Raw genomic sequence first — 72,089 nt, forward strand, 5'->3', positions numbered from 1 at the left:
TGGCGGATGCATTAAGTCGGAAGTCGTTATATGCGGCTTGGATGATGCTTTAAGAGGAGAAGTTGCTCAAGGGATTCGAGAGTCTAAAAATTGGTGCTCGAGAAGTATCTGGAACCTTATGTTTGAGCCGATTAGAAATCTCGAGTGATTTTAAGTCCGAGCTCCTAAAGGCTCATGAAAATGATGAAGCGTTATGGAAGGTGTTACCGGCTATCGAGCAAGGAAAATAGTGGAGAATTTCGGAAGAAAAAGATGGGTTATGGAGATTCAAGGGTAGGATCATTGTGCCGGATGTTGGCACTTTGAGGCAAGATATCTTAAAGGAGGCACACAAAAGCAGATTCTCCATTCACCCGGGAAGTACTAAGATGTACCATGATTTAAAGGCGATGTTTTGGTGACCAGGTATGAAGAATGATGTGGCGGAATATGTTTCAAAGTGCTTAACTTGCCAAAAGGTAAAGATTGAACATCAAATACCTTCTGGGATGTTGCAACCTTTAGAGGTTCCGCAATGGAAGTGGGAAAGTATTGCAATGGACTTTGTGTCGGGATTACCAAGGACTAGGACTGGTTTTGATGCTATCTGGGTGATTGTGGACCGACTGACGAAGTCAGCTCACTTTTTGCCCATTCGGATGACTTACACCCTTGAGGAGCTAGCTCGGTTATACATAAAGGAGATTGTGAGACTCCATGGTGTACCTGCTACTATAATCTCTAATAGAGATCCTCGTTTCACTTCGAGGTTCTGGGGTGCATTTCAGAAAGCTTTTGGAACCCGATTAAGCTTGAGTACAGCGTACCATCCTCAAACAGATGGTCAATCCGAGAGGACGATCGAAACACTAAAGGATATGTTGAGAGCTTGTGTTTTGGATCAACCGGCGAGTTGGGATCGGTATATGCCGTTAGTGGAGTTTGCATACAATAATAGTTACCATGCGATCATCGGAATGGCTCCGTATGAGGCATTGTATGGGAGGAAATGTCAATCTCCACTATGTTGGTATGAAGCTGGAGAGAAAGGCTTGTTGGGACCAGAGATGATAGCTGAGACCACTGAACAAGTCAAGAAAATCCGAGATAAGATGCTTACGGCGTAGAGTCGCCAGAAGAGTTACGCCGATCAGAGGCGGAAGCCCTTGGAATTTGAAAAATGAGATCATGTTTTCCTGAAGGTTACTCCAACCACAGGAGTAGGTAGGGCGATTAAAACGAAGAAGTTGAATCCTCGATACATTGGTCCATTTCAGATCCTGGAGAGGATTGGACCGGTAGCGTATCGGATGGCTCTACCACCTCATCTTTCGAACCTGCACGATGTGTTTCACATGTCACAGCTTCGGAAGTACACTCCTGATGCTAGCCATGTATTAGAACCTGAGTCGGTTCACTTAAAAGAATATTTGACGCTTCCAATGGCTCCAGTTAGAATTGACGATACTAGTATCAAATGATTCCGTGGAAAAGAGGTTTCATTAGTCAAAGTCGCTTGGAGTCGAGGCGGTGTTGAGGAACACACTTGGGAACTTGAGTCGGAGATGCGAACGGATTATCCGGACTTATTCTCAGGTAATTGAATTCGAATTTTGTGGGCAAAATTCCCAATTAGGTGGGTAGGATGTAAGACCCGGTTAATTAACGGCTAATTAACCCATAAATGAGAGTTTATTCTAAAAATCCAAAAATATTATTTTTATGGCTAAATGTGATAGAGGAGAGTGAGACGAGAATTTCGGTACCAATTTTATAGAAATCGAACTAAGATTGGACCGAACGGACCAAACCGGGCCAACCGGACCCAAAGTGGGCCCTTGGCCCAACTAAACTAAACCAAAACCCTAGTTTTCAGCACTCTCTCTCCTCACAACACACAAACACACGCTGAAATTGATTTGGAGGGGGGAAGAACACTCTCCCAAGTTCTCTCCCTTGGTTGATCTTCAAACCACCATAACTTTTGATCTAGAGCTCCGATCGCCGCACCGTTTGTGGCCACGCATTCACCGCAGAGAGTTTAACAAAACCCATACAATCAATCTTAAGGTAAGCTACGTTTTTCTCTTCGAAATTCCAGCCCTTGTTTTCGAGTTTCATGGATGAAATGTTGAGATTTTGGGCTCTTTGATGTTATAGGACCCAACTCTCTTGAAAGAGAAGGTTAATCTTGTCTCCTTTGACCTTGGGTGTGGTAAGATTCTCAACACTAGTGTAATTTGTTGTTCTATGATGTTGGGTATTGAGATGTTGTGTATGGGTATGATGATTGTGGCTTAGGTTGTGTATATGTGAAAGTTGGAGCTTGATTGGTGATTTTGGAAAGCTTGGGAGAGGGTTTTGTGTGATAAAATCTGTTCTTGGAGGTGTTGAGACCTTGAGAGCTTGTGGACAAGTGGTTTGGAAGTGCTCCGGTTGAGCTTGGGAAATCGGCTAAGGTATGGTCTCGGTTTCTCGTATCTAATATGTAATGTGGTAGGAAATACTTAGGCTAGAGGTCCTAAGATAGGCATTGAATGGTTGATGTTGTTAAATGGTTGAGATATATGATGTGATCATATATGTGATTATGAATATTGATGCCTTGATTTTGTGATATATGAGAAAATGCATGTTGTGATATATGCTTGATGAATGATTAAGGTTGATTTGGGGGGTGGTACCATGTTGATGGTGAGTGTGATGTTGATTATGTATAATTATGGTTGATTGGAAATGGTATTATTGGAAATTGGGATGAGGGAGGATGTATGACATGATATTATGTTTGTCCTTTAGCCATTTGATTGAGAAGTGTTAAATGGGTTGGATGGTGATTTTGGAAAATTTGGTAAAATGTCAATGTGTAAGTTGAGGATGGCTTGATGTTGATTTTGGTACATTTTGATTGATTTCAAAGAAAATGGATGAAATTGGCATGTTTTGATTGATTTTGAAAAGAGTTGAAAGTGGCTTGTTTTGAAAATGGCACTTTGTGGTTTTGAATGAAAACATGGTTTTTGGGCATACTTTGACGGGACATAACTTGGACTACGGATCTCTGATTTGTGCCAAATCTGTTTAGAAATGAAATTGGGACCCGGGATGTCCATGCCGTTCGAATAACGGGTGAAAAACGATTTAAAATGAGAAAGTTATGTCCGCCGGAAGATTGGGGGTTGAATCTGTAAATTCTGCAGCTTTTAACTTAGAAAATTTTTTTAGCAGAATCACCCTCCGCGCGTAGGCGCACTTGGCGCGTACGCGTTGTTCTTCGAGAAAGCACCATCCACGCGTGCGCGTGGTGTGCGCGGGCGCGTAGATGCGCTGCACCAAATGCCCAGCTATTTTCTCGAGAGTTGTGCCAGAGTTGTGCCAGTTTTGTGCCTGGGGCGCAAGAGCACCCATGCGTACGCGTGGTTGACGCTCGCACGTCGTTTGGCTATTTTTCAACCCATGCGTCCGCGTGTATGACGCTTGCGTGTCGATGAGATTTTGTGGCCATCCACGCGTGCGCGTGGAGTGCGCATACGCGTGGCCCTGTTTTCATCCCAAAGTTGATTTTTGAGTTTTAAAAGCCAAACTTCATACTTCTAAGCCTCCGATCTCACCACTTATGTCTTAAATCATTATAATATGCCTAGCAATGAGGCAAGGGGCTAGTAAATGTGGTAACTTGTGAGTGAAGCAAGGGAAAAATGAATGATCAAAGAGGATCAAAGATGATTATGTGAGATGCGGAGGATAGCGGTGGAAGTGCTTGTTGTGCCATGGGCCGAAGGGCCGTAATTGTTAATGAATTGGCTGGTTATGGATTTAACCGTGAGCCGGATGGCTAGATTATTACCGTGTTACGGTGGAGCCATGATTATGGCTAAGTATAAATACATATATGCTGTTGAATGAATTGTGAATCTTTGCACTTCCACCATCGGAGATGAGGGTTTCCCTGGGAGGAAGCAGTGGCTAGCCACCACGTGCTCCAGGTTGAGACTCGAAGCTCTTTTGACCCTATGTCGTAAGTGTGGTCGGACACTGTGAAAGGACCGGATGAGCTCGCCCCCGTAAATATTCACCAGTGAGGGTGATGGATATGGATCATGATTATGATCAAGATTATGATGAGTATAACTCGAGTTGGGGATACGCGACAGAGGGACAGTCCAATGGTTAGCTACCAGGACTTGTCTGGTTGGCTCTATAACCGACAGATGATGTCATCAGCCACTAGAGACAGGCATTCATCATATGCATACTATATGAATTGTTTGAGATTGCCTATTTGACTGCATATTACTTGCTAATTGTCTAAATGCCTTATCTGTTCCTATTTGTAAATCTCTTGTCTGATATAACTGTGTTTGCTATATTATACTCCTGGTGGTGGTTGGGAGGTCTGAAGGAATTGGAAAGGGAAGTATTAGTTAGACTGAAGGATCTTTAGTCAGTTGCCACTTACGGTTTAGTTTGTTTATAAGCTTTGATATTATCTGGAGGAAGTTCTAGGATTGCCTTTGGCTTTCCTCTATTATTATGTATTATATATGTGGAAGTTGTTACCATGCTGGGGACCTCTGGTTCTCACCCATGCGGATTTTGTGGTTTTCAGATGCAGGACGTGAAGTTTCTCGCTGAGGCATGCTGGAGACTTCTGGATTAGCGAAGATCCTTTGTTCTCGGGACTCCGTCTCGGTTTATATATCTTGTTTAGATACTTTTATCTCCACTAAATAATACAAACTGTGATGACTCCTCTTATAGGAGATTTTTGGAGAATAGGGTTCTGTATTGTGTCCCTTTGGGTTTCCTTTGGGGTTTCCTTATTTTATTATATATATATATATATATTGCTATGCTCGGACCGGTTATCTTCGCATCCGGATTTGAGTTTTGATATTCCCGTTTTTGACACTCTTTTGTATATATATAATCTCGGGTTAACTTATCCTTTGCTCGTTGCGTTATCGATCGGAGTGTTGCGCTTTCGAGTTGCGATTTTTGTTTACCCCTTTTTCTACAAAGGCTCCTAGTTATAATCCTTATTCACACTACTATACGTACTAGATTTTTGTTTTAGAGGTCGTAATACCTTGCCATCTCTGGATTATGACTTAAGCATAAGACTCTGTATGGTAGGGTGTTACAGTTATCAAGCCAACCCGACGTGTCTGGTAGCTAACCCGAACACCGTCTCTCTATTGCGTGTTAATACCGTTAGAGGGAGTACATGCCCTATCACCGTTAGAGGGTATTTGTGCCCTATCACCAATTTACTATTAGAGGGTATCTGCGCCCTGTCGCCATTAGAGGGTATCTGCGCCCTGTCGCCAATTTACCATTAGAGGGTATCCGTGTCCTGTCGCCCTCACAACCAGAGAGAAAGCATTACAAACATACTCACACCCAACCTTTCGTTATTCATTTACCGTATTCAATCATGAATTACATATACATTTATCCTCAGCCAAACATCAACATTCATCTCAGCCATCCGGCTTAAATTCATAATTCATTAACAGCCATAAACTATCATCACACACAGTCATTTGGCTCATATCATTCTCAGCCAGTCGGCTCATACCATACACAGTACTCTACCATCCTCCTCCACAACTCATATCATCATTTTTCATCATAACTCATCATAACATCCCCTTTCTTCATCCATAAGCTACCCTTTTCCCTTGCTTACTCTCATTCACTAGGCATTTTACGTCAATTTAAGACTTAGGAGATGAAATTGGGATTTTATAAGTGTCAAACAACACCTCAGAAGGTTACAAGCTTGTTGTGAATGTGAAAGACTTGAAAACAAAAGCTTTAGAAAAGGACTGGGTCGCGTGCATACGCACATGGGTGTGCGTGCGCACGCCCAGAAGCGTTTTTAAAAGTGTGTGTACACACAGGAAGCAAAGTCTCCAGGATTGAGTGCGCGCACAAGGTGTGCTAGAGCCACCAACAGCATGCCATTCCCAACGTGTGCGTGCGTACAGTGTTGTGCGTACGCACAGCTCGCAATCCTTCGTTGGCTGTGTGCGCACAGGGCATGCTGGCACTCCCATCAGCAGCCCTGTCCCGCGTGTGCGTACGCACAAGGCTGTGCGTGCATGCGCACAGGTTCAAAATTTTGTGGGGTGTGCGTGCGCACACAAACCAGAAATCACAAATTCTGCAGAATCTGCAGAATTCAGATTTTTGGCCCAGACTTCCAATGATCATATCTCCTTCCACAAAATTCAGATTTCAACCAAATTTAAACCATTTTAAAGCTTATGAAATCATCTTTCAATTGATATAAAGATCATCAAATTCTGAAAACAATAGCTCAAGATATGATCCGTTGAAGTTTATCAAAATTCTATTTTTACCAAAACTCATAAACTCCCAAATTTCAAAACATATACTTCCAATTCCATTCAAAATCAATCAAAAACTCAGTCATCCAACATCAAACACTTCTATCTACTCATTCAAATACCAACCCACCAAATTGTCCTTCATTTAACCAAATCTCAATTCAACAAATCCCTCATCATAATCAACATTTCATACTTCAATTTCCAATCAACATTCAAATTCACCAACTACCATATATTCTCACATATCAATTTTTACATTCCCACCATGCTCATCAACAAGAGCGTCCACATAATCATCAATTAAACACATTAATGCACATCACATACAACATTACATGCTTGCCAACCATTATCATCATAATTCATATATCCAATCTAAATCCAAATCACCCCACAATTACATCAACATTTCATAATCCACCAAATAGATACATAACCACACAACATATATCATTCATCAACCACATCAATAGCTCCAAAAATCTTATTCTAGGGCCACTAGCCTACGTTTTCACAACCACATTATATTTTAGATACAGGAAACCGAAACCATATCTTGGCTTATTCCCGTTCCACCCGGAATACTCTCAAATTCAACTTCCAAGGTTTCCAAAATCCACCAACAGATTTCCAAGCTTGGGGCTCCAGACCAAAGCTTTCCAAAATCACCAATCAAGCTCTAAAACACACATATATAATGCCTTAGCCACAATATCATATCAAGACACAATAACTCAATACCCAATACCTCAAATTTAATACTTTCACTAGGTTTGAGATCTCTTACCTTATCCAAGGATCAAGGAAGCAAGAACAAGCCTTCCCTTCAAGCTAATTAGATCCTATAACACAAAGGAGCTCAAAATCTCAATATTTTTGTCCATGAAACTCAAAAATAATGGCTGGAATTCGAAGAATAAAACATAGCTTACCTCAAGATTTCTTATATGGGTTTTGTAGAGCTCGACGCTGCGGTCACGTGGCCACAAACGGTGCGTCAATCGGAGCTCCAGATCAAAAGATATGATCAAAGAAAAGTGGAGATGAATAGGAGCAAGGGTTTTATGTTTCTCCCGCTTTCCCTTTCTTTGTGTTCTGCGTGTTTGTTGTGTTTGGGAGGGAAGAGAGAGCCGAGTTCTCTCATTAAATAAGGCTTGGCTGGGCCCTTGGGCCTAACTTGGGTCCGGTTGGCCCGGTTTGGCCCGTCCAGCCAAAATCTTGGGCCAATTTCTTAAAAATTGGTGTCGAAATTCTCGTTTTAAATTTCTCTATCACATTAAACCATAAAAACCTCATTTCTCACTCTCTAGAATATATTTTAATTTTTCAGTTAATTAGCCATTAATTAACCGGGTTTTACACTTCTTTGGTTCACTTTCAGTCTTCAGAGAAGAGAGGAGAGAATATGGGTTTACCGTTTATGCTTACGGGGAGGATTACTTGAAAGGCGAGAAATGGCGACGACAGAGGACGCGATACCGGCGAACACAGAGAAGGTGAGCTCGGCGATGCGCGACGCGATGGGGCTGCGGTGGTCAAACCCGTGGCTGTGGTGGCGGCGGGATGCAGTGGCGTACTTCTTGGTGGCTTCTATGGTTCTCAGAGAAGATAAGAGAGATGAGTTTAGGAAGATGGGTTACGGGGATTGATTTAGGGAATTAGGGTTCAGTAACTTCAGTTTCGCTTTTGCCGTTTTTCCCTCTTTTTTTTAAAAAAATAGCACAAAACGGCGCCGTTTGGGGGGTTTATTGTCGAACCAAAAACCCGGACGGTTCTGTTGGTTCACCGATTAACCGCCAGTTCGACCAGTTTTCTGACCAATTTTTTTCCAGGCAGCTTATAGGCTTATCCGGATCGGTTAGATGACCAGTTTTCGGTTAATCCAATTGAACCGGCCGATCCAGTTTGATTTTTAGAACTTTGTTTAATACACCATTGTAACATATATTATATCTCATTTTTCACCTTACTATAATAAAAAAATTATGAAATATCATTGTACATAGATCAATTAAATCTTATTTGTCAATGTTCAACTGGCGCATTGGATCTGGAAAGTTTTCGTAATCAAAGAGCTCCGGTTCAAATCAATAAGATGTACCAAAATTAAATCTCATTTATTTTCACCTGAGTTCACCATAATATTTAAGAACATAGCATAAAATTCTAAAAGCTTTGGTGAAGCTTGCAAGGAAAAATAATCTTCTGCAGTATCATCACCAACAAGGCAGAAGTTTGTTTTCATTATTGCCACCATGAAATCCCGAAATCGGTTATAATTAAAAACATATAACAGGAATAAAAATAAAAATAATCTAATCATTTGGTACTTTATTGACTTGATATGATGATCGATTTAAAAATCATTAAGGTTGAAGGTTGTATATGTAGGTAGGTCAATGAATGAGGATAGAAAGAAAAAAAATGATAGAAAATGAAAGTGCTATATGAAAATGAAAGAATCAAATAATACGGAACAAATATCTGACATGGTGATCAATATTTTTTCACATAAACCCTTGTTGATCCCCCTGAAACAATTTATATTTATATATGTATTTCGTATCAAACATATTGTGTTTTCATCTAAAACAATTGTGTAGAGATGCATGAATGTATATTGATGGTAAGATTTAAATATTAATGCATTCACATATTAAATTAATTAATAAAATTAGATGCTTATGATATTATATATATTCTCATAATTATTGAGAAGATTACTAATTTAGAAGCGCAATAAATATTTGACCATAAATATTGAGTTTATTTTACATATTATCAATAAAATAGAATATTATTTGAGAAACAATAAAAAATTAGTTTAAACGGTTCAAAATTATCTTATTTAATATTTTATTAATTATTACTGGAATACTTATATAATTTTAGATATAATAAATATGTAATTAGAGAATTATTTTTATAAAAGTATGAAGGTTATGTTATATAAAATAATTATAACAGGACATGTCTCTGTGACATAATAAACTACTAATCTGTCTGTTAAGTATCAACTTGGATTGATAAATTTTTTTAGGGATCTTATTGTCTTTTAGGATAATTATTAATGATTAGTTAAGATTTTTTTTTATTCTTTTATTTTTCATATACATTGATTAAATTTATTGTGTAAGAATTAAAAAATATTACTAATTTTTTATTTTTATTTTTACTTATAAAAATTCAATAGAGGATATTTCATTTTAATTTTTTCACTCTTACTTAAAAAAAATTGTTAAAATATTATATTATTAGGATTATGTTAAATCTTAGATGTATTTAATTTAAATTGAACATCATAAATTATTGCACAATAGATATTCACTCTTCTCTCCGCCTCCGCATCTTTCCCCTAACTCTTCTCTCCGCAGCACCGTGCCCCTCCCCCTCCAACCCTGATTGCTGCACCTTTCCATGCAACATCTCGTCCTGTGACGCGCACACCTTCCCCTACAATTCTTCGTTCCGTGACATGCGCCTCCCCTGCAATTCCTCGTGCCGTGATGCCTCTGATAACCACGATTAGATGACCAATCATATATGACATTGATTAGAATTGTGTTGTGACATGCGCCTCCCCCTGCAATTTCTCGTGCCGTGATGTCTCTCCCTATAACTTGTCGTCTCGCATATTATTATTATTATGTATATTTTTATTCAATTTTTATAATTAAAAATTTTTAAAATTATTAATATTTTTCAATTATTACATAATAAATTTAGCTATTGTATATGGAAAAAATAACAAAAAAAAATCTTAAATGCCCCTGATAATTATCCAAAATATAATAAGGCTCTTAATAAAAAAAATCTATCAATCTAAGCTAGCAATTAACAGACAGATTAGTAAATCATGGTACCTACTTAAGTTATCCACTCTTATCTACATTAGTTACATCCATGTCAAATCCTCATTCTTCAACAATCCTGTTCATATATTTGACATCTCATAAAATTTTCACTCTCAACCTAACACCAACTTGCACCGACCTCTATCAACACACAATTTACAATATATGCACATTATAACACAATACATCATCATCAAAACTAGAACTTGCTTATGTATCCCATAATCTCATAACCATTCAATCATAAATATACTCATCATATTTTATACACAGTCTCAATAGCACCCAACTAATTATAGACACAAACAATTCCATTCATCATAACTAAAATTGAATGCCAATCAATATCAAATCCAATCAAATTCAAGTCTAAGTACTATAGGTTGAGAAGTTGGCATATGCACATGCAAGTCGAAACTAACTCCACTGCTACTCATCATCAACACGCAAACATCATTCCCAAATCACATCCTAATTATCCAAAACATGTAACATCAATTTTCTAGTAATTAATCATCCTCCAATTCCTACACAATTATTCAGTTTCACAAACTCTCATTCCAATTCAATTCCCAACTATACCAATGCCATTTAGAAGTCTCCTTTACTCTCAATAAATCTAAGCCATCAATCGATAGTTCATTTGAAAATTATGTTTAACGTAATTCAGTCTTACGTTACAAACGAATACCACACGCCATTATTATGTCAAGCAGTTAAATTTTAATTATATTTATCAATTTCACAATTACCTCATTCTCGTTGAGATTGGCCATCTCCTTAATTTTTCTGTATGGACAATCTCGGGAGATATGCCCTGGTCTCCCACAACGATAGCACAATTCTAACTCGGTTCGACATCACTGGTTAGGATGGTATCTCCCGCATCTTTGGCACCGCAAATCATCCGAGGTAGCCTTCGCCTGCTTTCCTTTACTATTTTTCGAGCGATTGTCATTTCTTCGGTAGTTGTTCCAACCTTGGGAAGGCTAAGCTAGACACCCACTCCTTTTGAAGTCTAAGCCTCTCGACATAAAACTCTTGTCTTGATCCTTTCCATGGGACTCTCGGCGGTCACTCCTTTCTATATCAATTTTTCTGCAGTACTCTTCTACCACTCGACTCTTATTGACTAACTCCGCAAAACTCTTAACCTCAAGAGGCGCCATAGCTCACATGATATCGTTCCTCAATCCATCTTGGTACTTCATACACTTCTACCCCTCATATCTTTCAGGAGCACCTTGATAAACCCTTGAGAAACGACACAACTCTTCGAATTTGCTTGTACAAACAGCCACCGAATTGATCCTTGCTTTAATTGTAGTAGCTCTAATTCCTTAGCATGTCTTGCAAAGTCAGGAAGTACTTCTTGTAAAACTCCCATCTGAACATCTCCCAGGTAATCACCTCATCTCCATTCTCTTGCTGTTGTAGACGCTGGGCTCCTTTCTACCAGTGTTGTGCTTTTTCACTCAACTGATATGCAGCAAATTCCACCAACTAACTCTCAAGTACATGTTGCACTTGTATTGCCCTTGCGATTTCCTAGAACCAATATGGGCTTCTGTCAGATTAGTTGAACCCTTGAACATTAGGGGATTAATCTTCAAAAAGGTTGCCAAAAAATCATCTGACCTCCATCAGCTGAGTTTCCTCCAAGTTTGTTACTGTTCCCGTTCATCCTTTCCATAGCTTGGTTCGTAGCTGCAATATTTGCGTGCATAGCGTTCACAAGAGTAGTCATTGCAGCCAAGAGCATGGCTTGGTTATCCCTTGGTGTGCATTCCTCATTTTCTCTTCGTATTCGAGTTCAATTACGTCCATGAGTTGTCATTTGGGTCCTGTCCACACCAAACAATCGATATCAAGGTGATCAATCTCAATATCTCAATTTAAGTGCTTCGAATTTCCAAAAATATACTCATGAAATTCATGATAAACATATCAATTAGATACCCTAAATAGTACAGACATAGACTCAGAATATGCATTGAAGCATAAGCAGTCCATCCCTCAGGCTCACGATGATGAACTGCTCTGATACCATAATGTAACACCCTAATATTCATATCCTTATACTCGAGTCATAAGTCAATAATAATAAGGTGGTACGACTCTCAAGGCAGATTATAATACATACATATATAAAATTGAAGGGAGTTATCAAATAAGAAGTCTGAAAAAGAATAAAATAAAATCGCAAATCGGGAACACTCACGTATCAATGAAAACGGAAGGTAAAGATAAAATCGTAAAGAAGAATAAGGTAAAGACATGGTATAAATATATAACATAAGTAATAACCACTAGTCACGACTTGCGAAGTTTAGGCCGGCTAGGGTACAGAATAAAGTTAGTTTGACAACAGTATTTTTCTATTTCTCCCAAATTAACATCACGGCCTTTATAGGCAAGTTTTTTAAAAAATAACAAAAACATAATATAAATTTTCAAAATAAGTGTGGAGAGATTATAAACAAAAGTAAAGCAGAAATTCAAAGATCTTCTATAACACCCTAACTATCAAAATGTCATGCTTCCAGCTGTGCCACTCTAATAGCTCGAGTATTACAATGACTCTTAAAATATTTAATTTTAAAATATGAGCATGTTTAAAACGTAAACCGGATTTTTCAAAAACATTTACATAATCAAAATCCTATCCCTCTTATAACAACTTGTAAAGATAAAGGCAAGGGAAAAGTAACTAATACAACACAGCACACCATTTAAATAGAAACGAAAATAACTAAGCTCTTCCGAACTTCGTCGTCTATAACCTGAAAAGAAAAGACCTGTAGGGGAATAAGAACATCATCCTCAAAAGAGTTCTCAGTAGAGGGTTTAAGAATTACTATAATAGGATACGTGAAAATAAAACTCTTTTAAAGCATAGTGATTAATAACCGTCTTATGCATCCTTTTAAAACCCAAAGATTTAATATAAAAAATCCGAAATTATTTCTAAAAGAGAAAACTGTTAATTCCTCAAAAATTCAAAAGCCTTTCAAAAGGTTTTTACTAAACAGCATGAATGACCAACCTGTTCCAAGCATAGGTTCATTAAGTCTATGCTGAACCAGTTCAGTTTTTCATACTTTTCTAAACCAAAACACAACCAAATATGGCCTCCGGCCCATCTCATAACCAATCACGACCCTAGGCCAAAACAATTCAATTCACAACCAATCCATCACAATCCACCCAATTTTCAATCACGAACACAAGTAAGGTTCAAGCACAATCAAGCAGGTACTTCAAGTAGAGAAATTAGCAATTAAACATAATTAATTACATAGGCAAACCAAGTACAATATGCACACCCAAACAATATCACATAGATGCATATGATGAATGCCTGTCCTAGTGGCTGATGAGGCTCATCTGGCGGTTATCAAGCCAACCCGACAAGTTCGAAACCCTTGGACTGTCCCTCGTCGCGCATCCCCATGAGTCTATGTGTAACTTTTTTCTTATTTCATTCATAACTCATACATTCATATATAACTTTACTCAATGGGGGTTTCCCATTTCCGGGAATTTATACATTTTCGGTCACCCTTGCGACGTAGGGTCAACAGAGTATCGAGTCTCAACCTGGAACATGTGGTGGCAAGCCACGGTTCTGTACCCAGGAAAACTCGTAACTCAGATAACATTAAATTCATAAGCCACATATTCATTCATAATCATTCATTCATCATCATTTCCGCACTTCATTCACAATACAAACCAAGTCAAGTCATCACCCATGCCATATTTCACCTTTTTCCTCAAAACCAATTCTCTTTCAAAACTTAGCCACCTTATGTGACATTACCCAAAACTTCCAAAAGACTTTTAAAAATATCATATCAAAAAGGAATTTTCGTTGAAAAGACTTGATCCTTCACTTTTAAATCATTCGTTTGACTATTTCAAATCAGAGTTATTAATTAACAACCTTGGCAAAGACTTAAGACTCTAGGAAAAATAACCTGCCTCATTCCTTCAATTCTTTATAAATTCTCGGAATCATAGTTACTTAAATTGAAATCAATTAAAACAATGATTAAAAATCAACACCAAGGCATGTAAGGCAAAAATTTCGAACCACTTTCAAAACCAAAGTTTTTACAGAATCAGCCTTTCCTCTTTCGCGCATCTCTTCCTCGCGACAGCACAGCTGGCGGCGGCAAGGACGAACTGCAGCGATGGGTTGACGGCGGCGCAAGCTTCTCCCTCCCCGGCACTCTCTTCCTCTCTCTCGGATCCTCCTCCTTCCTCCCCTTTCCTTCTTTCTTTCCTTTTCTTCTTTCCTTTCTTTCTTCTATTCTTCCTGAACCGTGTGTGTGTGTGGGGGGGGGGCGAGGGATAATGGCGGCTGGTTTAGGGAAGTTAGGGTTGTGTTTTGGAAATTTAGGGTTTCGATTTGGGAATTAGGGTTTAGGTAGAGTATTAATCTAAAATCAATTTAATCCAATATAATTAAATTTAAGAATACTATTTAGTTTACAAAATTATATTTAATTAAGTATTCTAATTTAAAATTAGAGATAAATAAATAAATTTTTTTTAGTTCATAAAATTAATCAAAACCTTCAATTATTCAATTTTAAGTTGTATAAAACTCTCATTATTTTTAATTATTAAAATCTTAAATTTCTAATATGAAAATATTAAATTATTTAAAAAAATTTATAAATCATAATAGATCTTAAACTTAAAGTATCATAAAATATAATTTAATTATTTTCAGGACAATAATTTTCTTTAAATAAAATTATCGACGAATATAATAAATTATAAATAACTTACTATATAATTTTCAAAAATCTGGAGTCTTACATCTTCGCTATTCTTCAGATGAATCATAGCTCATTACTGAGCACCTGGACCTGCATCTGACAAACAAGAGATATATACTGAATGAAAACCTCTGAGCCATGAATTTTCAGTACGGTAAAAATGCCAAATAAATACATTGCATTATAATAAGAACTCACTAAGCATCCTAAACTCCATACCCCATCATATCCATCCTAAATTCTTACTAATCCATATTCAGGCAACTACCTTAAGGGATTCTAATCTAAGCCTTTCAATATCAATATCCTTCTCTCCACATATTTGTTCTCATTTCGATACCCAATACGAGAGAGGGAATCCTCAACCTTGACTTGTCTAGTCATCTCGGGATATAGCGCCCATCACACTTCACCATTATCAACTTGTCCAAAACTTCACTCATTTATATAGCATATAACTCGGAGGGAATCCTCAACCTCCCCAATCTGCCATTATTCACCAATTATCAATATCTTATATTCATCGCTCATTTTGCTCATTATCATCATCATTCTCATCATACTCAATCCTTACTCCTCATCACATTCATCCTCATCACGCATCACCTTACATCTTATTCATTTTTCTTAATTTCACTAACTTAATTCTTTAGATTTGGTCTCTAACTCTTCCATTCTTAATTACACTAGCTCTATAATCTTATCAGAATTTATAAAGGTTTAAAAGGCTAAAAGAATGGTTAAACAACTTAAAAATATACTTTTGCAAAATTTGAAGATTGTGCGTATGCATGGACTGGCGCGTACGCATGGTTGAAATCTTGGGTGTCGCATACGCGAGTCCTTGTTCGCGTACGCGAGGGTTGAAGACAGGAGCTTTCCCTCGCGTCGCGTACTACGTCTGCATACGCGAGTGGGCAATTTTGACACTGCCGCGTACGCATGCCTTCTTCTGCGTACATGGGATCACTAGACAGTACTCAATATCCGCGGAGATGCCATTGCAGAATCGCCAAAAAGATGTTAAGTGTAAAAATCAGTTTTTGAACCCAATTTTTAAACCTTCATATATTTTGGTACAAAATTCATTTTTCAACCATTCTTGAACCGTTGAAAAGATCGATAAATGAATTTTCCCAAAAATTCAATTTTAAAAGTTTTCCAACCCCGAAGATCGAGTTACGATCCGCAGAAGTTGGCCAAAAATCTATTTTAACCAAAAACACACATTTACCAATTTTTCCAATTGTTCACAAGTCAAAATTATTTCCATTCAACAATTTTACCGGAAACCAACCCATTTCACATTCTTACACTCAACCAATTTCAAACCTACTTCATTTACTTATTTCAACTCAAATTTCATCCATTTCACATCTCAAACCTCAATTCACTAATATCCTATCATTCATTCCAACTTTTCACACAATCATTATTAAACTTTATTCAATTTCAAATATCATTCATACAATACACCCATCAACTTACCATTCTTCCCTTTTTTTTGGCCTTCGGCCGAAATTCACCAATTCAATACATAATCCACAAACATATAATCATTATCAAAATTATCAAATTCTTTAACACACCAAATATGCAAAATCACACAAATCTAATCCAAATCATTAATTACCACAACATATCAACTATGCATATTAATATCAACCAATTACACAATCCAAACTTAATCCTAGGATATCTAGCCTAACAATTCTCATTACACCACACAGTACTTAAATGAAATTTAAACCGTACCTTTAATGATGGCGGTTCACACCCAACACTTAAATTCTCTACTTTAAAGCTCACCCAAAGGCTCCACAAGCTAATACCAAGTTCCAAATGTGTACTCAAAAGTACCCAATACTCTAATATACATAACCTCATAATTAATTTTCTCAGTTGTAGTACCAGACAGATCTCAACTAGTACTGTCAGTCAAATTTTCATTGCACATTTTTATGCAAAAAATTATGTTTTTCGATTCAAAAAAATCCACTAAGTTCAAATATCATATGCAAATTATTAAATTTTAACTGCTAAATTTTCGAACTATTTTTATTCATATTTAATTATTTACGGTTTGACCGAATTTTACATATGATATATTATTGCACAATAAATCCGTACTGTACATTTTTAACAAATAATGAAACAATTATACATTTTAACCAATCACAGCTAAAATTTAGATAAAAATAAACTTTTACAACACACATTAAATATATTCTAAAATCACATAGGTGTTTCTGAAATTTTATACTTTCGTGAAAATAAAAATTATTATATGATAAATTAATTATTTAGAGTTTAATTTAAACATAATACTCTACATCCAAATAAAATATGTTAAGATATTTATATCACATGTTAAATATGCATATAATTAAGCTTTTATACGATAATATAAAAAAATAATTTATCCTTTAATTTCAAAAAGGCACCGGAGTAATTGCCATATTAATATACTCTATCTTAATTATAAAATTATTTATTTTAAAAACTTAAATGTATTTCTCTTTTAGACTTAAAGAGTACTTGTGCAGCATAAACTTTTTCTTTTCTTTTGTTTTCGCCATACTTAAATTCTTTAATTATTTTTTTTAGAAGAATGGGAGCAACAAATATCAAACTATAAATCTTTTAATCATAAAAATTCTTATATATCACATCATAAAATTAATTATCTAAACAATTTAAGTTATTAGATAAAGACAAATAAGTGGTTATGCATCTAAAACTCTATACTAAAAATAAAAGGAAAAGCGAACAAACAAAATTAAATCACCAAAGAAAATATAGACAAAATGCTATATAGTCTGTGCAATTGAAACAAAAATGAAATTAACATAGTATTAAACAAGGAAAAAATATGAAAAAATGCATCCAAGATTTGTAAGAAATTTCAATTTTGCTCTCAAACTTTATACCGTTTTACTTTTGTCTTCAACATTCTATTGATTGTGGGCGTTCGTAGTGAGTAGTGAGTAGTGACTGAGGGTTTTAAAACCTTTTAATTAAAACCTTGAATCTTTTTAACAATCACATTAATTGAAACTTCTACCAAATCTTAACGTTTCTATTATCTATATATTTCTACTTTTATTATATATAATGGAGATTGAAAGAGGTTTGCTGCTGATTGATTATTTGTATCAACATTTTAAATCTATCTTTCGAAAACTACTCTTTGTTGTTTTCATCTTTTATAATTATTTTTATTCGATTATATTATGTGTACACTAAAATCAGTTATCAATATAAAATATATATTAAAATATAAATACACATTAAAAATATATTGAACCATATATATTTATACATAAATATATTAGTGATTGATTTTAATAATTAATTATAGTGTACGAATAGCATTTTTTATTTTTATCGACTCCCTTTGGAATTTGGATAGTTCCTGTAAACTTTTTTTTTTGGGTGGTTTACTCTTTTAAGAATATAATGATGTGTTTCCAAGTCAAGTTGAGCCAAGTCCCAAAATGGCATTGAACCAAAATATAAACAAGATTTGTTCTAAAATGAAACTTTAAACCCTATGAGTTTTTGGGTCTAGTCAAGTCATAAACACAATAGCTTTCTAACTATACTCTTGTATGAAATTGATTTCTTAAAAAAAATTGAGAAAATTCTATTCTCTTTTTTTGACAAATATTAAAATAATATGCTTTTATCTTTTTTATCTGTAAAATGTATATTTTTTTATAATTTTTAAAAAAAATTATTTAATCTATTTAAAATTATTTGTATTAACTAACATTAATTTTATCTATTTTTTTAAAAAATAAATTATTTTTGACAAAAATATTCTTTAACAAAAAATTTTTGTGATTAAATTTTGTTTACTAAAATACTCTTTAACAATTTATTTTTCTCCTGATTATTTTTTCAAAATATTTTTTTTAAAAATTTTAATGATTAAATTATTTTTTCCTAAAATATCTTTTAATTATTTTTTAATTATTAAAGAACTTGCTTTGTAAATATGTGAAGGAATGAGATGTTAATTTTTAAAATTTGGGATTTATCCATGTCGGTTTATTTTTAAATTTTGATAAAGTTGTTAATAATTTTTAATAGTTCTATGAAATAAATTATTTATTAATATTAATTATTATACATATTAATAGTGGTAAGATTATTTTAACTTATTGTTAAAATAATATACATCGATATCGAAAACTTAATAGTAAAGTATAAAAGTAATTGTTCATGAAAATTTTGGTAAAATCACAATTTAATAATTAAAAATTTTATTGAAAGGTATCTTATGAAAAAATAATTAATTATTAAAAAAATTTTTAAAAAATATTTTGATAAAAATATAATTTAATCAGTAAAAAAATAATTTGTTAAAGGATATTTTGATAAACAAAATTTATTTAAAAAAATAAAATTTTTGTTAAAGGGTATTTTTGTAAAAAATAATTTATTTTTCTTAAAAAATAGATAAAGTTAATGTTAGTTAACACAAAAAATTTTAAATGGATTAAAGATGAGGTTTTTTAAAAATTAGAAAGGAAGGGAATATATATTTTACAAATAGAAAAGAGAAAAATATCATTCTAACATTTCTCAAAAGAGGAGAATAAAATTTTCTCAAAATTAATGTAGCTCGATGCTTCTTAGCTTGCTAACAAATGTCTTGAAATACTAATTAAGAATACCATTTTTTTAAAATACAAAGTAAGATTAATTTTCAAAAATTTTATGCTTCATTGAAAAATCAAAAGTTTTCCCTAATACTTTCTTCATCAATGTTTTTAGAATACTCTTTAGCAAAATTCTTCGCAAAAATGGCACTCATTCACTCAACAATATAAACGTGTTATGAATTGTTGGGTCTAGTCAAGTCATGAATAAAAAGTACTAGAGACTAGTGAGTAAAAGAGCAAAATTTAAAAAAGAGAGAAAAAGAGAAAGATAATAGTTAGAATATTGAGAATAAGATTTACAAGATTTCTCTTATAACTATTTATAAACATAGAATAAAAAATTTTAGAGTGTGTTACTAATTCTGTTGAGTCAACAAAGACTAACAGCAATACTAATTATCTAATAGTTGTGCATAACTAACTTTTTTCTTTTTCATTCTCTCTATCATTCCTTTTCAAATTCAAGTGTGCTGAATCTTTAAGATTTTTTACCTTAAGTTTGTTCCTTAAACCAAGAAATGTAGATGAAAGTAATGCTTTGGTAAATGTATCAGCAATTTAAACTGAGATGGACACATGACTAACTCGAATCACTTTTTGCATTACATAATCTCTCACAAAATATAAATCAATCTCAAAGTGCTTAGAATTTGAGTGTGGAATTGAATTAGCAGCCAATGCAAGAGAAGAATGACATTGTGATTGGATTAGCCGTCAAGAGAACGACACTCTAATTATCAGAGTAAGCAGTTAGAGCTTCTATCACACTCCACTTTAATTCACCCATCAATCTTTTGATCGAGATTAGTTTAACATCTAAACTGCTAGGGCCCTGTGTGAGCTCTGCTTTTGTGCTCGACCTTGTCACTGCGTCTTGTTTTCTTGACTGCCATAAGATCAAATTCTTCCCTAAGTATACACAGAAACTACCAATCGATTTTCTATCATTCGGATCTCCTCTTCAATGAGAGTCACAATAAGCTGAGAATGACATAGATTCATCTTTACTGAGCTTGATGAGACCATAAGTTACAGTGCCACTTACATACCTTATTAGGATCTTCTTTATTATTAGAGATATAATCATTAATGTTACTTTCTTCTATTAGCTTAAACTTTTGGGATGAGTAATTTCATAACACAATATCAAAGTTTTATATCTGAAAGATCTAGAGTTTGATTCTTGGTAAATCCAAAAAAAAAAATAGCATAAGACAAATAAAGAATAGAAGAAGATCTATGTAAAAAATCAAATAAATTTAAAAGAGGCTTTTATTTAAAAGAAAGTATTAGAGATATAATCATTAATATTACATTCTCCTATAGCTTAATATTTCTTGCTAACAACAAATGTCTTAAAATACTAATTAAGAATACCATTTTTTAAAAAATACAAAGTAAAAGTTAATGTTCAAAAATTTTATTCTTCTAGTTTATTAAAAAAGCAAAAGTTTTCTCTTATACTTTCTTATCTTAGAACACTCTTTAGTAAAATTCTTTCTTAAAATTATGCTATTGTTGTTGTTTAAAATTGTTAAAAAAATTAATGAAATGCTTGTAATGAGGATAAAATTACAAAAGATCACAATACTTAGTTTAACATAATAACTAACTTGATTATTATAATCTTTTATGCTTTTATCCTCATTAGCTTCATTACATTTAAATGTTTTTTATATAAGAGTCGTTCTTACTTTTTTTTTTTTATATAATATTTCTCAATCCAGCAAATTAAAAACTAATATGTTGCGAATTAAAACTTCATTTAACTACTCTTTAATATAATATATTTTTCGCTTCTTTTGTAGGTGGGTCAATAATTGAGCTCCCATGCAAACAGAACGAGCAATCATCATGGTTTGTATGGTGCTTTTTAAAATTAATTGATAAAAAAAAAAACAGGAATACCGAATTAATCATCATGGTTTGTATGGTGCTACAATTATACCTAATTAAACTAAAACCAATTTTTTTTTTTTTTTAAAAGTTCCTTACACACAATTTCTAGCCATTCATGATGATAAAGGTAGTGTCATCACTGAAAAAAATTAAAAAAAAAAACTCAAAAGAGAAAATCCGAATTATGCATGGCATGGGAGAAAGAAAATGAGATTCGTTGGAAACTACTTAGGAGCCAAACGAGGCAGCATCTATTTGGGATTCTTATCCTATCATCAACTTAGAACTTGGGTGGCTATCTAATTAGCTACAATCATTATAACACCCACTTAAATTGTTTGACAAAAATGGCATCACACGTATCCATATCACAAAATCAAACAAATTTTAGAAAAGAAAAAAAAGATAGAAAAGAACCCTGTGAGAATAAGCTTCATGCACATAGAAAATATATATATATGGCAGCATCAAAAGTGTGCTTGAAATTTGCATGGTGGGACCAATTATTAAAATGGCATTGGAAATTATTATAAGATCGAAAGCTGCTGATAATTGATAATTGGTATAGAACATAACCCTTATCTATATTGAAAGTATGAGAAAGAAAGAAAATATTACTTTAATATCAAGATGAGTAGTTTCTAATGGCCGTAAATTTTAACTTGCGTGAACGTCGTTAAAATACTTCAAACTACTATTTAAAATCCTAATATAATATTATTTCCATGCACAATCTCTTTGTATATATCAAGTGAACAATTTCCATTTGGACGATAAATTTGAGGAAAGATCATAAAATTATAGTTAATGCCAACAACCAGCTAATATAAATTTTTAATGTGTAAATTTTATATTTTTAGATGTATTAGTTTTTTTTTGTTAATGGTTTATTATTGACTATTTTTGTTGGCTAATTACGTCATTGATATCTTTCTCTGGTAATTATCCTAAAAAGATCCATTTTAGTCACAAGTAATAAATTAGAGAGTAAAATGACAAATAATTTTTTAAAATTTATATTTTAAATAAATTAATTTTTTTTAAATATCAATAAAATTTTTTAAGATAGTAGTTATGGACATAATATTTTTAAATTAGTCTCCAATAATCAGAGTAAGACATCTTAATCTAAATGTAATTTGTCTATATTTATTATCATATAGAGGAATTTATTGTTAATTTTTTTTTCACGAACTAATATATTTCAAGTATAAATTTTTAAGGATTTATTTGTCATTTTATTACTCTAAATTAGAATAATATTATATTTATTAAATGTATAATTGTTGTATATACAATATATTATAAAGTAATTTTTTTTCGATAATACTAGGGAGACAAAAAAATAGCTAGAACTTGTCTTATTTAGTATTTATTAATCATTTTAACAATCAATAAATACTAAATAAGGTAAGTTATAGATGTTTTGGCTAATTATTTTTTGTTATCAAATATTTCTCTTTTTTCTCTATATTGATTAGTTTAATTAATATGGTAATGCTAGGGAGACAAAAAAAACAGTCAGAACTTGTCTTATTTAGTATTCATTAATTGTCGTAACAATTAATGAATGTTAAATAAAGTTAAGGCTGTTTTTGACTAATTTTCTTTAGTTACCAAATATTTTTTTAGTTCAATAATACTATTTTTACATAAAAAATCAATTATAAAATTAATTATTATATATTTGTGTAATATCCTCATTACCAGAATGTCACGCTTCCGGCTGTGCCACTCTGATAGAATGAAATATTACGACTACTTTATATACTAAATATTAAAATAAGAGCCTGTGACTCGTCACTGTATCGCTGATTTCTTTGAAAACAGGAAATAAATACTTTATAGAAAAGAAAATACAAGCAGGCATATATTCATATACAAGACTTCTTATATAATATCTTATAATATAATATACATATAAAACATACAACTCCTATCCCTCTTAAAAACTTGTAATAACAAAGATGAGGGAAGAAAATAATCTAATTAATACAACAACATATAAACCAATCGCAGTATAACTCTTCATAATGCTTCATCCGGTTCCTGAAAAATTTAAAGCTGTAGGGGAGTGAGAACTTAACCACACAGTCTCACCACGGAGTTTCAAAGTTGTCATAAGAAGATATTTAATAAGAAAACTGTTTTCAAGCTCAGTGATTATCATTGCCTTATGAATCTTTTAAAAACCAATAGGTAATCGTTCAAAACCTTTCCAAAGAAACAATGTTTAATCTTTTAGAAATCCGAAACTTTTCCTTTCTTATAAGAAAAACCCAATCAGAAACCAACCACGCAATTAAACAACACAATCATTAATTCAGCACCAAAGTTCATTCTCAAATGTAGCACGCCAGGACAAACACAGGCAAGACAAACAAGGAAACCACAGGTTTAGGTAGTAGTTACAACAAATAGTTGAAGTAGCAGTTAAAAACAGTTTAGCAATTAGGCAAACCAAAACAAGTTCAAACCCAAGCAAAGCATACAAATGCATATGATGCATGCCTGTCCTATGGCTGATGAGGCTCATCTATCGGTTATTCAGCCAACCCGATAAGTCTGAAAATACTTAGACTGTCCCCCGACGTGCATCCCCAATAGTCTATGCATAGCTTTTTCTCAAATAATCAATATTGTTCAATGGGAGTTACATTCCCGGGAATTTATATAGTACCCGGTCACACTTACGTCGTAGGGTCAACAGAGTATCGAGTTTTCAACCTGGTACACGTGGTGGCAAGCCATGGTATTTTATCCAGAGAATCTCATATCTCAGATAATTCAAATTCATAAGCCATATGAGTAATTCAAAGTTCATATCTCAACATTCTCAATCGATATCTCAACATTCTCAACATCATAATCATTCATCAATCCAAATCTCATTTCCAAATTCATTCAAAAACCTTATTTTAAAGAAAATCCTCGTCATCCTTCTTTCCATTCCGTCCATTAACAATCCCAATTCAAAACATAATTCTTTCTGTGATAAATAAATCAATCTTAAAACATATAATGTTTAAAAACAAATCTTTTTAATTAATTACTTCAAATAAAACTTCCAATTTTATAAAACTTCGGCAGCATCTCCTCTAAAACTCAGACACTGCCACCCTTTTTGGGTCTCATCCAAACATTTCTCAAACCTTTTCTCAACCATTTCTAAATCTCAAACATTTTCCAGAGTTGAACCAGTTCCAATATCAAATTAATTTCAAATCAAACCAATTCCAACCAAATCAATCAGCTCAAATATTAAATTCTTTATAAAATCATACCAACTCAAAATCAAACCGTTCCCAAAATTAATTTATTTTTATATCTCAAATTATTTTCAAAATCGGTTCATTTATATTACCAAATAAATTCCAAAACCAAGAAAATCCACCTTTCATAATAATCAAGTAAATAACATTTCAAACCGATTTTTATCAATAACCATACACCACTCACGCAATCAAGCACCCAATAATCTAGTCCAACAAATCATCACATCCACAAGACAAATATAATCACAGAAGTATATCTTTTTGCATCAATATCTATTTATCACAACTCTGTAATGTAAAAGATTTTAAGAAAAACCCTACCTCGATGTTGCAATTGCATAATTTCTAACACAACAGCCCGACTTAGCCTAAACTCACAATAGCAGTGGCGATTCCAACACAACCGAGATGATGGCAGCATCATCAACTCCGATTACTCTCGCAGCAACATCGAACTTGATGGAATCAAATGCAAAAATAACTCTGAAAATTCAAGGCAACACCGAAACTAAAATAGAATTAAAATCATAACAAACAAATAAATGAGACCAAGGCAGTTCAGAGTATAAAAGTGAAACAGAGTTAGGAGAAAGGCTAGACCTAGAGTAGTGACACTGAACTTGAATTGGGGCAAGTCAACAGCAACGATTCTTAAAGAGCGTTAACCATCACAGCCCAGAGCTTCAGCGACTTAATCCTAAAACATCAACGCCTTAAAGTTCTCAATCAACGAATAGCAGGACAGTAGCAGTGTTAAACAGAAACATAGGTTTTCCTTATTCAGAATAGAAAAAGACTAAAACAAAATGGAGGCAGAGTAAGGATTGAAGAGTTACATATTCAGAAATAGCAGAATTGGATTGAAACTGAAAAAGGGCAGTGCTGATTCGAAGACAAGAACAGAGGAGGCTGTGGTGGATCCTTCTAGTGGCAGCTTGGACGGCGGCAGAGAAACTCGTGGTGACCGTATAACCAACAGACACAGGCTTGGAAGGCGGTTTCTGGCGCCAGCAATGGCGGCGAGGAGCTCCGACAACGCAGCTGCTGCGTGGGCAGAACGACGGCAAGCCCAGCAACGCGGCGGCGACGGCAGCTCCGCGACAATTTCCCTTGCGCGCGACCTCTGTTCGCGACTCCAACAGCGGCGGATCTGAAGATGATAACACGCGGTGGTTGCAGCAGTGTTCAAGCTTCAGCGACGGCGTGGATGGATTCCTCGACGGCCATGGTTTCCCCTCCGCGAAACTGACAGTGTGAACGGCGGTGACACATGGCACAATGGCGACGCAAGACAGAGCAGAGCGCGGTGGCGCAGTTGGACGAGTTCGGCGATGACGCGGCTTAACGGCGGGGTTTCCCTCCAAGGTTCGGCAAGGACGCGACGGGGCGGCGACGCCCAGCAGTGCCGGCGCGTCTCCTTCCCGTCTTCTCTTCTTCCCTGTCGCAGCCCTCTCTCTCCCTCCTTTATCCCTTCTGTTCCTTCGTTCCCCCTCTCTTTACTTTCCTTTCCTTCTTTCTTTAGTTTTTGCCAAAGCTAATAAGTGTTGGTGCTGTTAGGAGGGAATGGCGGTGGGAAAAAAAGGTGAGCGATGGTGAGGCGGTGAAAATTAGGGTTTGTGGGATTTAATTTAGGAATTAAGATTTAATTTGGGACAAAAATAAAATTAGAAATTTTGGGTAAATTGAAATTTAATAAATTTTAATAAAATTAGAGTATATTGTATAAAATTCTTATTATTTTACATTTGCTAAACTTTATAATTTAAATATAGAAAATAATTTGATAATTATAAAATTAGATAAAATCTTAAATTACTTTAAACTCAATTAATCAAAATTTACTTTAATTTATCTTTAATAAAATAATTTTTGAAGTTAAGATACTTAATAAATAAATAAATCAAAATTAATTCTTAATAAAAATTTTTTATAATTTCTGGATCTTACAATTTGAATATAAATATTTTATTATTTAATTTATTTTTAATTTATATTTTATATTTTATACAAATGATTGTTTAGTAAATAATTTTTTTTACATGTAGTATAGTTGAAATTAATTTATCATCACAAAATAATCTTTCCTGTTAAGTGATTGTCAAATAATATAAAATCAAAATTTTACGCTGCATAAAAAAAATGATAAAATCTGTCATTAAGTGATTAAACTCCCAACAATTTCAAGTATATATCTTGGTATTTGACCAATTCATGACGTTGAAAGTGAAAATAGGTTAAAAGATAGATGGAGTTTATTTACAATCTATTTAAAGCAATCAAACAAAAAATTTAGTTAATATGTATCTTAAGATACATGATAAATTTATTATTAGGAAAAAGTTTTAAATATTTTTATTTAATAAAAACAAAATAAATATATTAAAAATTTAAATTTTTTGTATTTTAATAAAAACTTTTCACTAATAACAATTTTATTATGTGTCTTTAATACATATGTTAGTCAAATCCAAAAAAAAAAAAAATGAAGTAGGCGAGTAGCTGATTACCTGTTAAGCATTCTTGCATGGATGACCACGGTTACCGGCGGCAGTTCAAAAATCTAGGGCGCCCACCACCACACATAGCCGCCAAGTTAGTAAAAAACCACAATTGTGATTTCGTAGGGTTTCGTGGGATCCACTCACCATAAAATAACAGTTTGATTGTTCTTTTGTTTATCATTATTTTATCAACTTTTAATTAATTTTTTATATTTTTAATTAAATTTTTATATTATTTTTAATTTTATAATTAAATTTTTTTATGTCAAAAAAATAAATAAAATAAAATATATTTTTTAAATATATAATCAAATATCTAATTAAATTTTTAATAGTAGATATTTTTAATTTTATAAAAAAATATTTCATTTGCTCTATATTTTTTTATACTGATAAAAATTTAACTAAAACTAATATAAAAATTTAATTAATATATATATATTTAATTATAAGAATAATTAAATTTAAAATAATTATACCAACATTCAATCACGTGCAACTACCCTCACGAATTCACGCGCCATTATCCGCGTGTAGGAAATGTTTTACGAGGCAGAACTATTATAAATACCGTATACTAATACTATACGTTACCGTATACGGGTATTACTATACAGTACTTTTACGCCCACTTGTTAAAGAAAAAAAGAAAAAAGAAAAAAGAAAAGGTGAAAACGATAGAACTATGATTCTGGCACCGCCCATATGGCCCACCTAACGTGGCACATCTCAAATTTCCATTTCTTGCACACTGCTGCACAGTTTTTAAGACTAGGATCCAATTTACTCATAATAATTTTGCTGTACTTTTTTTTTTGGGAGGGTAATGGAATAAAAATTAGTGGTCAATAATTAGCATCAAGTTTAGGTGATATTTGCATGGTTAGGAAGTTCGAGATTATATAACAAGGTAACAAGGAAAATAGTATATGCCCCACAATGAATGGGCATATTAATCCATACAAATTCCCTTATACAAGAGACAAATAATGCATAAATAAACAATAATGTTTTTTGGTTCAACTTGAGCTAACATTACTCATCATATATATATGAAACATTTTGTTTGTTATTTTAGTACGGGTGGACATTATTATATATTATGTAAGCTTTATTTCAATAATAAAACATTATTTATAAATATAAATATTTAATCTAGGTAAATGAGAGTTATGCAATTTATTCCTAGAATTAGTACATTCTTCGTCTCTTCCTAATTTAAAATCAAGTTTACTATGCATGTTGTGAATTTGTAAATTTGTGTAGCATTCATCACTTGAAAATTCAAAAAGTTAGTTATTCAAACAATAATATTTCACAGTTCAGTTTAATATATATTTTAAAAATAAAAAATATTATAAAATACTAAAATTAATTATTAAATGAGTCATTATATATTATATATTAATTAATTTATTTTTAATATATATTTTATATTTTAAAATATATTTTATATAAATAACTGATTTAATAACTAATTTTTTATTACACATAGCATGTTTGTACTGAAATAATATACTCTTATAAAAGTATAAAACTGAATGTCGTTTTTTTCATGACAAATTACATGCATGCATGGTCCTTAAATATGCAACAAGCAGCATTTATTAGATCTTGTCAATGCTGACTGTAAAGTTGAAAAATTAAAGGGTGTATGGTGCAGGCCTGTAATGTATGTCCTAAGATTTGTCAACAAATTAGTGTAATATATGCAGTGGTTAAGATGTCAACATTACATTCTAACATCAATATGCAACCATTATTGTAGTATTATTCTCTTTGTTTAACTTTTTCAATTTTAATTAACAGTTTAGCCGGCTTCAATGAAAATATTAAGGGAAAAGGGGACAATTTGAAAATATATATGTCTAGTCCAAAAACTTTTATGATTATATATAGTTATCGTGATATTATTTTTTAAAAGTTTAAGTTTGATAAAAAATTATAAATAGTTATTGTTATAAAATTATTTATTTCAAAGTTTAAATTGATAGAAAAAAATATAAATAATTATATTTTTAATATTTTTTGTCAAATAAAAATTTCTTTTGGATTAGCTTGAATTTTTGTATATTATAAGTTTTTTTTTTGTTTTATTTGTCTTAAACTACTTTTTCGCTTTTGGAGCTTACGAAAAATCAAACTTTAAACGTTTTGGACATTCAATTCTAATACTATGTTATGAAACTATTTAATCAAAAGCTTAACTTGATATAGAGAGGTAATATGAATTATTATTACTCTAACAATTATATCTATAATACGGAGAAAGTTTAGGGACCAGCAATTTTTGTGTTTTGTGGACAGCACTTAACCATCAAAAGGAAAGTGAGTGATTTTCTATCATTAGATGTAATCTCATACCATTAAAAGCACTATTGACGGCCAAATGATGGTTACAAAACACAAAAATTGCTGTCCCCTAGCACTCCTCCTATAATACGTCCTTTGTATAAGAGCCATTTTATAGTGTCATAAAACCACTCATTCCAAAAGTTTAAGCTGATAGTAAAAAGTAAAGCCTCTCTTGTTTGTTTGATTTTTGTATAAGCTTTTTTTTCTCTTTTTATTTGCCTTATGCTATTTTCTTATTTTTTGGAGTTCACCAAGAATCGAACTCTTAACTTTTCGAACATAGAACTCTAATAAAACTTTTGGAATGAGTGATTTTATAACATAGTATCAGAGCTTTATGTTCGAAAGGTCAAGAATTCGATCCTTTCAAAAAATAAAAAAAAATAGCAAATCAAACAAACCCAAAAGAGAGGCTCTTGTTTAAGGGAGAATGTTAGAGATATAACTATTAATATTACCTTCTTCTATCAGCTTAAACTTTTGGGATGAGTGGTTTCATAACATTTAGTTTGCATGAAATTTTTATATAGACTTTCTATTTTTTTTTTTTTGAATTCAATAAAAATCAACTCTAGATCTTTCTCATAAAAACATTCATACTATGTTATAATAGTATTTCTACTAAAAGACTTAAATAAATAAAAAAATATATATCAATAACTATATCTATAATACAAAAACTGTCTTCGTAATTACAAAGTTATTACATGGCAACAGATACTGCTTCTTAATATGTTGAATATTTGAATATACATAATCGTAATTTACATGTTTTATTGTTGGCCTATGAACATTATTTGCACCAAATTAAAAAATAAAAAATAAGAATATGTATGCATGCATGTCCATTATAAATAAATGAATAGTACAAAATTTTTACTGACTTTTTGATTTCCGCTACTGACTTCTGTCCAAATATCTAGAACTGCCTTTGTTAGGTTTGAATATCGTCAGAATTTGAATATGCATGCATGATATAAATAACTTATTTAGAATTAATTAAAATTATACACAAATCCTAGTAATATATTAGGTGGTTATTATTGGTTTAGGGTCTAGAGAAGTTTTCCTTAAATAATTAGTATTAAAGAATTCAGGAAAAAAAAAAAAACCATATTCTTAAGTGGTAAGTGGTTTTTATAAATAATTAGTTTATGAACTTGTAAATTCTTTACATTGAATATATTAATATAAGTAACCTTAAAATTTTATAAGAAAGTTGCTACTTTAACCCACAAAATTCACTGTAGCTATATTCAGTTATATAAATTCAGGTAAAATTATATTAACGTAAGATGCCTTTTCGGAAAGGGAAAGTATGAGGAACCAATGGAATATTTATATAATGTATACAATGGAAGTTTAGAGAGTATTAGAGATATAATCATTAGTGTTACATTTTCCCATCAGTTGAAACTTTTAGGATGAGTGGTATCATGCATGGTATTAGATCGCTAGATTCAAAAGGTCAAGAGTTCGAACATTCTCCCTAGCGGGATCCGAAAAGGGAAAAATAACAGTTCATTATTGAATCACATTTTCATCATGATTCTGATCTAAATTTAGGAACTATATGCATGAAACTGCTTTGAGAAAGCAACTTATCGATAGAAGAAGCTAAGTGAGGGGCCTAGTTTGTTATTCTTTCTTCTTCTTCTTTTTTTTTTATTTTTTTTTATTTTAACTACGGGATGGAGTACTAGACATCATCATCTTTAAGAAGATATTATTATATATTATATATTCTAAACGACAATATTGATATATATTGTGAAATCCAATGAATAATTGAATATGCTAAGAATATTTTTTACACCCTTCAATGATATGATTGTAGTTTAATTTTTGTGTGAATTGCATTTTGAATAATCTATATTATTTTAAAATTCAATAGAATAAATATTAGATTTTATTTGAGTCAATGTAACAAAAATTTTAACGTGATAAACTTGGATAGCCCAAGTATAATTTATCCAAAAATATATATCTTGTAAAGAGATAATAACATATCGAAAATATTTGAAAGATAATAAAAAATCATATCAAAATAGTTTAAAATTATCTCATTTTGTATTATTTAATAATTATTGAAATAATTGTATAATATTATTAAATATAATAGATATATAATTATAATTAAATTTTACATGTATAAAATTATATATATATATTAACAATCTCTGTAAAATAGCGAATACCAAGAAATGCAAATGAAAAAATTATTACACTAATGTTGATTTCACTTATTTTCAAAGTTGAATCAATTTCAAAATACTTAACTCATATTTTTAAGTATATATTAACTATATTGCAATTAGATTATTATACTTATGGCCTCATATTAATTTTTATTATTATCTAAAATACCTTACTTCTAAATCACTCCTAACCGGCCATCTCTACTCAACTAATATTCAATTTATTTTATTAGTAGCTGAATAAGTTAGGTACAATATATAGCTAATTAATTAAGTTTTGCCTTATATTTTATTAGATCGTTTACAACAATTCGAACCAAAAAAAAAAAAAAATTGGAGAGATGACAAAGAAAATTGGAGAGATAACAAAGCAACTCTTAAAGATAATTAGTCATTTTTTTCAGCATTGTCATCAAGGACAACTAAAAACTCATGAGAGCCATTGTCAAGAACGAAGACAATAAATTAATCAAGAAAACAACATATGATCCAATAAAATAATTGATCTTAAATTTTTTTATATATAGGTGAGAAAAATTAAAATCCATATGTATTTTAATAATAAAGTGATTCTTTTTATTGTACACTAATGATAATATATGTTATATTTTCTGCTAATCGCATGATGCATTAAAAAAAGATGATCAAAAGAAAAATAGTGTAACAGATTTAAGATGCAATATAGTAAATAAATTATATCATTAAGCATAGAACTGCTGATATTCAAATTACACGAGTATGTTTTCGATTCAAGTAACACTCATAAATTTATTCTTATATATAAAAGAAAATAATATATGTTGTTGTCTTCAATTAGATATATATTTATGTCTATAAGCTAAGATTTTGAGATAATAAATATGAATAGCATATTTTTATTCATAATTTTGCACCATATAATCAAATATTTATGTAAAACTTTGTCTTAAAATTAAATTTGATAAAATAAAAATACTTAAAAATACAAAAAAACTAAATACTACACATCATAAAAAAAAAATCTCTTTAAGTGCTCCAACAGTCCAACGTACAATTTTTTTTCCTTTTTGATGTGCGTGCCAACGTACGGTACCACTGCTAATTTTTATGGAGTGAATAATTAAATTAATCTTGATAAAGTATTTTTAAAATTTGTTATTGAAATTTTTTTAATTAAATTAGTCTATTGAAAATTAAAAATTAATTATGTTTATTTTTTTGTTATTGTATTAATAATTTTAGTTAACTATTGATATTGTAAAACGTTAATTGACAACACAGATAAAAATTGATATGTATAGTTAGATATTAATCAAATTAAATATGTTTATAAAAATCTATTAATTTAGTCTTAAATTCTATCTCAATATGACTAAGCTAATAGATTTTTATAAACATATTTAATCAACATTTAATTGAATATATTAAATGTCATGTATCTTATCAGTTAACATTTTATATTATCAATCGTTGATGAAAACTGTTAATGAAATAACTAAAAAATAAATATATGGTTAATTTATAATTTTTATAAAACTAACTTAATTGATAAAATCTTTTAAAGATAAATATAAAAAATGTTTAATCTTTCAAAAATTAAGACTATTAACCCAATTTATATATGATTGAAGAGGTAATAAAAAGTGCAATAAAAAAAACCTCCAAATTAATTAAGAATAGGATTAGTATAAAATAGATTTTTAACATGCAATTTGATTTTTGTCTATTTTTACGAAAAATAATATAATTTAAAAAAAATATATAATCAATGCTATTATTATTTTAATATAATATAATTTTTTTTAATTCATTAAATATAATCAATGCTATTATTATTTATAATTTGAGAAGATTTTAACCTCTACAAAATTTCATACAGTAAAAAAGATTAATTACCATTACTATTATTATTTTTTTATTTTTATTATTATAATTTTTTTTTTATTATTTCTATTGTGTACTAATATATTTTATTATCATTATTATCTTGTTTACCACAGCTAACACCATTAATATTGCCATTTTCTTCTTATATCTCTCGTCTAACACTTTTTTTATCTCTTAAAAAAAAAATTTGTATTGTATTTATTTTTCTTCTTAGGACATATTATTTCTGACAATGCTTTTTCTTTGTCAGATCATCATAGCACAGGTATAGAGAATTTTCAAAAGAAAAAATCTATTAATAATTTGTGAAAATTAAAATTTCACATATTATAAATAAAATAATAAAAAATATTTGTTGTAATATTGTAACATTTTTATTAAATATTATTAAAATTTTATAAAAGTGTTAGTAAAATCTTTAGTAATACAAGATCTATTTAATATTTAATTAAAATATTATTAATAGAAATAGCTAATAACTTATTATGATTTAGTAATATTTTTAAATGTAAAAAAAATAAATATTTAGTACGGCCAAGTCATATTATCTTAAAATAATAATAGCAGGGGTTATATTACTTTTTTTTTGTTTAAATTGCGTTTGAAAGGTACCAGATCATAGAGGGTGATCTTGAAGAAGAATCAGAGAAAGAGATTGAAAGAGAGAGAGAATAGAAAGAGCAGAAAAAGTAGGGAAGAGAAGAGGTTTCATTGAATGAATAAGAGTTGTGTTGCAGAAAAACTGCATTGTAAGGTGATGAGGAGGATTATTTATAAGCAACCAAACTCAGTAGAGAATTGAGCAAGAAAGCTTCTAGCATCTTCTAGCAACTAACTGACTCACTAAAAAGGGGAGTAAGGGCTTAACAGAACTAACTGCTAACTGCCTAACAGAATTAACAGCAAGCACATGCCATCCTAACAGATTTGACAACAAGCACACAAGACACAATACTCATTCTAAACGTGCCTAATTCTAACTATGCCATGACTCCTATCATCATCTCTAGTTGTCCATCTTTGTTGATTGTGAAACACTTTGTTGGCTGCTAGACACCATAACTTCAAGCATCACCACTGCCTTCAGTTGTTGTTATCTGAACCAGTTGTGAACTAGTGATTTGCTGCTGATTGTGAACACTCAACTTGCCCCGAAAGTGAAAAAAGCTCTCAGAAGGTATTGCCTTTGTGAGGATATCCGCTACTTGAACTGAGCCTGGAATGTGATTGACCTGAATTGCCTTGCTGTTAACAAAGTCACGGACAAAATGTAAATCTATTTCAAAATGCTTGGACTTAGAGTGCAGAATGGGATTAGCAGCAAGTAGGACAGCACTCAAATTGTCACAGTATAGCATTGGTGCTTCTGGTAGAGGATGCAACAGCTCCTTCATCATAGTCTTTATCCAAGTCAGCTCTGCCACTGCTTCTGCCATGCTCCTGTACTCAGCTTCAGTGTTGGATCTAGCTACTACTGTCTGCTTCTTTGATGCCCAGGAGATGAGGTTTGTCCCAAGAAAAATACAATAGCCACTGGTGGATTTTCTATCATCTGGGATTCCAGCCCAGTCCGAATCACTATAAGCAGTTATTCCCAAGGAAGTTTCCCATTTTAGATGTAAGCCATAGCTGGATGTGCCACTGAGGTACCTTAGTACTCGTTTGACTAGCTTCCAATGAGACTCTAGAGGAGCTTTGACAAACTGTGACAGTTTATTGATACTATAGCATATTTCAGGCCTGGTTATTGTTAAGTATTGCAAGCTATCAATGATTGACCTGTACAGCTGTGGATCATTGAAGCTGGAACCTCCAAGGGCTGTGATCTTTACTGTGGTGGGCAAGGGAGTATGGCAGGGCGCACAGCCCACCATGTCAGCTTTCTTTAGAACTTCATGAATGTACTTTTGTTGAGTAAGTATCAGCCCTTCATCACAGGTTTTGTTTACCTGGATTCTAAGAAAATAGTGAAGATCTCACATGTCCTTCAAAGCAAACTTAACATTCAGCTTTGCTATAACCTCTTTCACAAGCTCTGTTGACTCTCCGGTTACTATGATGTCATCAACATACACAAGCACATAGGTTTTTAGTCCACTGAGATTCTGAGTGAAGACTGAGATATCAGACTTTGTAGCTTCAAAGCTAATCTCCCTTAAACCATTGGCCAACTTATGATACCACTCTCTTGGGGCTTGCTTCAACCCATAGAGAGCTTTGGTGAGCTTGCACACCAGTGAGGGATCTCCTTGCTCATAGCCAGGAGGCTGTTTCATGTATACTTCTTCTGCTAAGTCACCATGAAGAAAAGCATTGTTGACATCTAGCTGTTTAATTGTCTAGGACTTTGATAGAGCAATAGAGAGTATAAGTCTGATAGAAACCGGTTTTACTACAGGGCTATAGGTTTCAGTGAAATCAAAACCAGGTTTTTGAGCATACCCTTGAGCAACCAGCCTTGCTTTATGCTTTTGCAAGGAACCATCTGCATTGTACTTTAGTCTGAAAACCTACCTACTGCCAATTGCTTCTTTATTTGGTGGAAGCCTCATTAATTTCCATGTTCTATTCTTGATCAAGGCAGCATATTCTGCATCCATGGCTGCCTTCCATTCTAGAGACTTGAGGGCTTGTGTTACAATTCTTGGCTCAACATTGGCTAGGAAGACCTTTGGCTTGACTATGCCAGCCTTACCCCTGGTTATCATTGGGTGAGAATTGACTACTGTAGGAGGGTGGACAGGATTTGCATCCATAGGCATTGGTAATACAATCTCAATATCATTGATAGGAATTGGAGTTGGATTTGCGGAGCTTGCTGTTGGCAATTCAGTCCTAACTAGAGAATTAGTGGAAGGGGTGTCTATTGGTTGCTGAGGCACTATGGAGTTAATTTGAGAGGAGGTATGAATAGCAGGGTGTTGATTTAAAGCAGCTTCCCTTGGGGCTGATTCAAGTCTTAAGGTGGTCAGTCTTGGAATGGATGGGATTTATGGGACAGTAAGTGAGGTATTATTGCTGTGAGTGTGATCTGTTGCTTGCTGAAAGGGGAACTAATCCTCAAAAAACACTACATGAAGGGTGATAATGACTTTTCCATCTTGAGTGAGGCATTTATACCCTTTATGAGAGGTTCCATATCCAATGAAGGTGCAGGAAGAAGACCTGAAGTCCAGCTTATGCTTGTTGTAAGCTCTATGATGAGGGAAACACAAGCAGCCAAAAACCCTAAGCTGCTCATAGGAAGGTTTCTTGTTGAACAGTTTTTTCATAGGAGATAAGCCATTCAGAACTGGTGTTGGCAGCATGTTTATCAGCCTTGTAGCAGTAGTGAAGGCATCACCCCAAAATTTTGTAGGCATGGATGCACCTGCAAGTAAGGTAAGTCCCATTTCAACCACATGGTGATGTTTTCTCTCAGCAGCTCCATTCTGCTGATGTACATGGGGGCATGAGAACCTGCAAATAACTCCTGTGACCTGTAACAACTTAGATAAACTCATATACTCAGCAGCATTGTCACATTGTAACATCTTCAATTTCTTGTTTAATTGTAACTCAGCAGTTTGTTGGAAATAATTAAATACTGATTTTAATTGAGCTCTAGATTTGATTAGGTAAAGCCATGTGAATTTAGAGAAGGGATCAATGAAGTTGACAAAATACCAATGTCCATTATTATCTGCAATAGGGGCTGGTCTCCAAATATCAGAATGTACAAGTTCTAGAGGGTGTTTGTATATAGTTTGTGATAAAGTGAAAGGTAGATGATGAGATTTGCCAATACAACAGGCTGAACAATCTAATTTGGTTACAGGAAGGAAAATTTGACAAGTTTTTAGTACTTTTGACACAACACTATGGTTGGGATGTCCTAATCTAGCATGCCAAGTCAGCAGATCATCTTTGTTTCTTATTGATGCAGTGAAAGCTTCTGGTGAGCTTTGAAGAACTGGAAATTTGTAAAGGCCTTGGTGAACAATGCCTTGAAGTACTAACTGCTAAGTATCTTTTGTTTTTATGCAGCACCTATCATCATGGAATTCAAAAAAGACATGGTTGTCACAGCAGAATTGATATACACTTAATAAGTTCTTTGTAATCCCAGGCACACACAACAGTTTCTTGAGGTATAGTATTCTAAAGCTCAAATCAGATTTAATGCATTAATTACCAACAAAGGAGATTTGCAAACCTGTTCCATTACCAACTATGACTTGTTCATTTCCACAATACTCCTCATTCTCTAGCAGATTCTGCTCATTATGTGTCATGTGATGACTAGCTCCTGAATCAGGATACCAGCTTGGATCCTAGACTGTGGCAGGTGTTGCCAAGACATTGGAAAAATTGGCATGAGGCTGAGAAATCTGCTGAGAGACCTGGTTGCTATAACCTGATGAGTTGTTTCCATCTCTACTGTATCCTTAATGTCTATAGTCTCTTTCATAAAAATCTTCACTATACCTATGCCAGCAAGTTCTTGCTGTATGGCCTAACTTGTTGTAAAGTTGGCACTGAAGTCTGTCTCTTGTGTTTTGCATTCTTCCTCCTCTATTGAACTGACCTCTACCAGTTTGAAACTGTTCATTGTTTGACTGTTCCTGTGTCCAAGACTCTTGAGAAGATCTTCCTCCATTGAAGGCACCTCTGCCTCCTCTAGACATTCTTCCTCCTCTTCCTCGAAAGCTGCCTCTGAAGTTTCCTCTTCCAAATTGAGCAAAATTGGCTTGGACAAACGCCTCTGGCTTTCTGAATCTAGAAAGCATACTCTCATGTGCAAGCAATAATGCCTCTAGCTCAGCCACTGTTATGCTTTGAGCTCTTGCTAGTACAGAGGTATATACTGAAGAATACTCCTCAGTTAGGCCATGCAAGATTGCATTTACATGATCACTTTCATTGATTGACTTTCCAACAGAAACTAGTGCATCAATTGTACCTTTAATCGAAAGCACATAATCTGTCACTGATGCTCCGATCTGAAGTGTGCTGAGTTTGTGCTTCAGTTGCATTACCTTTGCCTTGATTTGAGAAGCGAAATGATCCTCCAATCTCTTCCACACCTGATGCATATAGATGCAACCAACCATTCTTGTAGTAAATGACTTGCTCATTGAGGCTAAGAGCCAGGATTTGAGTAACGCATCCTGCCTTTTTCACTGTTGATATTGTGGATTCAATACTACATCTTCATCATTTGTACCTAGATACTGTTAAGGAATTCTCTTTCCTGTGATATGAATCAGCATATCATTTCCTTCAATTGTTGAGAATGCTTGATCTTTCCACTGCAAGAAATTGTCTTCATCCAGCTTCATTGAAATCGGCGTTGCTGTGAATCCCTGAGCCATTGTGTGTGTGCTTTTGAATTCCTTGTTCTTGTGATTTGGATCTTGCGGAAGCTATGGCACCATATGCTCTGATACCATGAAAGGTACCAGATCATAGAGGGTGATCTTGAAGAAGAATCAGAGAAGAGATTGAAAGAGAGAGAGAACAGAGAGAGTAGAGAAGGTAGGAAAGAGAAGAAGTTTCATTGAATGAATAAGAGTTGTGTTGCATAAAAACTGCATTGTAAGGTGATGAGGAGGATTATTTATAAGCAACCAAACTCAGTAGTGAATTGAGTAAAGAAGCTTCCAGCATCTTCTAGCAACTAACTGACTCACTAAAAAGGGGAGTAAGAACTTAACAGAACTAACTGCTAACTGCCTAACAGAATTAACAACAAGCACATGCCATCCTAACAGATTTGACAGCAAACACACAAGGCACAATACTCATTCTAAACGTGCCTAATTCTAACTATGCCATGACTCCTATCAATATTGTCTTTGGTGTGAAAAGACATATAGATAGGATTAGATATTCGCTTTAAATATAACAAGTCGATCACATTAAATTTTGTTAACAAATGTAAATTAAAAATAAAATAATGAAGTTTACAATATATTAAACGCACAGAAGAATTATTTTATTTTTTTATTTATGGCTATTTTAAGAGTATTTCTTCTTGCTTGGACTCCCCTTTACAAAATCCTAATAAAATATATTATCTGAATTCTGAAATTAAAATTTTGACAGTAATGTTAATTAAAAGGTAAAAATTTACATGTATTTACTTTAATGTAAAGTTAATATAATTAAAAATGGTTAGATAATTTCATAGATTTAATAAATTATTATTTAATTATTATTAGTTATCTATAAAGTATGAACACTTTTTTATTTGTAGTATTTGTGTGTCAGACACATTTTGAATACAACGTTTGTTCGACATGTGTATTTTTTGTGTCCAATCATGTCTTATAAAAAATAAAAAAGTTCTTCTCCAAACACGTTTAAACATATCTAAATATCATCATTTGTCAGCGTGTCCAGCCTTATTCTTAATATATATTCTTAAAATGAGTTTAGAAATACGATATATTATTAAAATAAAAAATATTTTAAATACTTTATATAATTAAAAAAATTAAAAATTAATTTATATTTTAATATTAATAAAATATTAAAATATTATTATAATTTATTTAAAAAATATTTTATATTTTATATATATGCCGTGTCTTTATATCTTGTAAAAATTATAAATTCGCATATCCGTGTATTTTATATCGTATCGTGTCTCATGTCCGATGCATCATAGTTAATTATCAAGTTCATATAAATTTTTACCTAATTAAAATTGGTGACGTGGCGGCCCTTAAGTACCCTAGTCATATATACAAAATTAAAACACACACTCACAATCATCGCGTGATGCCTTATGCTTTGAAAATCAGCCGTATATGAATATGAATGTGAATACAATACAAGCTAGAGATGATGGAGGGGCCCATTATTATATGTTAATAAAACATTCCACCTATCCAATTCCAACATTATAAATATTTTAAGAATATTATAATTTGAATTAAAATTATATTATTCATTCTTTCTTCTCTTATTCTTACTCATCACTTAACTAGTTACTACTTCTACTACTACGTAGTGCATTGTTTAATTCTAATTTCTCTTTCCTATTCTGCACACCCTTGTTTTCATTCGAATTTTCTCTTCTTCCAAACCCATTTCTCTCTCTCTCTCACATGACAAAGCATTTATTCCATTTCGTATTGCACTCTCTCATCTTCTCATAGCAGCCTCTCTTTACTTTGTTTTTTCTTTCAGAGAGTTTCTCTCATTTTCTTTGCTTTTTGATCTTCTTGCATCATATTTTCATCACACCATATACAAGGAAGGAAATAACAAAAATTATGAAGGTATATGCATGATTCCCCACTTTCTTAGCTTCTTTTGATTTGATTCTCCTTTCTATCATCATTTTTCTAAAACGGATCATTCACTTTGCTTCATCAACTTTTATGCTTTTCTTATTAGCTTACTCTCTTTAATTAATTAATTACCTTTCTAATGGCTTTTACTTTTTTTCTTCCCCTTATATTCTTTTCCACAATTTTAATTTTTTTTTTTGTAAAGATTTTGTACATGCATGTGCCTAACATGAATTTTTCCTCAGATTCCAGATGGTTGTGGATATTTGATTCAACATCTGGGCTGGATTAGATTTTCTTTTTTATTTATTATTTATTTTCTTTTCAAATTTGTTAAATTTCTTTCTTTCTTAATTACATCAAAATTGACGGAGCTTTTTGGAGAACTTTAATTCTTTTTTTTTTTTTGTATGTTGATATTCTTTCACATGATAAATAAAGTTCATTCCTAATTAAGGATTTATTGAATCTGGGTTAAATTAATCACTCTATGTTCCCATTTTTTTTTTCTTTTCAGAAATTTGTACTGAAATTAGACTTGCCTGATGACAAGGCCAAGCAGAAGGCACTGAAAACAGTGTCAACACTTTCAGGTACCGAATCATTTTTTTTTTACCCTTATTAACTATATCAATGTTAGATCATAATTTTTCATATCTGAATGCTGATTTGAGGTTGCTGAAAATCAGGGGAATGCTAGAAAGTTCTAAGATCTAGTTTGAGGAGAGTGATAGGTGACCAATCAAATAATGATGAAACCTTAGAATCATGGACACGTCACATTTTACCAACATTTACATGGTCGTCAATTTAGTTTTTTTTTTTTTTTTAAAGAATATTCCATCCCTTGTCAAGAACAAAATTATTTTTAAAAAAATATTATGAAACCTTTTCTTTTAATTAGTACTTTTTCAAAACTAAAATTAATTATTATTATTATTTTTTAGATTGTGGTGTGTTTCTAGTTTCTACCATACCTTTGATGATTTAACTTGATTATTTTGTCTAGTCATATTTTTATTATGAGAGTGAATATTGTGACTCTCATTTTAATATAAATATACTTTATATTAAGAATAATATTTTCTACATTAGAAATAACAAAATAATACACTACCTTAATAAAGACATACTAATATTTGGATTATTATCTAATAATTGAGATATTAGTTAGCTTGTCAACATATCCTGACATCTTAGCTTGAGGTTAAAATATTAGTTGGCATTTCACAATTTTAATGTTTTTATTTTCTTGAGAGGCACAATAATTAATATTTTGAAATATATGAACGTGTTTTCCAAGGGATGTGGTTTGTTGTATCAACCACAAGCCATATTGTTGTATCATATTAATATGAAGATTAAGTAGAAGAATTTTATGGTGTCTCTTAATTATGAGTGTAACCTTTTCTGTCAGTAATTAATATTATGCATGAAATTTAAAAAATAATCTTGAACATTCTTGAATAATAAAAACTGCCCAACTTGATGACTTGCTACTTGCTAACGAATGTAATTTTAAATTCTAATAAAATAATGTTTGGGGTGTGATTAAACTTCTTTTTTTTTTCCCTCTTTGCCTTTTAACTTTTCGCTTTAAGTTGCAAGTACTAATTTATAGAGCAATATCTGGAGTTTAATTTGAATGAAAAAATTGAAGGTCAACTAAAAGTACCATAGTTAATTGGAATTTTGGCTCCAAAAGATGAAAGTGACATTTTAAGTGTAATTCCAAAATTTATATGTTATAACTTATAAGACAAAGAGGCATACATTATTAATTTTCATATCATTAGTTCGCTCTGCTTGGGTTAGCATCCTCCACATCTGAAGATTATACTATGACATGATGTATACCTTCTTAATTAATTATAAATTACTCTTGATGAAGTGCTGATCAAATTGCTTCATAATATTTCTCTTGTTTGATTGTATTAGGCCTCACATTTGAAATTAGTTTATCATTCATTCATTCATTATATTCGGATAAAGTAATAATAAAATTCAGTTATTCCGTCCAAAAAGGAAAAGGATGAAATAACATATTCTCCTTAATTAATAATTTAGCAATTTTCATTTGAATTTTATTTTCTAGTGCAAATGACTCCTAATTAACCATACATCATGATTCATGAACTTATGTAACCTTGTAGGAATTGATGCAATCTCAATGGACATGAAGGAGAAGAAATTAACAATAATAGGAACGGTTGATCCGGTGAGCGTGGTGAGCAAATTGCGCAAGTATTGGCCGACGGATATAATCTTAGTAGGGCCGGCAAAGGAGCCGGAGAAGAAAGAGGAGCCTAAGAAAGAGGAGGCAAAGAAGGAGGAGGAGAAGAAAGAAGAAGGAAAAGAGGAAGGCAAGAAAGAAGAGAAGAAGGAGGAGGCGAAGAAAGAAGGAGGCGAGGAGAAGAAAGAAGAGAAAAAGGAGGAGAAAAAGGACGAGGAAAAGAAAGAGGAGGAGAAAAAGAAAGAGGCAGCTCCAGCTCCGGCTCCGGCTCCGGCGCCGGACCCGGTCTTGGAGATGGTCAAGGCTTATAGGCAATACAATCCTCACATGACTACCTACTACTATGTTCAAAGCATGGAAGAGAACCCTAATGCTTGTGTCATTTGTTAAAATAACCAATGCAAGCATATATTTTTCTTTAAAAAGAAAAAGAAAAAGAGAGAATATATAAAATTGTCTCAACTTGTAATGGAATATGGATCAAAATCTCTTTTGATGAGGATGAAGCATGGGAGACCACAACCAAGAAGATAGAAACTCCTTTTGTATATATAATTTGGTAATGTCTCATGTTAGTTGTTTTGATTAGTAATATTGTGTAGAAAAGGAATAAAAATTTTGGGATATTTGTTTTTTGGCAAAATGAAATGAGCACAAATGTAATGTACAATTCATAAGATAACATATTTTTGCCTCAATAGTAGCATCAATGTATATATAAACCAATTATATCTCTATCTATTAGTATTAAATGAAAATTAAATCATTATGTGAAGAAGATTGAAAACAGTAACTAATATAAGAATGAAGCATATATGGTTTTGTGTAAATTGTGATGGTCAAAATGGTGGAGATGGGGGTGTGGGCAACCACATCCACCGCCATTTTTAAGCAATAAAGAAAGTGTTACTTTTAATTTTCTATTTTGTGGCAATGTCATGTCCTTTGTCATTTGTGGGACATTATGGCTGAAAAAAGCAAAGGTAGCCCCATCATGCACTGGATATATATGAGGGGTGGGACTCCTTTTCAGATCACACTGTTTTTACCCACACATTTTACATTCAATCATGTTATTTCACTTATTATTTGTACCAACTATAGAAAAATCATAAAAAATATTGTATTATAACAAATTTATTATTTTGTCATGTTACTCCTGTAGGGTATAGCTAGAAGTCTGTCAAAGAAAATGATTTTAGGTTGATTTTTAACCAATGTATGTTTTAGGTTGGAAAAAAATTTAATTATGGAGTCAATTTTTTTAATTAATATCTGCTAATTTTTAAAATTATTTTTTAATCTAAATATTAAACCTTAAAACATAAATTTTAAATTATAAATACTAAATTATAATCTTAAATTGTTCAAAAAAAAATTAAAAAATTTACAATAAAAAATAACTAATATTAACTAATTAAAACTTAATTCTTTATACTTATTCATTCTTTCTTTAAATATGCAAGGACTTCTTCCGATTTTAATTCGTAGATGATCGAAAATACGTACGAACGCTTTGACATTCTAAAAATAGTAGAAATATTATTTCTCTTTAGTAAATATGAAAAAATATAATTAATATAACATCAGTTAAATATTAGTTGATTTTCTTTTACATAATTTTGAATAAATCTTAAAAATAAAAACATTTTTTAACTAATCTATGCTATCATAGTTAACTTCTTAATGTGAACTAAATTAATCAAATATTTTCCACTATGGTGCATGTTATTAATTAACGGTGGCAAAGACAGAAAAAGATATGAGTGAAAAAGTGAAAACCAAGTGACTCACTCATGGGATTCTTTGGCCCCATTATATTGCAATTGGTTAATTCCTCATTTTTATTGTGTAGGTGTGTATGATTGATGTTTCATGGTCCACATGTATGTTGCAATGAAGTGTCATACATATCATCATCTTCATCATCATTGCTTTTTCATATATCATGCTTCCTCAGCTATGTATCTAGCCTCACACCATATTCTAGCTTTCTTGGCCAGCATTTAGCTAATGGAATTTTCTGCTCATAGAATCATAATGATAATAATAATAAGAGTAATTTGTTTGTTTTTCCAATTATTTTATTTTTTCAATGTGTGGTTCATGCCAATCTATCTAAGTAAAAAATGCTTTTTATGATGAGATCTATATATGAATATTATATTGTAATAGAATATTAGTTAGTGGTGTATAATTAAAGTAATGAGTCTCTAAATCCCAACCTCTTTTTGGTTTTTTCTAAAACTCAATAAAGACAGAATGACCAAAGCACCCACCCTAGCTTGCTTTTTTAGGTGGCAGGTCACCTTAGCTTTTTGTGTATTCTTGAATCCACATGGTGACAACTCTCTCACTGTTTTTTGTACTTCTATCTGTACAATACGAATTTAAAGCACATGCATGTGATTATTAAGTGTACTTAATGGTAATAAAAGAATAATCTGCAGATTCTGATTTATTAGTGTTTTCATTTGAAATTTATTTGGGTTGAGATTAGGGGTGTTTAAATTTAAATCGATTTAAATTAAATCGCTTATTCAATCTAATACAAATTGAAAATCGATTAAAATCGTATTAATTTGGATTTGATTGGACTCTATTTTTTGTAAATCGCTGGATCCGATTGTATTTTGGATTTACTTTTTATAATCGGTCCAATCAAGACCGCACAATGTGTTATAATATTATTATTTTATTATTATATCTATAATTATACACATGTTTAATTTGTTATACATTTTATATTATTCATGTATTATTATTATTTAATAAATATTTTATGTTCAAAATGTGATTTATTTATTTATTTTAATTAATCTATAATTTTATTTTTATTGTTATATTATTGTTGATTTTTTAAAATATTATTGAGATTTGTTATGTTATTGTTGGTTATTTAAATTTTGATGTTGAGACTTGTTATATATATATATATATATTAGTTTACAAAACTGCAAATCCAATTCAATCTAAACTGCTTGAAATTGGATCGGATCAGATAAAATTTTTTTAAAAAGAAATCATATAATCTAAATCACACTGCAAATAAAATTAATGTTCGAATTGAATAGATTTTTAACTTAAAACCGATGCAAATCGGACCGTGAATACTCCCAGTTAAGGTTACACATGTTCTTCCTTTTGAAGTATTTCATCATTATACAAAAGAAGATTTTGACCCACTTGTGATTTAACATTTTAACTTCCGTTGTTCTAAGAATGTATATTCAATTTGGTTTTCAATTTAATTGAGAAAAGAAAAAAAAATTATAGGAATAGTAATATACAACAGCCTATTTGGAATATATATTAAAGTAAGATTGATAATATTAGATAATTATGACTGGAATTGTGAATTGATTTGAGTTAGTGTTTGGAATACATACATTTATATTACTATATAAATCAAATTAATAATTTGGAATGCATATGAAACTAATAAATACTCCTAGATGTATATTGGTGTTGATTTTTTTTTTAGTTTTTGGGTCTGTTGATGTTGAGTTTTGTTAACCATAAAAGAAAAATTATTTATATACTTTATGAATTAAAAAAAAAAAAACCTCTTTTCTTTTCCTTAATGGTAGGGTGTCTTTTGTTTTTCCAAATTTAAGATGAAATCCATTAATAAGATTTATAAATCATATATTATATATTGATCCGATTCTGAATCTGATTTTCTTTTAGTTTATAGATTCTTATTCATCATTTTTTTTTAATTAGTGTACATAAAAATAGTTGGGAATTGAAGAAGTGGTTGTCAAAATGGCTTTTTCCATTATCAAGAAGCTTAAGGTTGCTAATTACAACGTTTAATAAATGAGTGTGCCCACTTCTTAGACTTGAGTGATAGAATGTTAGGAATTGACGGATTTTGACTTCTTATTCAACTATTATATCTTAATTATTATTAATACATGTACCGCCAAATTATTTATGATAAATATATTAATAAAAAATTAATATTAGTTTCTATTTATTTAATTAATAAAACTAACACACCTATTTAGATTAAATTGAAATATAGTAAAGAAGACACAAAATTATAAGAGCTGATGTGCTTTTGAAGCACACATTTGGTCCTCAAAATTAAATTAAAATACTCAAATTAGTATCTGAAATTAATTAGTCTGATTAAATAATTATTATATTTTCAAAGGATTACACATATATTAATTTAATTTAAAAAATATCAAATATTAATCAATTTAAAAAAATATAATAATAAATTAAAATACTCATTTATTTAATTAATTTGATTACTAGTCACAAAATTATTAAATTAGGTGTTATCATCTATGTAAAAGACTAATTTAACTTATATTTAATTTTTTTTAAGTTTAAAATTAAAATTCAATTAACACACAAATAAATAATAAGTAACCTGGTTTTGGAATTGACTAAAGGATTTGGTCGGTGAGTTGATGACTAATCTTTGTCGTCTGTACCACCCCATTAGCGTTAACAAATTACAAAAGTCAAGCAAAATTAAATTCAAACACATCCACATATATTTGTGGCACCAAATATCCGAAGCTTTTTTTTTTTTCTTCCCTTTTTCAACAACTCTAATAAGTGAATTAGGTTCTCAACAATGGACCGAAATTGAAACTCAAATTAAATTTATGTTTTTAATTAAATTCAACATATATAATATGTCATATTAATAAATTCTGACACAATTAGCAATAAAAGTGACGAAAATACTAATGTGATCAATTTAAAATTTTTGAAAAATAAATTTGATTAAAAAAATTTTTAAAAAATAATTTAAAAAATAAAATGATCTTTTAGCGACGAATTTAACTATTTATTCATATATATTAACTACTAAAAAATTATTTTGTGTACTTATTAATTTTAAAAAATTATTGTCTAACATCTAATTTGCATGAATTTTATATATTTGGCAATCTATTATTATGATCTTAATATTAAAATATTACTATTCATTATATATTACAAAGAATGATTACTGAAACTTGTATTGGTTTAGTTAGTTTTAAATTTAGTTCCCTTAAGCAATGTGCAATATCTTTTATTTTAGTTGAAATTGAATTCATCTAAAAAATAAATATAATTAATAATTATATAAAATATTTTACTATTAATATATTAAAATTAAATTGTTAAATATAAGAATAAATTAGAAAAAATACTATTCATTACCAAAAAAAGTTGAAATGAAAATTTCTGTTACAATAATTAATAAATATTAAATAAAATAAATTTTAATTATTTTTTGTTAATATTTTTTTGTTATTAAATATTTTCGATGATGAATATGCGTGCAAGTTAGTAATAAGATCTAATGTGAATCATAAGTTCATAACTAAGTTTCGTAATAAAGAACTTTGGAGATACGTGATTCATGAAGAACAATCAAACACGTATGATATTTAATTTCATCCAATGTTAGCGATATAATAATTTATATATTGTCTTTTTTTTATTAGTTGAAATTTTTAAAATAAATAATATTATAATATAATATTAAAATTTTATATATAAAAAATTTAAAATTCAATCTTTAATAAATTCCAAAAAAAAAAAATATTATAAAATAAATAAAAAATTATGTAAAAATCAAGTAAACAAAAAAAAATTTCTTGAAAAAGAGAGTTAAAAAAAAATGAGTGATATCATGATATCCAAGTTTACCTTTTATTGGATAGAAGACTAATTACAAAATTACATATACGTTGTTTTTAAAGATCGAATTCGAGACATGATGTTTGAAGAATCTAAGCCATTATCATTTGTAATAGTTGTCTTGATTAGACACGTCTCATACTTATCCTTAATAATAATAATAATAATAATAATAATAATAATAATAATAATAATAATAATAATAATAATAATAATAATAATAATACACTATTTATATGCATGCAGCAAGTAAGGCTATACTAAGGATATGTAAACACACACAAGTTAAAGGATGCCTCTAGTCTTTATGAATGCGATCTAACATTTTTAGATTTATAGTTTGATGAAATAACACCTTTTTCTTTTTCTTTTTTTCAATGGTATCATATATTTCTCTTAGCTTGAGTCTATTAACTCAAAATTATTAGGCCGAGAACGAGGAACAAACTTGACAACCCCTCAGGGAAAAAAAAAAAAAGATTTCGGGAGGTTCGGTTTAAACTTTATTTTACATCAACCCAGACTTATTCGTTAATTTAATTATATGGAAATATATATCTTTCTAGTTATTAATTGAAGAACAATGTATTGTGTTACTTTTTCCCTATTTTTTTGGGTATTATTTTTATATTTTGTTCAACTTTATCTGTTAAAATATACACATGAAATGCTTGTTAATTAATCTTTGGATTAGTTAAATTATTTTATTTCATTTCATTTTTTAAACAAAACGATTTAGTATCTTTTTTCTTTATGCACTGTTAGAAGAGTTTTTTTTTTTTTATCGTTTTGAAAAAAAAAAACATTCTTTTCACTTTTTAAAAATATAATACACTGAATAATATATATAAACATCTAACAAAATATTGCCGTAAAACTCTCTTATACGTTATAATAAAAAGGAAAATGTTTGGAGTAACACCAATAATGGGAGTAGAATCATCATAAAAGAGGAGAATAAAAACCGCAAAGGCCGGTTAGATTGAAAATTATAAAGGTGACTAATTATAAATAATAGTCTCCATCGAATTATCACCTTTTAAAGTTGTCTTGATGGCAATGGAGAAAGAATAATGACTTTTGAATGGTTGAGAGCGCAAGCTATACATAATATAATATATAATTATATTTAGAATATTTATCTATTTTGGTACTCAGATTTTCAGACTAGACACTTTAGTCTCTAACTAAAATTGATTACTCAATTGATTATTTTCAATTAATTCTGTCAATCACTTAGGTCCTTGACTTCATTAACTCTAATGAAAAATAAAATGGTCAATGACAACTCTAATAGGGGACAAAATAATCCCTAACAACTCTAATATGGGACAAAATAATCTCTGATTCCTTTAATTTGTTCGAAAACGGCACTGTCTTCTCCAATTTTCATTATATCTTGCATAACCCTAACATTCATATTTTCTTTCTTCACCTTTACAGTCTTCTTTTCCATCTTTTCCTTCCTCTTCTTCATCTCCAAGATCAAGCTATGGTGTAACTGCCACACGTATCACACCTATCTCAACATGTCATGAACCACACACTTCCTAAATCTCTGTGACTGGTACACCCACCTCCTCCACACTTCACCCACCAGAAGTATCAACTTCTACGTCTTCGATAACAGTATCACTTTCAACCCCGACAACGTCCACCACATCCTCAAGACCAAGTTCCACAACTACCCCAATGACACGCTTTTTGGTGCGGTAATTTACAACCACACTTACTAACCGGCAAGTGCACCGGGTCGTACCAAGTAATACCTTACGTGAGTAAGGGTCGATCCCACGAGGATTGATGGACTAAGCAACAATAGTGTATGTTTGATAGGCTTAGTTAGACAAACAAAAATTGGTGCTGAGATGCAGTATAAAAGACATTAAACAATATCAAAAATATTGAAGAAGGGCAAGTAATTAAGTTGGGAATAATATATGGAGAAGGCAGTTAAGGTTTCAGAGTTATCTATTTTCTGGATTGACTTTTCTTTTTAACTATTTTAATCATGCAAGATTTAATTCATGGCAAACTATTTCTGACTAGACCCTAATTTCTTAGACCTTCCTAGTCTCCTCTAAAATTCATCAACTGCCAATTCCTTGGTCAATTAATTCCAATTAGAGGGTGATGATCAAATTCTAGTTTATATGCCACAAGAATCCTAATTATCCAAAAATAAAGGGATTATATGTCACGTATCCCATTAAATACAAACAATTAGAAATTCAGGATAATATATTTTCAAGCTATTGTTCAAGTAAAGAGTTTTTCCAAGTTTTACAAGAACTCAAATAGAACATGGGTCATACTTCCGTTCCACCCAAATTCATAAGATAAAGTACGAAAACAAGTATTGAAATATAAATCAAAACATGAATTAAAATAGAAAAATAATATTATCAATCTATACAATAGACAGAGCTCCTAACCTTAACAGTGGAAGATTAGTTGCTCATAGAATACGGAATATAAATTTGCATGGAATAATGTTGTGGAATATGTTGTTATGGAACCACCCTATTGGGATTCCTTTTATAACTAATCCTAATAATTTAAAAATCAAATTTCTAAAATTAAAATTAAAATAATATCTTTTCCTAAAATAAGATTTGAATTTAAATTCGAATTAGTTAACAAGTCTTCAGCTGATGGGTGGGACCACTTGATTTGTCCATTCTGCAGCTTCTAATATGTGATTTCTGGGCTAAGAACTGGGTCAAAACAGCCCAGAAATCGCCCCCAACGTTTTTCTACATTTTCTGCACGTGGCGCATGTGACGCGTCCGCGTCGTCCACGCGTTCGCGTCATTTGTGCAGATTCCAGTCCACGCGTTCACGTCAGGCACGCGATCGCATCATTGCGATTTCCTCCATTCCGCGCGGTCGCCTGAGCCATGCGCCCGGGTCGGTATTCGCTGGTCATCTATTTGACTTCTTCTCTTTCTCTGCAGAAACTCCATCAAATTCCGCCAAATGCTACATAAAATAAACAGTATTGTACAAAATTCAAAATAGCATCCATAGTGGCTAAAATATAATTAATTCTTAATTAAATTCAACAATTTAGATGCAATTTCACTAGGAAAAGATAGACAAGATGCTCACGCATCACAACACCAAACTTAAACTGTTGCTTGTCCTCAAGCAACCAAAACTAATATAAGCTTAGGATGTGAATTTGCATGAGAATGAGAGTTCGATTAAGCTCATGTCTCTTCTTATAGTGGGGTTTACAACTACAATCCTGAATAGTTTTAGCATCTCACTTTATCCTTTGAATTTCAGAATGATTGGCATCCATAGGAACTCAGAATTCAGATAGTGTTATTGACTCTCCTAGTTCAGTATGTTGATTCTTGAACATAGCTACTTTATGAGTCTTGGCTGTGACCCTAAGCATTTTGTTTTCCAGTATTACCCCCGGATACATAAATGCCACAGACACATAACTGGGTGAACCTTTTCAGATTGTGACTCAGCTTTGCTAGAGTCCCCAGTTAGAGGTGCCCAGAGTTCTTAAGCACACTCTTTTTGCTTTGGACCACGACTTTAACTGCTCAGTCTCAAGCTTTTCACTTGACACCTTCACGCCACAAACACATGGTTAGGGACAGCTTGATTTAGCCGCTTAGGCCAGGATTTTATTCCTTAGGGCCCTCCTATCCATTAATGCTCAAAGTCTTGGATCCTTTTTTTTTTACCCTTTGCCTTTTAGTTTAAAGGGTTATTGGCTTTTTCTGCTTGCTTTTTCTTTTTCTTGTTTGTTTCTTTATTTTATTAAATTTTTTTCGCAAGCCTCGTGTTTTTCACAGCTTTTTCTTGCTTTAAGAATCAATTTTATGATTTTTTTAGATTATCAATAATATTTTTCTTTTTCATCATTCTTTCAAGAGCCAACAATTTTAACATTCATAAACTTCACTATAAAAAATTATGCACTGTTCATGTCATGCATTCAGAATCACATAAAATACTACCACATTTAAGACTATTATTCAATATAGACCCACTTTCTCATGCAATATATCACTCCTGTATTTTTTATTTGAATTTAAGCTCAGGGAGTAATACATGAGACATTTTTTCAGAATTAAAGCAATAGAGAGAACTAAACTAGTCCTGGGATTCTAACTAATAAAGGATCATGCAACAAACAAAGCAAAATAACAGGAAACCGGAACATAACATAGAAAAAGAGGGGAGGAATAAAAATGAAAGGAACTCAACCACCTTAATTTTCCTAGCGGTCGCTTTATTCTTCAGGTTGTGCTCCTTCGCGAAGATGATTCGCCTCCCTTTTGTACTAGAAAACCTATAAGCGCAGCGTCAACACCAAACTTAAAAGTTTGCTTGTCCTCAAGCAAAGAAGAACAGAAAATAGAAAGAGATAAATTATTAAAATGAAAGAAAAAATAAAAGGATAAGAGAATAAGAGACAATTAGGATTGGGAGAGAGAGAAAGAAAACTAGGCGGCGCAAGCGACGCGATCGCGTCAATGACGCGATCGCGTGTGTAGCGCATACTTCATAATGACGCGTTAGCGTCAGGCACGCGTCCGCGTGCCCTAGATTTTGTGCGATTCGCGCGAAGCCAGCCCTGCGCCCGCGTGACTTTCTGTTCGCATGGCTTGGGAGCCACATTTTCCTACGACGCGTTCGCGTCATGCACGCGTTCGCGTGGATGGTCATTTATGTAATTGACGCGGACGCGTCGGGCACACGTTCGCATGACCAAATTTGTGCTTTTAGCACACTTCTTGCCTCAAGCCAGCTTAACTCTCTGTCCAGACACCTTCTACGTCGATTTTTCGGGTCACGCGTCCGCGTGGATGACGCGGTCGCGTGAAGTGGCATAAATCATGAATGACGCGGTCGCGTGAGCCATGCGTCCGCGTGAGCTTGTTTGTGCTAGAGGCATCATTCTTGCACCACTCCCGCGCAACTCTCTGTTCAAATTTATTTTTCACGCACACATGATTGACGCGTTGGCGTCAATGATGCGATCGCGTCGTGTGCCTCTCTTTTTTTTTTTTTGAAATATATAGATTGAGGTGTTCGGTTCCTGGAAGAACATAGCTGCATGATCAGAAAATTAGTAAGAACCCAATAAAATAACTAGGAAAACTACTACTACGAAAAATAGCTAAGGATACGAAATTATCGGGTTGCCTCCCAACAAGTGCTTCTTTAACGTCACTAGCTTGACAGTCAGCTCTACTAGTTCAGCAGATGAGTGGACCTCTGGCGAATAATCTCGTCTCCAAGATAGTGTTTCAACCTCTGGCCATTCACTGTAAATTTTTTGTCAGAATTTTCTTCCTGGATTTCCACATGACCATATGGTGAAGCTCTGGTAACCACAAACGGTCCTGACCATCGGGATTTCAGCTTCCCGAGAAAGAATTTGAGCCTTGAATTATATAGGAGCACTCTCTGTCCTGGCTCAAAGACTCTAATGGCAATCTTCTTGTCATGCAGTAGCTTGGTTCTCTCCTTATAGAGCTTGGTATTCTCATAGGCTGAATATCTAAATTCATCAAGCTCATTCAACTGAAGCATCCGCTTAATTCCTGCAGCTTCTGAATCAAGATTCAGGTACCTGATTGCCCAATAAGCCTTGTGCTCCAGCTCCACTGGCAAGTGACAGGCTTTGCCATAGACCAACTGATACGGGGACATGCCAATTGGAGTCTTGTATGCTATCCGGTAAGCCCAGAGAGCATCATCAAGCTTCCTAGACCATTCCTTTCTTGAGATACTGACGGTCTTCTCCAGAATCCTCTTAAGTTTCCTGTTGGAAACTTCAACCTATCCACTTGTCTGAGGGTGATAGGGGGTTGCCACTTTATGACGGACGCCATATCTATGCAGAAGAGAGTCCAGCTGTCTGTTACAGAAGTGACTTCCTCCATCACTAATGAGTGTCCTTGGGACACCAAACTGGCTAAAGATATACCTCTGAAGAAAGCTCATTACCACCTTGGCATCATTGGTTGGCAAAGCCACAGCTTCCACCCATTTGGACACATAGTCGACCGCCACTAGAATACAGTTGTTTGAATGTGAGGGTGGGAAGGGTCCCATGAAATCAATTCTCCACACATCAAACAAATCAACCTCAAGAATCCCCTGCTGTGGCATTTCATGGTTGGCAGGGAGATTCGTGGCTTTTTCACATCTGTCACAGTGCTTTACAAATGCTCTTGAGTCTCTGAAGAGAGTCGGCCAGTAAAACTCGCTCTGAAGGACTTTTGTAGCTGTCCTTTCACCACCAAAATGGCCTCCATACTCAGAACCATGACAGTGCCAAAGAATCTGCTGTTTTTCTTCATCTGGGACACACCTCCGAATAATTCCATCTGAACACCTTTTAAAAAGGTATGGTTCCTCCCAAATGTAGTACTTTGCATCAGTCAATAGCTTCTTCACTTGTTGCCTACTGTACTCCCTTGGGATAAAATTTATGGCCTTATAATTTGCAATGTCTGCAAACCATGGAGCCTGCTGAATGAGGAACAATTACTCATCCGGAAATGTCTCAGTTACAGCTGTGGGTGGTTGCACTCCTGCTTCAGGCTCAATTCTGGAGAGATGGTCAGCTACTCGATTTTCTGACCCTTTCCTGTCTTTTATTTCAATATCAAACTCCTGAAGGAGCAACACCCATCTGATTAATCTTGGTTTAGAATCCTGCTTGGTTAGAAGGTACTTCAAAGCAGCATGGTCAGTATAAACAATAACCTTAGAACCAAGTAAATAGGACCTAAACTTATCAACAGCATACACAACAGCTAATAATTCCTTTTCTGTAGTTGTGTAATTCTTTTGAGCATCATTTAACACACGACTGGCATAATAAATGACATGTACAAGCTTACCATGCCTCTGTCCTAAAACAGCTCCTATAGCAAAATCACTAGCATCACACATTAATTCAAATGGTAAATCCCAATCAGGGGGAGCTATAATAGGAGCAGAGGTAAGGTTTGCTTTCAGAGTTTCAAAAGCATACAGACAATCAGAATCAAAGATAAAAGGAACATCAACAACCAACAGGTTGCTCAATGGTTTAGCAATTTTAGAAAAATCCTTTATAAATCTTCTATAAAATCCTGCATGACCCAAGAAACTCCTAATTGCCTTAACATTAGTTGGTGGTGGCAATCTTTCAATTACCTCCACCTTTGCTTTGTCAACCTCAATTCCTTTACTTGAAATTCGGTGTCCAAGAACAATGCCTTCTGTAACCATAAAATGGTATTTTTCCCAATTTAAAACAAGGTTTGATTCTTGACACCGTTTCAAGACAAGAGATAAATATTTAAGGCATGATGCAAAAGAATTTCCAAAAACAGAAAAGTCATCCATAAATATTTCAATAAACTTTTCAACCATATCAGAAAAATTGAAAGCATACACCTCTGAAAAGTTGCTGGAGCATTGCAGAGTCCGAATGGCATTCTCCTATAGGCAAATACTCCAAAGGGGCATGTGAATGCTGTCTTCTCTTGATCTTGAGGGTCCACTGCAATTTGATTATATCCAAAATATCCATCTAGAAAACAATAAAAAGCATGACCAGCTAACCTCTCAAGCATCTGATCAATGAAAGGGAGGGGAAAATGATCCTTCCTTGTAGCAGTGTTGAGCCTCCTGTAATCTATGCACATTCTCCATCCCGTGACTGTTCTTGTAGGAATGAGCTCATTCTTTTCATTCTGGATCACTGTCATCCCTCCTTTCTTGGAAACTACCTGCACAGGACTTACCTAAGGGCTGTCAGAAATAGGGTAAATAATACCTGCTTCCCATAATTTCATTACCTCTTTTTGGACCACCTCTTTCATCGTTGGATTGAGTCTCCTTTGTGGTTGCACAACTGGTTTAGCATCATCTTCAAGAAGGATCTTGTGCATACACCTGGTTGGACTAATCCCCTTCAAGTCACTAATGGTCCACCCAAGAGCTGTTTTATGGCTCCTGAGTACTGAAATAAGCGCCTCCTCTTCTTCAGGCTTCAGAGAAGAGCTAATAATCACTGGATATGAATCATTTTCACCCAAAAACACATATTTCAGAGAAGGGGGTAAGGGTTTGAGCTCAAGCTTGGGGGCTTCCTCCTCCTTAATTGGCGTGTTCATCAGCTCCTTTTGGGGTGGTGAATCATCAACTTCAACTAATTCACACTCAGAAATAGGATCTAGAACATCATCAAGTACCTCAGTTTCCAGTACTTCTTGAACAAGTGGTTCAATAACATCTATTTTCATACACCCCTCAGAATCATTGGGGTGTTTGAGGGCTTCAAAAACATTTAGGACCACCTGTTCTTCATTGACCCTCAGGGTTAATTCACCCTTTTGTACATCAATTAGAGCTCTACCTGTAGCTAAAAAGGGTCTACCAAGTATAATAGAGGGTTTTACCTCCTCTTCCATGTCTAATATAACAAAATCAACAGGAAAAATAAATGGTCATACTTTAACAAGTAAATCTTCAACCATACCTACAGGTAATTTAATAGAAAGATCAGCAAGTTGAAGAGAAATACGAGTAGGTTTTACCTTCTCAATTTGAAGCTTTTTCATCACTGAAAGTGGCATGAGGTTGATGCTAGCTCCAAGATCACATAAAGCTCTCTGAATGCCGACTTCTCCAATGGTGCAAGGAATCACAAAACTCCCTGGGTCTGGCATCTTCTCAGGAAGGGTGTGTTGAATAATAGCACTGCATTCCTTGGTTAACACCACGGTTTCTTGCTCCTTCCAATTCCTCTTGTGGGTCAACAATTCTTTCATAAATTTAGCATAGAGAGGCATTTTCTCCAGAGCCTCTGCAAAAGGGATGTTGATCTGCAGCTTCTTGAAGACATCTAAAAATTTAGAGAATTGCTTTTCTTTGGACGCCTTCTGAAGCCTCTGAGGATATGGCATTTTCGGCTTGTATGCAGGGGCCTTTGGTAAGGTGGGATAAGTGTCAAGAGAGTCAGGAAACGGGTTGTCTGCACGCTTAGGTGGGGCGTGCTCTACCTCTTCCTTCTTCTCCTCTGGAGCTTCCTTTTCAACTGGATCTTTATTGACCTTGGTCTCAAAACCAGCCATCTTACCACTTCTCAATTGAATAGCCTTACAATCTTCTCTTGGGTTCACCACTGTATCACCAGGAAATGTATTTGAAGACCTTTCAGGTAATTGCTTGCTCATTTGACCCATTTGCACCTTCAAGTTTCTAATGGTTGCTCTGGTTTCTTGTATGAAACTCATCATCATCTCCCATTTAGAATCTTCTTGGGATTTAGAATTTGCCTGCTGAGGTGGTTGTTGTTGCTGAGACTGAAATTGGCGGTTATTATGGTTGTTCTGTTGAAAACCACCCTGAGAACTATTGTTGAAGTTCTGAGGTTTCTGAGATTGATCTCTCCACCCAAAATTTGGGTGATTCCTCCATCCATGATTGTATGTCTTAGAATATGGATCATTGTTGGGATTTCTAGGACCACTCCTCATGTAATTCACCTGTTCATAAGAGGGTTGAGCATAATCATAATTATCATTTTGCATAAAGTTACCTGTCATGTCATAGGAGGTATCTTGGGGTGGATTTTGAGTGTTGATAGTTGAGACTTGCATGCCACCCATCTGTTGAGTAAGTAGATTTATCTGCTGAGACATAAGCTTGTTCTGAGCAAGAAGAGCATTAACAGCTTCTACTTCTAACACGCCTCTCTTCTGAGCGGCCTCAGAGTTCACAGGATTCCTGTTAGATGTGTATAAATATTGGTTGCTTGCAACCAATTCAATCAGCTCAATAGTCTCCTCTGGTGTCTTCTTCTTGTGCAATGAACCGCCTGCAGAAGTGTCTAGGCTCATCTTTTACATCTCTCCTAAGCCTTCATAAAAGATATCCAGTTGGGTCCACTTGGAGAACATGTCAGGAGGGTATTGCCTAGTCAGTAGCTTGTATCTCTCCCAAGCTTCATAAAGAGTTTCACCGTCCTTCTGCTTGAAGGTCTGAACCTCCAACCTAAGCTTAGTCAGCTTCTTTGGTGGGAAAAATTTAGTGAGAAACTCTGTAACAACCTTTTCCCAAGAATTCAAACTCTCTTTTGGTTGGGAATCTAACCATAGCTTTGCTTTATCCCTCAGAGCAAATGGGAAAAGCATCAGTTTGTACACCTCTGGGTTCACTCCATTTGTCTTCACAGTGTCACATATCTACAAAAAATCAGATATGAACTGATTTGGATCTTCATGAGGAAGTCCATGATACTGGCAGTTTTGCTGCACCAGGGTGACCAGTTGTGGCTTCAATTCAAAGTTGTTTGCAGTTATAGGAGGCACCACAATGCTTTTTCCATAAAGATCCGCAGTAGGTGCAGAATAAGAACCAAGCACTCTTCTCTGCTGATCATCCCCATTCGGATTTACCACATTGGCATTAGCATTATTATTTGCCATAGTGGATTCTGCAGTCTTGCAAAGTCTTGCTTGTTGTAAACGTCGCCTGAAAGTTCTTTCAGGTTCAGGATCAAAGTTTAAGAGATGTTCTTTGTCTCTATTCTTGCGCATACACAAGCAGAAAACAAAAAAAAAATAGGATTCTCTACGTCAGAGTGCAGAGAAGTCCCTGTGAGGTAACCTGTGTAAAATAAATAAAAAAATAAAAATACTAATTAAATAAATAAAATTTCGAAAATAATAATTAAAAATAAATAAAAGTTTCAAAAATTTAAAAAAAATAAACATAAAAATTAAAATAAAATCAATTGAGTAACACCAAACTTAATTTCAGAAATTAAAGAAAAATATTAATACTAAAATATATTTATTTATATATATATATATATTTTAAATAATAAACAAAGGAAGGAAAAACGAAACAGGGGAGGGGGGATGTAAATGAAAAGGAAAAGAAAGTAAATAACGTAAAAGGAAAAGCAAAAGAAAAAAAATTAACGTAAAGTGAAAAGAAAAATAATGTAAAAAAAATGCAAAATAAAAATTAATAATAAAATAAAATAAAAAATTAATATAATAAAAATTATCTAATCTAAGCAACCAAACAACGAATAGTTGTAAATCACAGTCAATCTCCGGCAACGGCGCCAAAAACTTGGTGCGGTAATTTACAACCATACTTACTAACCGGCAAGTGCACCGGATCGTACCAAGTAATACCTTACGTGAGTAAGGGTCGATCCCACGAGGATTGATGGACTAAGCAACAATAGTGTTTGATAGGCTTAGTTAGACAAACAAAAATTGGTGTTGAGATACAGTATAAAAGACATTAAACAATATCAAAAATATTGAAGAAGGGCAAGTAATTAAGTTAGGAATAATATATGGAGAAGGCAGTTAAGGTTTCAGAGTTATCTATTTTCTGGATTGACTTTTCTTTTTAACTATTTTAATCATGCAAGATTTAATTCATGGCAAACTATTTGTGACTAGACCCTAATTCCTTAGACCTTCCTAGTCTCCTCTAAAATTCATCAACTGCCAATTCCTTGGTCAATTAATTCCAATTAGAGGGTGATGATCAAATTCTAGTTTATATGCCACAAGAATCCTAATTATCCAAAAGTAAAGGGATTATATGTCACATATCCCGTTAAATACAAACAATTAGAAATTCAGGATAATATGTTTTCAAGCTATTGTTCAAGTAAAGAGCTTTTCCAAGTTTTACAAGAACTCAAATAGAATATGGGTCATACTTCCGTTCCACCCAGATTCATAAGATAAAGTACGAAAACAATTATTGAAATATAAATCAAAACATGAATTAAAATAGAAAAATAATATTATCAATCCATACAATAGACAGAGCTCCTAACCTTAACAGTGGAGGATTAGTTGCTCATGGAATACGGAATATAAATTTGTATGGAATAATGTTGTGGAATATGTTGTTCTGGAACCACCCTATTGGGATTCCTTTTATAACTAATCCTAATAATTTAAAAATTAAATTTCTAAAATTAAAATTAAAATAATATCTTTTCCTAAAATAAGATTTGAATTTAAATTCGAATTAATTAACAAGTCTTCAGCTGATGGGTGGGACCACTTGATTTGTCCATTCTGCAGCTTCTAATCTGTGATTTCTGGGCTAAGAACTGGGTCAAAACAGCCCAGAAATCGCCCCCAGCGTTTTTCTACATTTTCTGCACGTGGCGCATGTGACGCATTCGCGTCGTCCACGCGTTCGCGTCATTTGTGCAGATTCCAGTCCACGCGTTCACGTCAGGCACGCGATCGCGTCATTGCGATTTCCTCCATTTCGCGCGGTCGCCTGAGCCATGCGTCCGCGTCGGTATTTGTTGGTCATCTATTTGACTTCTTCTCTTTCTCTGCAGAAACTCCATCAAATTTTGCCAAATGCTACCTAAAATAAACAGTATTGTACAAAACTCAAAATAGCATCCATAGTGGCTAAAATATAATTAATTCTTAATTAAATTCAACAATTTAGATGCAATTTCACTAGAAAAAGATAGACAAGATGCTCACGCATCACTTTTCTCCACTCTCCGGCAAGAAATATAGATTGTTGGACATTAGGACATCATGAGAAGATTCTCCTTCTACATCATATACAAATTCTCATTTGAAATGGACCCCGAGTATTTCATTCTTTAATTTCTTTTTCAGAGTCCAAAATGACGGATAGTTTCGATCTCGCATCAAAGCTATCAGTACAACGAGCAATGTCGTCGTTGCCGCTCATATGAAAATTGAAGCGATTACTGAACATTGGTTCTGAGAAGAAGTTGAGGGAAGCGATCGGAGTGGTGGACAATATGGTGATGGAGATGACAGGACAGAGGAGGAGGGAGATGGCGACGATGACAAGGGGTCTTAATTAACAAATGAGACTTGCTGTCTAGATTTATGGGATCTATGAAAATGACAAGTACTTAAGAGACATAGTCATTAGTTTCCTGAGTAGGAATTGGTTGAGAATAAGTTAAGGATTTTTCTTCTTATGAACATTGAAGTTGCAGAGTGTGCATTGTGTAGCTTGAAGTTCCAGTATTAAACTGTTAGTGTTATGCGAGATATGATGAAAATTGGGAGAGAACAGTATCGTTTTTGAACAGAGGAGGTCAGGGACTATATTGTCCCCTATTAGAGTTGTCAGGGACTATTTTGTTCTCCGTTAGAGTAGACGGAGCAAAGGACCTAAGTGACTGACGGAGTTAATTATTAGAGACCAATCGAGTAATTAATTTTAGTTGGAGATTAAAGTTTCTGGTCCGAAATTTTTTGAAGACCAAAATAGATAAATACTTTTATATTTATTTATGTGTCTCTATCACTACTAGAAAACTAGTTATTACAGACAGATATTTCTGATGGATTTTATCCCACTGAAATACAGAGGGATTTTCAGAAGAATTTTTTGTTGGAAAACAAAAAAAAATAGATTAGCATAAATTACAAACGGAAAAGAGAATCCGTCAATAATTCCGTCGAAAAAATTAATTTTTTTTCGTGAGAAATGGTTACAGACGAAAAATCCGTCTGTAATTTAAATTTTTCGTCGGAAATATTGAAAACCCTAATTTTATCACCACCCATTTCACACTCCATTCACACTCCTCTTCGCCCTCATCCCTCGAACTCTTCGCCCTGCAACCCGCCGCCCGCAGCCACTGCAGTCTCAGCCCTCGCAGCTCCCCGCAACCCCACAGCCTCGCAGCCCCGCAGCGGCGCAGCCACCACAGCCCCTACACAGACACAGCCTCCATCACCACCGTAGAAGATCCGTCGCCGTCGTAGGAAGCTGTGTCGCCGTGATTGGAAGCTCTCTCGCCGTTGTTTGGAAGCTCGTTGGCCTTCTCCTCTGTTCGAGCACTCTCCTTCTCTCTCTGTGTCGCCGTTGTGTTTCTGCCACTGCCCTTCCTCCTCGCTTTCATTCACGAGTCATGACTGTTCCTTCACTCCTCCATTGGAAGTAGAACTGAAGAGCCATGAACCGAGGTGTGGCATGTTCCTCCATCATTGAGTTGGTGTTGCGGATGCCATAACTTTGGTCTCTTGCTGTCGTCGACAATCACATTGTGCCCCTCCTCCCACACCTCCTCCAGAAAATTGTTCATGCAAAAAGAGACTACTTCTGGAATGCAAAATGCTTTAAATAATATGCTTTATTTTTATTCAAGCATTTCATTTCACTCCAATTCCAATTCGGGTTTTGATTCTATTTCAGTCAGGAGATGTCAAGCTTAACTTTTAATGTGAAGCTTGATGCTGCCGATGCAATTTAGTTATCTATTAATATTTTAGATTATTCTATCTTTAAGTGCTAAGTGTAATTTGTGACATTCATGTAATATTAGGATGGTCATCTTATTTTTTTTGGGTATCTTTTTATTAAGACAGTGAGATATTGGCCAATGATGTTAAAAAATAACATCCAATTTTATAGGTATCATGTAATGAATATTATGTCTATTTATGTGATTTTTGGCTTTCTTTTTTCAATTTACAGTGTTTGATGTAGTAAATTTAGAAAACAAATCTAAAGTATTTATTTTGCAATGGAAAAATTAAAAAAATTCTATTTTACCTTACCGATGGATTTACAGACGGATTTTCTGTCTGTAATTAGAGTGTAAGATAATTTTCCAAAGTTCAAATTACAGACGAAAAATCCGTCAGAAAATCCGTCTGTAATTATAGACGAAAAATCCGTCTGAAAGTGCGTCGCCTTTGGAAAATGGATAGAAAATTTACAGAGGAGAAATCTGTCGATAACTGGTAAAAATCTGTCTGTAATTTTCCGACCGAAAAAAATCCGTCGGTAAATAATTTTCGACGGGGCTTTTATAGAGAGACAAAATCCGTCGGTAACCAAAAATTCGCCTGTAATAAAGACTAAATCTGTCTGTAAATTTGTCTGTATTAATTCATTTTCTAGTTGTGTATCGAACCCTTTTAGACTTTAAAAAAGATTTTATGATATAGTATACAAAATTTTAATAATTAAAAAATCTGAAATTAATTAGAGCAACTCCAATGGTTACTTTTTGGAGTCCCTATTATTGTGGTGTGTCAGAAAAAAAGGAAACCAATCATTGGAGTAAGATGAGAAGGAGGTCTTCTCTTAGATCGAGAAGAGAGAGTCCCTCTGAGTGTGGACTCTTGTTACCTAATAATAACTTGCCACTTGGTAAGTTATTTAAAAAAATAAATAATTATATAAAATTTTTATTAATTAAATAATTATATTAAATAATTGTATTTTTATTTAATTAATAATTTATATTAATTATTTAAATAATAATTAATTAAATAATTAAATTATAATTAATTTATTAATAATTATAATAATTAATTAGATTAAATAATTAAATTTTTATTTAACTAATTATTTAGATTAATTATTTATATCATAATTAATATTAAATATTATTTATATTATTATATTAAATTATAATTAATTAACTTTACATACATTAAAAAATAAATTTAATTTTTACATCTTACAAAATAATTTTTGGTTGGGTTGGTTATTTTTATTTTTAAAATTTAAAATACTAATCACATTATTAAAATTATCAGTTATAAAACTATATATTTTGTATTGTTGTTACGTATGAATTTTTTAATATTAATATCTTTTAATAGTGAATTATTTTTAAATTTATAAATTTAAATGATATTATTAAAAAAAGTAATTACATTAATTTTAAGTATTTTAATTAATTAATTACGTGGGACCACAATAGAGACTAAAGTTAGTTCCTTCTAATGGAAAAGAGAAAGATGTTTTGAGTTTCTATTTACTAGTTATGACGCAAAAACTGATGTGAAATTACTTTTTATGACAGATAGACCATAAATAAGAACTGTGATGAGTTCCCTAAATTGTCGTTTCATTATATTATGTACATTTCCAGAATAAATAGGCCACATCAAATTTTCATTACAATTATACCTACATAGATATAATAATTAATTCCAGGATATAATAAAGTTTAAATTTAGTGTTGGAAAAAAATTGCGGAAATAAGACATCATTTATCTCCCCCCGCCAAAAACCAACCTTAACAACAAAGAAATAAATTTGATGAAAAATTGTATTAGTGAATAATACTTGGTAGATCAACACTGCTATATAGATATATATACAAGTATAATATTGAGTATTGTATACGTCGAAAATTCGTATATGTAAAGTAGGTAAATACTAAATAGTATTGTAGATCAGAAGTGAAGTGATAGTACTATAGATTGGGGAAGAAAAAGTTTTAGCGTCGGCATTTTCATTAAAATTTAGTTAATATTTAAATATAAAAAAATAAATATATAATTATATATTATTAAATATAATTTTATATTATTAAAAATATTAATAATAATTAATTAATAACTATAAACCACAAAATATGTTATTAGTTCTTTAGTACTACGTACTGATAATTATATAATATCATTTTCACACGTATACAATAGTTACATATATATTGTTTTCATTGAGTACCCATTTTTATTCTTAGAAATAATAAAAATCGACGTCAATCCTAAAAATATTCACAGTATATAAACCCACGTCTTATAATTTTTAAACATTACACACATTTGTTTTAAAGAGAAATAAACTTCTTTCAACATATAATTTAATTATATTTTTCTCACTGATTTTTCCATATCTCTCTTCCCTTGACACTGATAAATGAAATGAAATGCCTCCTATTTATACGCCAAAATCTACTCTACATTTTCAATGCACAATAAATATTCTTTAAATTTTTATATTTTTACACTGTGCAAAACGAAAATATTTCCATATCTTTTAACTTTTCAACTAACATAAACACATGCAATAACCAAATTATTGTACGCATACAAGTTTTTTACCTACCTTTCATTTCAAAACTATTTTCCACAAACAAAAGCCAAGCCAGCATAAAATTTAGGAAGGAACCAAAATTTAATTTTTGAATATAAAAAAATAAAAAAAAAATAAACTAAAATTTACATACAATTTATAAAAAAATTGAAATTTAGGAGGCCATTGTCCCTCTTGACACGAGAGGTTCCACGCCTGTTTACAAATTTGTTGTTTCATAATGTTAGAAAAATAAGAGAGAATAGTAGATAAAAGATTTGTGTGTATTTAAATTATTTAAAATGATATAATATAAAAATATATTTATAAATACTAAAAAAATCAAAATAATAAAAATATAATATCTTATAATAAATATTTAAATATACTAAATAATATTAATTGATCTAATAGATGCTATTATACTCTAACGAAAGCGAATTAAGAGATGACGCAATATATATGTTGGTCATTCATGTTCATGGTCACAAACGAAAATGGGTATGCATCTAATAATAGGAGTTTATCAACAAAAAAGGCAAGCGGATTTAAAGATCAAAGGAAACTATATTATTGCAAGAAAATTATTGATACTCATTATTTGAAACAAAAAGAATGCCTATCCACCCCATGTTGAAAATTAATTAAAAACAATAAAAGTGATCTAAGTTGGCAAAGTGGGCACACCAACTAATTTTGGAGATTTCTTTACAATAAAATTGATCTAGTTCTCCTTTGTACGTGTGGTTCTATTTCCATATATAAAGGTTGCTGATCCAATTAATTTGTGTTTTTAATTAAGGTGGAGCTTTAATATATTTAATGTAATAAATTTTTGAGATGACCGTTTTGTTAAGGTAAAAAATTGTAGGTATTTTAGGATCCGAATTTCATCAAATACATATATATTTTCGGTAATTTTAGAAAGATAATAAAATAAATTATAATTAACAAATAAAATAAATTTAGACAGTCTAAATTTATCTTATTTAGTATTAATTATAATTAATAAATATTAAATAAAATAAATTTAGATTGTTTAAATTAATTTTTATTATCTCTTAAATATTATTGATATATTATTACGACCAGTTTTCATATAATATGATTCTAATAATTCTAATAACCCTTCAAAGACGGGCTATCTCATTAATTGATGCATATCTAAGAACATATAGCTAACTTATTGATGAATGTATCTAGGCACATATATAAATATACATTGAAGGAGGACAAATATACATAGCACAATTACCAAAAAATAATTTTATTTTTGGCATACATGATCAATAAACTGAATTTGATTCGGTGGAAAAGGAACCAAATCTAGTTAATAGGACAAGAAACTAATAATATATATAAGTAGATGTTGTAGATCTTACAAGAAAATGAGTAGGCAGCCATAGTTGGGCTCAATTAAAACCAAAAGAAAATGCATGTGTATGTATCTTCAATTCTTCATAGATGTTGAGTAACAAGAGCTGAGGTTGGGATGTAGCTTTAGAAACCCTATTAGTATAGTGTGTGTAATAATGTATGAAAAGAAACTACCACAAAGTTGGAAATCGTTTTTGGGTATTAGTGTTAGATATAGATTCATTTATTCAATTAGGGATCTCTATTTAACCATTTAAAATATCAGAAAAAGAATTCCATAATATAATAATAAATTTTTTATATAAAAAAATAAAAAGAAAGGTTTAATCCTTTTATTTAATTAGCGGCGGTTTTTCCAGACTCGATTTTTGTTATAAAACAAATTCAATTTATATATTGCCCTAGACTCTTGCGAGAGAATATTTATAGGACTTGTTTTGGGTGAACTTTTACGAAAAAATCTTTTTTTCAAGTTTTTTTTAAATATTTTTTAGAAAAATAAAATAATTTTATGTTTGGATATCTCATATAAAAATATTTTTTTATTTAATAATTATGTATATTTGGGTACAATAATATAATTTTTTTATTTATTATGTTAAAAATATATTTTTAAATAATTTTTTAAAAAATAGAAATTATAGCTTTTAAACATATTTTTTTAATGTTTTATGTTTTTTTTTTACTCCTAAAATTTTACTAAGCATACTAAAAAATAAAAAAAATTATTAAATTTTTTTGTGATAATTTAGCTAGTAATAGCAAAACAAACACGTAGTATTAGATATAAAATTATTTATATGTCTTTAAATTAAAAATTAGTTGTATTTTGGGGTCCTTGACCCTTATCCCAACAGGGGAAAAAATGGACTAACAGCATAATTTTTTTTTTTTAAAGATTGATATATAATTTCAATATATATATATACACAGAGTCACACACCCCCCATATTGTAGGCTTCGATATTCACATTACAAGAATGGTTTACTGAAAACAAAGTTAGCAAGTATACCAACTTACCAAGTATGTAGTATGGGCCAGGCCTTCCTTCGCAACTATATTCATATTCAAACTAAAATTATTTCCTGACCAAAAAAAAAAAAAAACTAAAATTACTAATTGTTATGTTATTGGGCTTAAGTAATTTTTTTCCCATTATATTTATTTTTTAGATTCTAACATTGTCAAACTAATCTTTTTTTAAGCCCAAATCAGAGTGCTTTTTTTAAAGATAGACTCATTTCAGATAATATTCTAATTGTCCACGAATGTATGTAATATTTGAAAAATAAGAGAAATAGAGCAAATCATGAGATGGCTATTAAACTAGATATGAGCAAAGCTTATGATAGGGTTGAATGGCACTTCTTATGGTACATCATGGAAAAGCTGGGTTTTGATGCTAAATGGATTAACTGGACTAAGGAATTGGTAACGACTGTTTCTTACTCTGTTGCTGTGGAAGGGTAACCTTTTGGCTACTTTAGGCCAAATAGGAGCATCCGACAGGGTGACCCCCTATCTCCATATCTATTTTTTTTTTTGTGCGGAAGAACTTTCCTTCTTGCTATACAAGGCAGAGCAAAACAGATTAATTCAAGGAGTTCAAGTTAATCGGAGATGCCAAACAGTTAATCACCTTTTGTTTGCTGATGATTCAATCCTTTTTTGCAAGGGCTCACCTAATACAAGCCAAAGCATTTTGGAATTGCTAGAGATCTACGAGGGCTTCAGTGGGCAAAAAGTCAATTTGAATAAGTCGGCCATCTTTTTCAGTCACAACACACCTCAAAACACAAGACTAGCAATTGCGCAGACACTAAATATTGAACATATCGAAACCCAAGACAAATACTTAGGGCTGCCCTCCATAGTTCAGAAATAAAAGAAAGCAACCTTTGGAGCTATCAAGGATAAAGTTCAGAAGAGGATTATGGGTTGGAAAAGAAGTTTATTGTCCTCAGGTGGCAGGCACACGCTATTGAGAGCGGTGGGGGAAGCGATTCCTATTTACACACTCTCTTGTTTCAAGCTCCCGGACACGCTGTTAACTGAGACTCATAGCATGCTCTCGTAATTTTGGTGGGGTCAAAAAGGCGCAGAACGAAGAATGGTTTGGATTAAATGGGACACAATGACGAGACCGAAGAACGATGGAGGGTTGGGGATCAAAGATCTAAAGGCACAAAATTTGGCCTTATTGGACAAGCAATGTTGGCGTCTAATGAAATATCCTAATTCTACACTGTCAAGAATGTTCAAAGCTAAATATTTCAGATATACAGATTTCTTACATGCAGAGATAGGAAGCATACCGTCGTGGGGCTGAAGAAGTGTTCTTGAAGGCCCCAAGGTGATTGAGAAAGGCTTGTTATGGAAAATAGGCTCTGGTGCTAATGTCTGCATCTTTCATGATCCCTGACTCCCACTACCATTGCCCTTTAATGTCCCTCAAGTTGCAGTGACAATCCCACCGAATTCGCAAGTGTATTATGTTAGTGCACTACTAAATCCTTATAGAAGTTGGAACAGAAACCTGATTGAGTCAATTTTTTTAGTTGATATATGCAATAAAATTTTTTCCATCAAACCAACAGAGGAGGAGGATGAAGTTAATTAGTGCTGGACAAAATCTGGTATATACGAAGTTGGGTCAGGATATAAAGTTGCTTATGGATTTTTTCATTCTCCTACTTCATTGATGCCTCATAACATACAGAACAACAGAGTATGGAATAACATTTGAGAATTGAAATTACCTCATAAAATTAAGATTTTTTTATGGAAGAGTCTTCAATGAAAAGCTTCCGGTTTTGCAACAAATCCATAGTCGGTTTGCATCTACCCCCGCCACTTGCCCAAGATGCATGCTAAAAGATGAATCAATTTCTCATGCCTTGTTCCAATGCCCTCTGTCTTCAATAATCTGGAGTCTAAATTTAATAACTCCTGACTTATGGCAGAGAGAAGAGGAGACCTTCATCAATTGGTGGCAACGAGCCTTATCTTGGGCAGCGTCTCAAATCGAAGGTAGACAAAAGATCCTCTTTATTGCGGCGCTGTGTTGGAGCACTTGAAAAGCGAGAAATATGTGTGTCTTTGAGAAGCTAATAAGCCCAGCGCTGGAGATAGTGCAAGAAGCCAACAGTCTAGTGCGTGAACTCAATAGCCATACCTGATGAATGCTAATAATTTCTCTTTATTCTTACTTTACTCTTTCTTAAGCTATTTATTTTCCAATTACATTTGATAATAATTAGGAATACCCAACTTCTTTTGTACTTCTTTATGAAAATATTCTTATTTTATAATAATAAAATAATATCTATCTTTAAAAAAAAAAACCTAATCTTTTTATAACCTAAAAAAGTCAACGAATTCGATAGCAAGAAGAATTTAGCTGAAAAATAATATACATTTATTTTTATTCAACCCGTGCTTTTATTTTCTACCCTCCACCTGGACTAAAACCTGAAGTCTTTGGTTTAACAGACGAGAAATCATACTTGTATCATTTTTTTTTATTTTAAGGTGTATATTTTTCTACTTTTAAAATAATATACATTTATTTTGTTTTTTATTATATTCTGAAAGAATTTAGTTCATGTGAAGAGAGATATTTTACATTTATAAATTTTTTAGAAATTTTATCTTTGAAAAATTACACAAAAGTAAATAGTACAAATAACATAACTCATCCTCTAATAACATAATATATGACATAATATAATCATATAGTTTAACAATAATTCTGAATTATTATGTATTATTATTAGCGGGTCCCAAATATAGTTTAGGACAGTATCTAAAACATGTTTGAAAAATGATAACATTATATATATTCCCACTCCACTAAGAAGAAGGAAATGCATGTAAACCCAACAAGCTACGTGGAACTTTAGGTTTATATTTGTCGGCCAAATCACCATCAAAATCAAGACATCTCAATAAATTACCAGCCATATGTTGCAACGGTTTAAATAGGGAACCAGTAAGATCACTTTCAAGGAGGCACATATATATACTTTACCATTCTCATGCAATGTCTTCGTGGATGCATGCATGTTCCTTTCTTCAAATTGATCAACATCAACAAAATTTACAGATGCGTGTTTTAAGTGTCTGTCATATAAAGACTTTAAATATTATTTAAAAATTATTAATTTATATTTTAAAATATTTAATTTAATTTATTATATTTTGATTTAAATTAGATTTTATATTTGTCAATTTAAAATTTTTTTATTTTAATTTAATAAAAAGTTATAAATACCTTATAAACTATCATAATTATCATATAAAATAATTAAAAGAATACTAAAACACATTTTAATTTCATGATAAAATTATAATATAGACAAATAAAATTGAGTGAGTACTTTTCTTGTTATATCAAAAAATTAGATAAAATATTAAGTGAGTTCTGTTGATTTAATTCTCACATTATGGTGTAGACAATATAAATTAAAAAAAAATTTTATTACATCAAAATATTAGATAAAAAATAAAATAATTCTCTTTATATTCAATTTCAATCTATTTTTTTATTTTTTATTATTTTATTTTCAATTTTATTTTTTTTATTTCAATTCTTATTTTTTGTTTGTCTTTTTTTTTTCGTATCATTTACGATAAGTATTAAAATAATATCGATTGTTTATTCATCTAGTAGGCATTAATAACTAAGAAAAAGTTAGGTATATATATCTGGGTTTGAGAATTATGTCATAAAAATTTATCCTAAAATCTTAAATTAATAATAGAGAAATTCTCCACATATAAGGGTTTTTTTATACAAGTCTTTACAAATGTATCTTCTTCTTCTTCTTACTGCACGTTCTTCTTTCTCTTCCTCTTCTTCTTCTTCTTTTCTTTCGTTTCTTGCCTTCTCTTTTGTCCTTCTTCAACCGTTATTGCACGTTTTCACTGTACCTTCTTCTTCTTCTTCT

At 32.2% G+C, this 72,089-nt stretch overlaps 2 protein-coding genes across 2 annotated transcripts; one reads left to right on the forward strand and one right to left on the reverse strand.

The window, feature by feature from the left end:
• Positions 1 to 23,422: 23,422 nt before the first annotated feature.
• LOC114925230 (uncharacterized) lies at positions 23,423 to 27,344 on the reverse strand. The gene is made up of 5 exons (XM_029292525.2): positions 27,334 to 27,344; positions 25,663 to 26,320; positions 25,427 to 25,523; positions 25,148 to 25,309; positions 23,423 to 23,615 (listed from the first exon to the last, which is right to left on the reverse strand). The coding sequence occupies exons 1-3, from the start codon at positions 27,342 to 27,344 to the stop codon at positions 25,518 to 25,520; spliced, it is 675 nt and encodes a 224-aa protein (XP_029148358.1). The 3' UTR covers positions 23,423 to 23,615; positions 25,148 to 25,309; positions 25,427 to 25,517.
• A 13,227-nt stretch (positions 27,345 to 40,571) lies between these two features.
• Positions 40,572 to 43,957, forward strand: LOC112744202 (heavy metal-associated isoprenylated plant protein 39). The gene is made up of 3 exons (XM_025793748.3): positions 40,572 to 41,014; positions 41,544 to 41,619; positions 43,180 to 43,957. Exons 1-3 carry the CDS (start codon positions 41,009 to 41,011, stop codon positions 43,647 to 43,649), a joined length of 552 nt encoding a protein of 183 aa, XP_025649533.1. The 5' UTR covers positions 40,572 to 41,008; the 3' UTR covers positions 43,650 to 43,957.
• Positions 43,958 to 72,089: the final 28,132 nt, after the last annotated feature.

This window comes from Arachis hypogaea, chromosome 14 (genome assembly GCF_003086295.3).
Source record: "Arachis hypogaea cultivar Tifrunner chromosome 14, arahy.Tifrunner.gnm2.J5K5, whole genome shotgun sequence".
Lineage (NCBI taxonomy): Eukaryota > Viridiplantae > Streptophyta > Magnoliopsida > Fabales > Fabaceae > Arachis > Arachis hypogaea.

What these genes read in the sequence shown, in the direction of transcription:
- LOC112744202 (XM_025793748.3), top strand. An exon ending in AACAGTGTCAACACTTTCAG is followed by an intron (nt 41,620 to 43,179) that starts GTACCGAATCAT and finishes GTAACCTTGTAG; the next exon opens with GAATTGATGCAATCTCAATG.